Source organism: Lygodium microphyllum, chromosome 13 (assembly GCF_053477565.2).
Source record: "Lygodium microphyllum isolate KBCC chromosome 13, Lygodium_microphyllum_v1.1.10, whole genome shotgun sequence".
NCBI lineage: Eukaryota > Viridiplantae > Streptophyta > Polypodiopsida > Schizaeales > Lygodiaceae > Lygodium > Lygodium microphyllum.
The window spans coordinates 134,506,765-134,578,853 of NC_141147.1; the positions used below are offsets into that span (position 1 = coordinate 134,506,765).

The 72,089-nt window shown below is 41.3% G+C and overlaps 2 protein-coding genes and 1 pseudogene across 3 annotated transcripts; 2 read left to right on the forward strand and 1 right to left on the reverse strand.

Annotated features, from left to right (window-relative positions):
• Window positions 1-7,104: 7,104 nt before the first annotated feature.
• On the reverse strand, window positions 7,105-26,638 carry LOC148027240 (putative peptide/nitrate transporter At3g43790). Its single transcript, XM_087691797.1, has 9 exons — window positions 26,012-26,638; window positions 25,401-25,782; window positions 25,249-25,269; window positions 25,078-25,126; window positions 9,168-9,233; window positions 8,968-9,042; window positions 8,710-8,867; window positions 8,044-8,618; window positions 7,105-7,936 (listed from the first exon to the last, which is right to left on the reverse strand). Exons 2-9 carry the CDS (start codon window positions 25,745-25,747, stop codon window positions 7,344-7,346), a joined length of 1,884 nt encoding a protein of 627 aa, XP_087547923.1. The 5' UTR covers window positions 25,748-25,782; window positions 26,012-26,638; the 3' UTR covers window positions 7,105-7,343.
• On the forward strand, window positions 8,753-13,480 carry LOC148027241 (uncharacterized). Of its 2 annotated transcripts, XM_087691799.1 has the most exons (5): window positions 8,753-8,865; window positions 8,979-9,063; window positions 9,203-9,462; window positions 12,743-12,916; window positions 13,023-13,480. In XM_087691799.1, the coding sequence occupies exons 3-5, from the start codon at window positions 9,430-9,432 to the stop codon at window positions 13,272-13,274; spliced, it is 459 nt and encodes a 152-aa protein (XP_087547925.1). In that variant the 5' UTR covers window positions 8,753-8,865; window positions 8,979-9,063; window positions 9,203-9,429; the 3' UTR covers window positions 13,275-13,480. The 2 variants fall into 2 exon arrangements, with proteins under 2 accessions (XP_087547925.1, XP_087547924.1); XM_087691798.1 differs by lacking the exons at window positions 8,753-8,865; window positions 8,979-9,063; window positions 9,203-9,462 and adding exons at window positions 12,001-12,140; window positions 12,267-12,568 and having other exon boundaries at window positions 13,023-13,475.
• On the forward strand, window positions 10,584-12,122 carry LOC148027242 (uncharacterized; annotated as a pseudogene).
• Window positions 26,639-72,089: the final 45,451 nt, after the last annotated feature.

Genomic DNA, 72,089 nt, shown 5'->3' on the forward strand with positions numbered 1-72,089 from the left:
ACCCTACCTTAAAGGTTGAAGATTCTAAGAAGATGCTTGAAAGATGGACAAACAAGTCAAAACCATCAAGCAAGATATACAAGCTGCCAAGGATCAACAAAAGGCCTATGTTGACCTAGGGAGAAAAGAGTGAATCTTCCAAGAAGGGAACAAGGTTTTTATCCGTGTATGCCCAAAGAGGAGTTCTTTATCCTTGGGAAAATTCAAGAAGCCGAGTCCAAGATATTGGATTCCATGTAAGTCTCTTGAATTGTGGACCTTACAAAGTCATAAAGGCTCTTGGATTCCATTTAAGTCTCTTGAAGCCCTAAAAGTTCATAATGCATTCCATGTAAGTCTCTTCAAGCCCTAAAATTTCATAATGTATTCCATGTAAGTCTCTTGAAGCCCTATGTACCTAATCTTGACCATATTCTTGATGATCAACAAGTTGTAGTACTGAGCCAAGGTATACTTGAACTTCAACCTAATAAATCCTACGTAAACAACACCCCCAACTTCTTTCGAGATGAGGACATCTCGATTCCTCTAAGGGGAAGAGGATTTAATATTTTTACATAAGATTTTTTTTCAAAAAAAAGAAAAAGAAAAAGAAAAAATGGCAGATAGCTTGAGGAACATTGACGTGATCAACAACATTCTCATCATCGCGAACGTCAACATCCTCACGAGCGTCAGCATCCTCCTCATTGCAGACGTCAATACCATCATGTTGCAAACTGGGAGGAATAATAACTTCCAAAAAAAAATCACGTAAATCAAAATCAACGTGCTTGATCAGTGACCCCCCTACAAAACTATAAATTGAGGATATGGGGATAACCAGAGAGATCAACAAGAGCAATCTTGATGATGACGAGACCCCGATCGAGAAGGATGAGACTCTATTTTGCAATTCCCAGATGAGGAGACATTATTCCATTCAACCCAAGGAGGGAATATACTAAAGGTTTCTCATCCTCTTCTACTCTAGTCCGAGAAGAGAAGACATTGAAGAACTCTATCCTATTCTATCAATCCGGTTAGAAGTCATACCTCTACTCTCGTCCCTACTCAATCTACTAGAGAGAGAGAGAGAGAGAGATCATACCTTTTTTCTTGCTCTTGCTCTATACTAGAGAAAGAGCTACTCTTGTTCTTACCCTTACTTGCTAAGGAGAGAGAGAAATATTACTCTCCATGAAATGAGAAGAACTGTCCCACGAGGCCTTCATCATTGAATCCCACAATAACCATTATCATCATCATAAAGAGTCTTACATCATAAAGAATCCCGCAATAACCATTATCATCATCATTGAATCCCGCAATAACCATTATCATCATCATAAAGAGCCTTACACCTTTGCTAGCTGGTATTATGCCATGTTCTTCTTCTTCTACAAATCATATATTCGTCATGACCCCGAGGAGAAGGAATTCAAAAGCAAAAATAGTGAGTGGCCCTGTTAACATGGAAGCAACGATTGGAGTTGCGAGCACATGAGTCACTAACGGAGTCACGACCACGGATAACAACCCCTTAAAAATCATAATACCACAGGGTTTTCCAAAAATTTCTATCCGAATTCAATAGAAATAAGATAAGTCTCTTAAGAAATACTACGATTTTAGAGTATTCACTTGGTAAATTATTAGAACATCTTATAGGCTAAAAACTGTTAGGAAAACTACGAAAACCTAGAACTCAAGAGAAATCATGAGGAATTTTTCAAGACGAATTTATTAAGAACAAAAACTTTAAAAAATTAGTCAAAAATATAGTTTTCATCTAGAAGCTTTGATAGAAGATTTTTAAAGACTGAAAATATCTCTAAGTTGAAGAAACTAACTTAAGGCCTAGAAACTCGGGTTGCAAGAATGTCATCATAAACCTTAAACTGAGAAGTTAGAGACCCCAAAATCTAGATACCCTAGTTAAGTTCCAAGGGGAAGAGCTCACTGCATGAAATTCAAAGGTTGATTGCTACGAGATTAATCATCACAACTCAAAAGTTACATGAGTGTTTGAAGTCATAATTGCTTGAAGACATCAATCTTATTTGTGATTTTTTGGATTAGATCCTGATTGAATTAAGTATTGAAACATATAAAAATTGAGGAGCCCTATACCTCCCCCAAGGGTAGATGTTGAATTCCCATACCAAGAGGGGATGTTTTTATCACTGCGGAAGCATGGACCAACTTCGATGGTGAGAGGTCTCCCAAACAGGGATTCATATTAAGTAGGAGGTGATTAGGGTGCCAGGGGGGCTTTGACTAGAAAATCCTTTACGCACTTAAAAACTACTTGATTCCTTGTATGGCCCGAGTTCTACTTGGGACATCTAAAAACGCTAGCTATAGGTGGATTTGATCTTGGTGATGTGCAGATGTGCCAGATGAGGCAGCATGTGAAATTGTAATTTTTCTCCTGTATGGGTAGGAGAACACACACTATGGAATATAATAAATGATTTTTTAAAATTTTGATTGTATATCCGTGAGTAAATTATGCAAACAAACAACTGTGCATAAAAGGATTTTTAATTAATGAAGTTGTTTTTTTATATGTTTCATGCAATGTGGTAGGTAATTAGATAACTAAGAAACTTCATTAAGGGAAGCGGGTGGATGGATTTCCGACAAATCCAGTCCTATGGTAGGGTGGTCTTGGTTAGCGGGGAGGTTTCCCCAAAAACAAATGCTAAGAAGAAACTCTAGGTAGAGCCGACTCAGCGACTTACTTAGGGTTTTGGTCTTAGATCCAAACTGTAAATTATCTTAGGGGAAAGGTACGACGACTGCGCCAGAGCACTACTAGGGATTTCATAAATCCCTAGTCTGCTACTGGAAAAAAGCATTGTATTCCATGAACCACGGGTAATGGCAGTCGCTCCTTTTGGACAAGAAGCCTCTTGAAGGACACATACAGATGTGAGCTAGTTGTTGATTATAGGTGATTGTTAGGTCAATTAGGAATGTTGAGGGTTGGTTTTCCTCCGTGGATAACGGCAGGATGCTTCCCTTGCGGTGTAGACCTAGGGTTAACTAGCCAGGACAAAATCAAATCATTCTAGTTAGAGTACGGATGGCGACGACTGGAAGGTAAACTCTAGGTGATTGCTAAAACATTACTCGTCACATAATCAAGCTGGATGCGTTACAAAGACCTCCAATTCTAAAGGGGAAGACAAATTTCAACAACATGTGGAATCTCACACCTAGTATGATTCTAATATATCCTTTTAAGATCACATACATTTTGTGTAAGTGGATAGATGGCTAAGTATAACCTTGTTACCAATTCTGCAAAATAAAAGAGGAGCTATTGCCCTTGAGGATTGGTGTAGGTAATAACTTGGGCCATTGCCCATGAGGACCTATATAAGTATACCCTTTAAGGGGACCCCAATGAAATCAATGGTAGAGGGAAAAGAGAGGCACAACGACAGGCAAAACTCACAAGAAGAGCATGGGAAGTTGAAGAATGTAAGAAGCTGGGAATACTTAGAATACTAATAATATGCCATGTCACATTGACACTGGTATATAAGGAGAGAAGTTGTAATTTTTCACATCTTTTGACATATCAATACATTTACAATCTTTCTCTCCCTTCTTGCTCCAAGCTTCCATGGCTTCTACATCTTTCCTGTCTTTCTCTCTCCAATTCTAGTCTTTCTCTCTCCTCATCACTCTATTTCTCTCTCTTCCTGCAGTCTTTCTCTCTCCTCTTTCTCTCTCCCTAGTTCTCTCTCTGACAAAGAACTAGTAGTTGGGGCACACAAATCCTATGGGAAGGTGCAGGAGGTTTAGATGATCACCCTTTGCAGCTAGATATTGATGGTTCTTAGCATCAGATGGCACGAAGAGTTCTAGAGAAGCTCGAAAACAACGCGCCGCCGAAGAGCTAACAATTGATGCAACGTGGCTTCCTAAATAGCAAGTGTAGCATTGCTATAGGTAGCATCCATGAAGCTTCTTTCCTCTTTTTGGATTGACTATCCTATCCTATATATACACTAGTTGCCAGCTCCCCCATTTTGTATTTATTATCCAATCAGTGCTAATACAACACCTCTCTTATGTATCAATAGATCAATTTTGGATCAATTATTAAGTTCAATTTTGTCTCACCACTTGTATCTGTATGTATTTGTTTGCACAACACAACAAGCTATTCCAATGTTCATACACTATAGTTGTTTAGCTATTTGTTTTTTTTTGGAAGCTTCACACAGTAATTAGCCACAGAATGAGGGAGAGGGTACTGGTGACAAGAGCCTCACCTTCGGCTACCTCTCTGTATTGCTTAATCTCTACATAGTTCTACTTCCAATGCTTTCGTATTTGCGAACAAAAACAGAATGGCATGAGATGGGTGCTTATTAAAAAGGCATGGGATGGATTGTCCAACTGCCCCATTTGCAAGTAAACCCTACTTGCTCCCCTCTTGAAAATAGTTATCTTTCCCAATTAAAGGGCCACATGATAAAGAGGTAGCATGTACTTGACTCAGGTCTTACTTGTTATTCATTTCTTCCACATTTTTATTAGATGCAACAATTGGATGACATGGTCCACCATCTACTTAATTGCTTCATGCTTCATAATTCAATGAATTCACCACATGCAAAAGTATAGAATATGAGCCACTTCAAATATGCAGAACATTTTCACACTCTACAATACACCAAGGTGTGAACATTATAATGTAGGAATAGATGGGCATGTTTGACACAAAAATCCCCCTTGATTATCACATAATTACTTTCAATTCCCAATGACCCAATTCATAGTTAAAAGGCTTGAGCATAAATCACAACAGAGACATCAAACTAGGTAGGGCAAACCAAAATAGATCTACAGATGATCAATTCTAGACGAAGAGCCATGACTATGTGTGACATCTGGCATATACCGAGTCATCTCACATGAACCATTATTGGGAAACAATGCTAATAAAACACCCATACAAACCACCTTCACAACTTCATAGTGGTTAGGTTAGGCTTGTTCCAAAGTCACACTTCTTTTTTGAATTGATTAGGGCCAACAAAAAGTAAATAGAGTCGGAGATCTTAACCACCACCTTGAAGTAAATCTGTTGTACACATAATGATCCCAAAATATGTGCACAACAATTACAATGCATAATATGTGCACCCCAATTACAATGCATAATCTTAAAAGATGTCTTATAAAGTAATGATTAATGAAGGTTTTAGCTTGAAAGGGTAGACCTGGTTATCAACTATAGACAGAAATTCTAGCGTTGTCCTTTCAGTAGCATCAACCAAAGGATAGATCCATGGATCCACAGTCTTAATAATAAACCCCACAAGGAAAGGCAAATAATTGATCTTGTCAAAGCAAGAGTTTGTGAATCTTATTAGAAATGATGTAGCCCCTCCAAATAGGACTTTTTCTTCATCTTCAATGTAATCAGTCTACCATGACTAACATCAGATTTTCATTTGCCCTCCCAATTCTCTAATAGAGCTTACTGTCATTTGATCATGTGCAGTAATCACATATAATAACCGGGGCTTGCTCAGAGACTAGCAAACGTAGGCAAGCAAAGGTTAAAACAATGAGAACAATATGAAGATAGCACTGTAGGGAGCAGTCTACAAATTGGGGGAAGCCTCATATTGCCAATTGTGAAGAGCAATTTGTCAGCAGGACGCCATTCCTTGCTGCTCAAGGCACAATTCTCCATACTTGTTGCAGGACGACTCTCACTGCAAATGGTCTCAAACTCGACCCCTCCATGCATGTGACATTGCCCGTGCTGTTAGTGTTGAGCCCCATCACAACACCCTTGACATTACCAAGCCAAGCTTTTCGTAGTGTCACTTGAAGATGGCACCTCAGAGCTCCCCTCTCGATTCCTCCCCTCTCGATTCCTCACATGCAAGTCATCAAAACTGCTTCTCCTAAAAAATTTGCACATCGGACATTCCTTTGCAGCACCTTCTTCCAACATCAATGCCACTCAAGTGTGAGATGACGGTTTTGTTAGTACATAGAAAGTGGAGGAATCGAGGGTGACTATGTGGGGGCTTTCCAATGGCACAATGCAGCAGGGAGAGAGAGAGAGAGAGAGAGAGAGAGAGAGAGAGAGAGAGAGAGAGAGAGAGAGAGAGAGAGAGATGTCTCGCCATGCAATGTTCCAATTGGAGCTGCATGGAGCAGCAACCACGTAGGACTGGCTCCTAACTAGTTGTTGCCCATGCTTGGTTTGGGGCAATTGCAACACATGGCAAGGGAAGGAGTGTTTGCAATCGTGTCCCCCAAAAAATCACACCAAGTTTTTAAATTCCCTTTTTAAATTAAAATTCCCAGTCAATTCCACTTGTCCTATTTTTCCTCAGCACGAAATTGATGTGACACACCTGCACTAAGGTTGGGGCACCCAAATTTTTGATGTGAAGGGGCCAATGGTGTGTAAAAAGTTAAGTGTTCCACCATTGGCCCCTTTACCCTATTGTGGGATGTAACAACTTGCATGGATACCCATCAAGACGTAAATAGAGAAGAGTTTTTATTGAGTAGAAGAAAAAAATCGTACTTGGTGTAATCCACTCTTTCTTGCGCTCTTCGACACATTGAAAAACACGATTTGACCATACTTGGACTGCACGTGTCTTCGTAGTTAAATGTTTTCGATCGAAAAGTAACATCCTCTCACGCGTCCACGGACCTCTCGCTTTTCACAATAATAATCTGTCTATCGGAGACCGTTTAAAAAACTGTGTTGTAGGAGTATTTTAATGGAGATAATGTGTGGGTGACCCGAGGGAGAGAACCTTGAGAGAGGGAAGCTACTACCTACATACCCAAAAGCACACCGAGGATCAATTGAGTCAGTATCAGATCCAGCAACGTGGTTAAGGAAACAATTTCTGATCATTTCCACTAGCATTTGCTTGCCAAAGGGACGATGTTATGTGATAAATCTTAGAGAGAGTGGAAGAAAGCTTGAGCAATGGCGGAGAGAAGATGCATTGCCATCCATCCGTCTCCTCCCGTGCTAGAAGCAGTTTCGTGAGGAGCAGCAGCATTTCGCCGTAGCTTTACTCCTGTCAGGCTGTGTTCGTCAGGACCGCAGCGTACTAGTGTCAAAACGGGCTAATTCTTATTATTTTCAAACAGAAAAGTACATCTGGAATAAGCGTTCAGTACATCATGCTGCATTCGGGGATACATAATCAGTGCTCAGCTTGTGTAATTTTCAAATAGATATTGCTCACTTTGCAGTTGTCCTTTCACTGGCATGATTCTGCTCACTTTCCAGTTGTCCTTCCACTGGCATAATCATGCCTTCAAATAAGTACATATAGTTGCATTCAAGCCTATCAGCAAGAACTGGTGACGCTCTCAGGTTGAGGGATGAATTTAGGCCTGTCTAGGGTACGTCGAAGCAGAAATGTCAGTGACAAAGTGAATAAACCTAAACAAATTATGACAAGCCAAGCCATGAATTGATGAAAGTGGAAAGCTGCAGCCACGGAGAAGGACCACATTAGACCTCCCAAAGCCGGCCCCACAGCCCGGAAAAGGCTACAAAAGCCATGGCTTAGGCCTGTCACAGCCCCCATGTTCTCATCGGAGGCCGAGTTTGAGATGAGGATCAGCACGCTAGTGAAGGCATTGCAATCGGCCACACTTTTACTGGCCATGGCGACAAACAGGAATGCAGTCTTGAGAAATGTGATGCTTGGTAACAAGGATGTAGCTGGGAACATGATGCAGGTAGGAACTGTTGCAAGGAGTCCGATTCGAAACAAGTGCAGAGGGCCACACCATGCAACGACCTTAGGATATATGACCAATGTGTATATAAATAGTATAACTCCTCCCTCCCCAAGTATCAAGCCCAATGTGGAAGAATTCATTCCAAGTCCACCAAGCTCCTTGGAAGCTGCTCCAAACAATGGAAATAGCTCATCTGTTGACATCAAAATAAATTGTAGGTCAGCTTGACATGCAAAAAAAAGTGGATTTTACAAGGCAGTTTGATACCCTTTCAAGGTGTGGTACAAGTTGCTATCAGACCTGTGATGATGAATATTAAGCCTGTCATTGAGTAGCACAATGTTGTAATGAGAACATCGGGGTCTCTAAAGATGGATTTTGGCTTTTTGTCAGCTGCTTTGGTGTGTCTCAACTTTTCCTTCCCCTCTTGCATGTCTAATGCATTGATATGATTCTCATGTTTTTTGTTTTCAACTGCCATTGAAGCAGTTTCTATAATCATGATAGCTTTATCATCTACATCCAAAGTGTGACCCATCTGAACAATTCCTTGTCCAGGAGATGGCGAGTCTTGATTGACTTGGCTTTGCAATGGCAGCATTTCTGCACATTTGCAGTTAGTTTTGTTGCTGATCGCTTTCTTTCTCTGTGGGCTTGTCTCAATCAACTGAAGTGATGCTAATGCAGATGATGAGCAAAAGAGGAAAGCAGCAATGCAGGGGAGTAGAAAAGGGTATTCAAGGAGAAAAGGTGAACATTGTTTGATCTTGTACTGCTTGCAAGGTTGTGCAAGGAGGCCAGCTAAAACAGGTCCAATTATTGAACCAATCCCCCATGCAAGGTTGAAAACTGCAAAACCTTTTGCACGATTTGGCCTGTCCAAATGGATAGAGGTCAATCCTTTAGTTTCCAAGAATGAACGAAAATTCAAGTTTCAAGTTTTTGCATGCGCAAAAGAGGGTATACCCATCACACAGCTCACTGAGTATTGATTTTGTTAATGTGACAGATCCATTAAGAAGCCCAGCACTGAAACGCACAACACATGCAGCAGGGTATGTCTTGCAAAGCCCGAGAAGTATTGAACAAACTGCTGCTACAACATTCCCAAATATGAGCCAGGTCTGAAAATTACAAAAATTTCCAGGGAGCTTAGAAGGTTGCGAGGCATTGATTCTGTTAATTTACATAATGGCTTTTGCATTTAAGCTATTATCATGTTACCTTTCTTCCAGTGCGGTCGGATATCTTTCCCCAAAAGAAAGATGAGCAAAATTGTGCTAGTGGAACTAGTGAGGCCTGTGAACAGAACAACTTTTAGTAAGGCAAATCTTGTTTTGTATTTGATGTACTTTTTGGCTTCAACCCAGCTCTTGCTTACAATCACAGTGACATGATTCTTGTGATAAAGCTTATATACTAACCAGAAAACCTGCATATTTTCCTGTTTGTTTTGCAGGCACTCCATACTTTTGGACCATGAACACCAGCTGGAAACCATACAATATTTCATAAAGATGTTAACTCAGAGCACCAGAAACTGCTTGGTTTTTTCATACAACTGTAATAGTCATGCGTCCAGACACTGACATGGACTAGATAGTGACAATAAAAACTGCTGCCAGGAGCTGGAGAGGTTAAAAAAGGTTATAGAACTGCTACAAAGTTGTTGAACAGTGAAAGGGAATGTTCGAAGTGAAACCATGCTCAATTCTATTGGTACTGGATGAAGATGAATGTCAAAAGCTAAGCTTATTGCTGAATTCTGTAAATGAACTGTAGCACATTGCAAGAAGTAATATGATTGTGTTTTGAATCATGTGTTTAGAGTGCTCTTTTACAGATGAACCAGATATCCTGTGCATTTGTGTGAAGTTTGAACATGTGCTTAAATCAAATCACACCTTTGTGGGACCCTGAGGTAGGTACAAACAAAGAGATTATCTCATCAATATTTGGATTCTTACATTGTTACATTAGAGAATAGAATTTCAGACAGTCCTACAACAATTAGTTTCTTTCTATCCTTAGGAGTTAAAATCAACTGTCTTTGTCATAGTCTGGCATTAATAGCTTTTCAGCATAGTTTCCAGAAACGGCGTTTCTGGTGCCCAGAAACGGAAACGGGACGGCCGTTTCTGGCCATTTCCGTTTCTGGGAAACGGCGTTTCTGCTAGACAGGGGATGGGCAGGGTAAAACCCCCAAAACAGGCTGTGTTTCTTAGTCGCCTGCATATTTCATCTCTCCCCCTGCTCGTTGTGGACTCTCCTCCTGCTACACCTGCTCGAACTGAAGCAATTGTGCCTGAACTACTGCACATCAGCTCGTGGCCACTTAGTAATGCTGAAAGCTCTCTTCTCGAAAGGTCACCTTCAGCTGTGAGCATCCAGCTTGTTTTCCTGTATATTTCAGACTTGAATGTCTACAATTTCCAGCTAAGATATATGAAATTTTTTGTCCTGCCAGTTGTGTGTGCACTATTTCAGCCTTGTGTGTCATTTGTTTGTGAACATTCAGCCTATTTCATGCAGATTTCAGACCTGAATGTCTGCAATAATCAATTTTTAGCCAAGAAATATGAAATTTTTTGTCCTGCCAGTTGTGTGCACACTATTTCAGCCTTGTGTCATTTGTTTGTGAACATTCAGCCTGTTTCATGCAGATTTCAGACCTGAATGTGTGCAATAATCAATTTTCAGTCAAGATATATGAAAATTTTTGTCCTGCCAGTTGTGTGCACACATTTCAGCCTTATGTGTCATTTCTTTGTGAACATTCAGTCTGTTTTCATAGCACATGTAGATTTGAGAACTGAATTTTTGCAATTTTCAACCAAGATATGAGAAAATTTTTGTCTTGCCAGCCATGTGCACATTATTTCAGCCTTATATGTTATTTGTTTGATGTTTGGACAGCTTGCAGCCAAGAAAATATTATGGCTCCTGATCCTAATTGGCGCCATGTTACTCTCATAACCTCATATGAGGGGTCAGGTGGATCTAAAAAGTGAAAATGTATTTATTGTGGCATGCTGAAAACAGGGAGTGTTACTAGGGTCAAAGACCATCTTGCTCATGTGCCAAGAAGAGACATAGCTCCATGTGCAAATGTGCCAAGAGACGTAAAGCTTTCTCTTGATTTATGGAGGAGGCAATGGCTTGGTCTTCCGATAGTTGGTGCAGAACAGGACCAAGACTTAGCCACAGCTCAGCAACATGAGGGTAGCACAAGTGTGGTTGGACTGTCAAAGAGAAGTAGGGCTGCATCAAATCCTGCTGCAAGTGCATCCGCTTCAGCCTCGGTCTTTGATTCATGTGCGACGAGGACTCCTTTGCCTCAACCTGATGTTTCAAGTGCTCCTAGAGGTTCATTACAGAGGGTTAGCATACATGCTGCTATGCAAAAGCAAGCCATAGCTGAGGCAACTCGAGAGTTGATGAGATTGTTCATTAGATGTGCTATTGCCTTCCATGTGGCTAAAACAAAGCAATGGAGGTGAACCATAAAAGCCATTAGCCGCATTGGATGTGAATGGGAGGGCCCATCCTCAGAGGCACTATGCATACGGAAGCTCAAGAAGGAAAAGGCATGCATTGAGGTTCAATTAGAGCCATTGAAAAATGCATGGAAGAAGTATGGGTGCACCATTTTGTGTGATGGATGGTCTGATGCCCGTAGGAGAAATGTATATAATGTCATGGTCTCATGCTGTAAGGGCACTATGTTTGTGAAGGCGATTGATGCCTCTTTGCCAAGCCTTGTAGTGACATGTGCATTTATATAGTTGCATTTGCGAGATGTCATCTTGAAAATCGGACCTGAATATGTTGTGCAGGTTGTGACCGATAATGGAAGCAATTGTGTCTCCATGGGCAGCATGTTAGAGGAGGAGTTTCCAAGCATTGTATGGACACCATGTGCTTCTTATTCTATTGATCTTTTGATTGAAGATATAGGCAAAATTCAATGGATTGAGGCCATATTCAGCACGGTCACAAGTATAGTCAATTTTGTGAGGAGGAGGCCCAAGTTTCTTACCATATTTCGCTCATTTAGCCACCTTGAGCTCTTAAAACCCTCCATCACCAGATTTAGCTACATCTTTATTGTGCTTAAGAGATTGGTGCACGTTCACAAGGAGTTGGTGTGCACTATATGGTCTGATGAGTTCATGCAGTGGGATGAGTATGATTATCCAAAGACCATGACATTTCAGTGCAATGTCATGAATGATACTTGATGGAAAGATGTGGACGCTATGGTGAAAACTTTGAATCCTATCTACACAGTGCTACGCATTATCGATATGGAGGCTAGCACTATGGGTCTTCTTTATGAGCATATGGATAAGATAGGAGAGGCTCTAAAAAAAAAATAACTTTTTGCCCTCGTACAAGTAAGTAACTCTTGAGTCTTTATTTTACAAATTGATATTATATGTGTGAATTTTGAAATTTGAATAACTATTCTTGAGATTTGAATTGACATTTCTTCAATGTTGACATCTTTGCTCAAATCGTAGCTGTGTGGAAGAGGAGATGGAATTGGTTTCATAGACCAATTCATACAATGGCCCATGTCTTGCATCCTCTTTGGTGAGATGATGAGTAGAGTGAGTGTGAGGAGCTAGAGGAGGGATTCATGGAGTATATGACAAAGGTGACAGGTGGTGATGTGTCAATGCTTCAAAGGATTGAAGATGATCTTTTGATATTCCGCGATGAGAGCTTGTATTTTGGTAGAGAGACTACGAAGTTGAGAGAGACTCAACTTCAGCCTGCTGTCTCATGGTGGAAAAAATATGGAAATTGTGCGCTCACATTGGTAATTTACAACCCCAAGATTTCTTTTAATAATTATACATAATCACATGTTTGTAATTTATTATCACTGGCATTCATTGCATAGTTTGATTCTTGAAAGTTGAATCTTAGATTCTTATGGCTCCGTTTATATTTCTATTTGAATGATAATTTATAGAAACACATTGCTATACAGGTTCTCTTACAAGATTGTAGCTCAGGCCCTTGTGAGAGAAATTGGAGTACTTGGGCCCTTTTGCATATAAAGAAAAGGAATAAACTTACCACTGGTCAGTTAGAGAGGTTGGTCTTTTGCCATTGCAACCTCCAACTACTTGAGAAAAACGATATTCATCTTAAGCCTGCGCAGGTGATTATATTTATATTTTGCTAATAGCTTATGGTCTTTGAAGTTTGACTCTTGAATGCCAATTTTAGAATCTAAAGATGATAACTTTTTAAAATCTCTATCACAGGTAAATATTGACAAGATCGACATAGAGAAGGTGAGGTTCGTTCCAGACATCACTCTAGAGGAGCGGGATATATATACCATACTCTACCAGGAGATGATAGTCTCGAGCCATACCACGCGCAGCAGGACTGCTTCACAACGTCAGAGAGCCATAGATGGAGCTAGCACTTCAGCTGTTCTAGTAGATTCAAGGGCTTCTTATAGTTCTGGCTCATCAGCTGATGTGGATAGCGATGAGCTAGAGGAGGATTAGGATGACAGTACCTCTATTGGCTTAGATGATGTTGCTACAGATGCTTGAGCCTTGAGCCTTGATTTTATCGTTGATGTTGAGCATTGTTGACAGTTGTCAGCTGCTTATGTTTTTTCTCATGGCTGGCCAGTGGCCGTTGTTTGAACTTTGAAGTTATTAGTTCTTTGAGATCTCATAGATCTATTATCTTACTTTGATATTTGACTCTTGAGACATGTCATGACTGACATGATACATCATATGATTATTGCTATAGCTTGTAGTCTTGACTCTTGAGTCTTTAAATTGACTTTTGTTGATGTTAGGTATATCTAGATTCTAGACTCTAGGTTGTCTTCTTTTGAAATTTAAATGATGAATGATGAATCTTGATATATCATGTATCTACTTAGTACTATGATCTGTCACCAGTGACTACTCGTATTATCATGAGTGATGAGTGATGAGTCTCATGAATGATGAACTTGACTTTTAACTTTTAAGTTCTGATCATGATTCTTGGATGACAGATGTTATGATGTTAGTATGTTACACTTTTGTTTCTAAATATTGTAAGTTATTTTGGGTGATTTAAGATTTCTTCAATCTTGTGATTTGCAGCTTGCAAAATTGATGACTATGTGAAATTGCTGCGCAATGTGATTTGTGAAATTTAAATCATGGATCTTAGAAGTTGGATTCTTATGCTAAAAGTTAAGATTGTTCAGTCACCAGTGACTCTAGTCTCTAGTATACTTAGTATGTGTATATATATATGTATATTTAATCATAATTTATTGGTTTCTTTGAAACGCCGTTTCCACCAAAATTTCAAATGGCCCAAACTCCGAAACTCTATTTCTTCCAGTTTTCGAAACTCCCGTTTCTGAAACGCATGGAAACTATGCTTTTTAGGAAAATTGCAGTTCTTTACAGAATTCGGCAAAAGGAATAATAGCTGAATGATTTTTGATATTTCCCAGCATTGGAACAATCTTCTGTCCGTTGAAACAATCTCTTGTCTGAACCTGCATATTTGGAATTGCATAGACTTTAGGTGCTTTTGATTATGTGATTGATTCCTTGGAGATTTAAAAGCCAGATGTCTTTCTTCCCACATTGGGAATGTGTCTCTTCTTTATTGGACTTCATTTGTTGGGGTATAAGGATGTATTGAAATGTTAGGCTTATTCTTCTTTGATACCAAAGAAGGCCTTCTTATTGTGGAAATCATTCTTAGCTTTGTTTTTAAAGTCAAGCTTCAGTTCCTTCTTCCTTGGTCACCAACCAGTGTTCTTTTAAGTCATCCATCTTGTGTTTGGAAATTCATAGTTGAGTGTAATGCAACTTATGATTTTGGCAGAAATTAATAGGTTGCTGGATCCATGGACTCTTCAAGATGTAGGAGGTGAGATACCATGAGTGGGAGTAAGTCTTTGGTTAAATCTAGAATGGAACTTGACTTCTTTGCACTTGAGCAAACTCAAACATGTATGTTTGGAACTTTCAAAAAATACTTCCTAAATGTTGTTGTTGTACAACTTAGCATTCTAATTCTCTTTCTATCTAAATCAGTGGTATTCTTTGATTGCTTGGTATATCCATGAAAGAAACAACTGTATGAGCATTGATCTGAATACTTTCCAGGTATTTAGACTTTGATTAGCCAATCACTTACATCTCAAAATCATTAGTGTACTGTTTTGGGCAAAAAGCAAGCTCAAGCTGCCTAGTATAAGTGAAAGCTTTGTCACTATCCATGATGTCAGCATAGTAAGCAAGCTTTTGTCAGAATGTGTGCTTGTGGAAGCTTGTGTGATGGGAAGCTCAAGCTGAAGGAAATGATGATGATGAGTCAATCTGCATACATGAATTGTGAGAGGGGAGGGAACCAAGGATGAGGCCACTAGTGAGAGAGGAAACTTGGTCAAGAGGGACAAAATGGCCAAATAACAATGGGGTTACAGCTGCCTACAGGTTGGCATACATGTGTATGAGACAAAAAGCCTAGGGAGGTCCAAAGTGGCCAAGCCAAAATATGTTCTAAACCCTAAAAGTGACTAAGCTCATAGTTTTCCTCATTGACATAGTATAGGGTTCACAAGCATGAGACGACTGTCCAGGATGTACATGTTAACGCCCCATCTTGGATGTGGCACAAAGGCCTAAACCTGGAGTAGAAGCTGGAAAGGAGATTCCATAGGGAAAGGTACTCTACGCCCGTAGAAGTCCTTGAAGGCCGCCTCTATAATAGTCTATGACTTTATCAAGTAAGTTTTCAAGAAACAATACTTATTTGAGAACAAGTCATGTAGAAGTCTTGATATAAGGTCTCATAAGTAGAGATGTGAAGCTGATGACCTCTTCCATGTTTCATTAAAGGACAATGGCCTTCACGAAAGCTTTAGAAAGAAATTCCCATAGCAGAAATTTGGAGAGAAAAAATATGTGTCAAAGATAATATCCCCTTGTAAAAAAAAGGACTAAGAAACTAGAGAGAGAGTAGGGTTTGCAGGGAGAAACATAGTGTGTGTATGGCAAACATCGAGAGAGAAGAGAAGTTCAGAAATACAAGAATGTGATGATGCATTGAATCATGCTATGAGAAGAAAAGTTGGTATAGCAGAGCTGATGCTCAAAAGATGATTGCGTTGTCCTGTCTAACTTAGGTGCAACACTTGTGGCGAATTTGCACAGAGAAGGGAGCAAAACACAATCCTTCGGGTAGTGGGCTATCGAAGCAATCATTGGAAGATGAAGGACAGTTGTTGAGGGAGCGAACTGTAGTCCTTTGATGCTGTTAGAGATGAGGAAGGTGATCACCAAACTATTGAGGGAGTGGGCTCAATCCTTAGATATCGCGGAGATGACTTGGGCAACAAAGTTCAAACGCAAATACTAGTGTATCAAAGCTGTGAAATGTAGGAAAAGTAGTCTAGATGTTGACGCTAGGTACAAGATGATGACGCCAGATGATGGAGGATCTCCTAGGCTGCAAGATGTAAATGCTTGGGTGATGATGCACTAGGGGTGAGTAGGTTGACGTATGATGATGGAGATGTTGTTGTTGGGTGGAGAGTGCTGACGCCAGGTGGAGAAGTCCCAAACGTAGGCAGTGCGATGGCCACTAGGTGGAAGAGGATGTGACAGTTGTGTAGGATTGACGATGCCAAGATGTGGGGAAGTTCCAAAACACAAAACATGTTGATGGAATAAGGTACTTGAAGTAGAGAGTGAAGAAGGTGGAAGGTAGCCATGAGCCATGAACGCAATGTCCATCGGAAGGGGTGTGAGGGCAGTGGAAGGATTGGAGAGAGAAGGGAAGGGTGTCTAATGACGCAGGAAGAGGGGTGAAGAATGACCGAAGTGGATCAAGAATGAATGAATTGACGGCCTATTTATAGACATGAGCTGTCTAGGGTGGCACACCATTGTGTGGATGCCCATTGATGAAATGACCTTAATGTGGACACTAGCCCTTTTTGGGGCTGTTATTGTGAAACTCTAACCTGAAGTGTATAAATTGAAGAAGTGGTTTCTCAATACGCCCTCTCACGCCCAAAAAGGGACGAAGAAAGAGGAGTGAATAGAGATACGAAGAAGGAGTAGAGGATCTTGGAGATCCAATATTTTCACCTTAAAGGTAGCATGTAATAAGAAACGGTAGATTGGATGAATTGTAGAACTTGACTCTACCTCGAGAGAGAAGCCACTAGCTTTTGTAACTCCATGCTAGAAGGAGGCCTCATCACCAAGTCATAGTTGAACCTCCAAGGGCTTGAACTAGGTGGTTTTTGAAGATCCTGTGTATCAATAGGAGAAATGACTACTTGAACACAACCATCTGCAAAGAGTAAATGGTGAGTGAAGAACTTTATGATAAGTAGGTGCCCCCTCTGAGAATGGAGATGTAGGGAGCTCCTCGGAAGCTGAAGAAGAAGTAGGAGCCCCCTTGGAGAGCAAAGAGTGTACATCCCCCTCTGAATCTCCCTCTGCAAGAGAGAGGGAATCTAAAAATTCATGGATCATGGACTTTGGATCATGTGACGATGAAGAAAGTGCCGTCGGTCATGCCGAAGAAGGTACCTAGGGTATCGAAGATATTGAGGAAGTGCTAAAGGTGGCCTCTCGAACTAGAGTAGTCAAGGGCAGGGAAAGGTAAGGCTCATGTTGAGCCAAGGGAGGGCAATTGCCAATGATTCTTAATGGAGAGGACTATGGAGTTGAAGTAATGGAAGTTGTTGAACAACCACTGTCTCTCAACAGAGTGGACTCCCAAGGGGATGGTATCCAACAATCACTCTCTCTCGATCAAGTAGATTGTAGAACTTTGGGTCATAGAGGTAGCATTTCTCAAACCCTAGAAGAAGTAGAAGCAACCTTTGTAACACATTGCGGCAATCGCGAGGAGGCCATGATGCCTAACAATCCTCCCTTTGCTCGATGGGGCTTAGTGCGCATCGGATGTGTCTTATTGCCTTGAGCATAAAAATTTGAAAGCTGGTGGAGAATTAACTCTATAGCCTAGGAGGAGGAGGTGGCGCAACAAGTGCCTAGGGGAAGACGCATATACTCCGATGGTGTAGGAAGCAAAGGTCCAAGTCGGCAAGCATCGGTGGGAGGTTCGGTGATGCCGGAAAAGGAGCATCTAGTGGTTTGTCCATCTATCTATGGAGAAGTCATAGCATCGGAGTGTCAACTTGTAAAGGGGAGGGAGGGAGGGAGGGAGAGGCAGAGAAGGGTATCTCTATCTCCTAGTGATGCAGCGGAAGGGGGAAAATTAGTGGATGATGCTGAAGCTGCAACTTGTCTTTACCTTTTGTGATACGGAGGATCTTCGTGGCTCACTAAGTGCCTGTGGCTCTGATACCATGTCAAAAAAAAGACTGAAAGACTAGAGAGACAATAGGATTTGCAGGGAGAAACACAGTGTGTACGGCAAACATTGAGAGAGGAGAGAAACTCAGAAACATAAGAACACGATATTGTAATGATTCACTAAATCATGCTATGAGAAGAAAAGCTCATACAACGGAGCTGAAGCTCAGAAGATGACTGCACTATCCTATCTATCTTAGGTGGCAGTACCTGTGGGAAATCTACATAGTGAAGGGAGTGAAACAGTCCTCCGGGCAGTGGGATATCGAAGTATTCACTAGAAGGTGAAGGATAGCTATTGAGGGAGCAAATTGCAGTCCTTTGATGCCATCGAAGATGAGGAAGATGCCCACCAGTTGTCGAGGGAGCGAATCGTAGTTCTTAGATACTGGGGAGATGACTTGGGCAGCAAACGCAAATCTCAAAGTGTGTCGGAGCTTTCAAACGCAGGGAAAGCAGCCTAGATGTTGACTCGAGGTATAAGACGATGATGCTAGATGATGGAGGATCTCCCAAGCTACAAAACACAAATACTTGGGTGGTGATGAGTTGATGCCAATGGTGAGAAGGCTTACGCTTGATGATAAGGGTGTTGTCGCTAGGTGGATGAAGAATGAATGAAGTGATGGCCTATTTATAGGCTAAGCTGTCTAGGGTGGCACACCATTGTGTGGATGCAAGCTGTCTAGGGTGGCACACCATTGTGTGGATGCCCACTGATGAAATCACCAAAATGTGGACATGAGTACTTTTTGGGGTTGTTAATGTGCAACTGTAACTGAAGTGTGCAAACTAAAGAAGTGGTTTCTCAACAGCCCCCCTCTTAGGCCCAAAAAAGGGACGAAGAAAGAGCAAAGAGATATAGGAAGGGGGAGAGGATCCCGAAGATCGAAGATTTCCACCTTAAAGGTAACATGCAGTAAGGAATAGTAGACAAGATGAATTATAGAACTTGATTCCACCTCGGGAGAGAAGCCACTAGCTTCGTAATTCCATGCTGGAAGGAATTCAAAGGCCTTGTCACAAGTCATAGTTGAACCTCCAAGGGCTTGATCTAGGTGGTTTGTGAAGATCTTGTGTATCAATAGGAGAAATGATTGCTTGAAGATAGCCATCTGCAGAGAGTAAATGGTGAGTGAATAACTTCATGATGAGTAGGTGCCCCTTCTGAGAGTGGAGATGTAGGGAGCCCCTATGAAGCCAAAGAAGTAGGAGCCCCCTTGAAGGGCAAAGAGTGTACATTCCCCTTTGAATCCCCCTTTGCAAGAGAGGGAATCTAAAAACTCATGGATCATGGACTCTGGATCATGTGACGATGAAGGAAGTGCCTCCGGTCGTACCGAAGAAGATACCTAGTATTGTGGAGCCGAAGTAATGGAAGGTGTCTAACAACCATTCTCTCTTGAAGGAGCGGACTGTTGAGGGGACGGTATTCAACAAGCACAATCTTTAGATGGAGTGGAATGTAGAACTGTGGGTTGTAGAGGTGGTATTCTTGCAACCCTAGAAGAAGTAGAAGCAATCTCCATAGTGCATTACAACGGTCCGTGAGGAGGCAATGGCACCTAATGATTCTCCTTTTGCTAGATAGGGCTTAGTGCGCATCGATGTGTCTTATTGCCTTGAGCCTATAACTTTGGAAACCGGTGTGGAATTAACTCTATGGCCTAGAAGGTGAAGGTGGCACAATGAGTGTCTGGGGGTAGACGCATATATCTAGTGGTGTAGGGAGCAAAGTTCCAGGTTGGCAAGCATCAGTGGGAGGTTCTGCGATGCTGGAAGAGGAGCACCCAGTGGTTTTTCCATCTACCTGTGGAGAAGTCACAGCATCAGAGTGTCAACCTATAAAAGGGAGGGAGGGAAGGAGAGGAAGAGAGGGCATCTCTATCTCCTAGTGATGCAATGGATGAGGGGAAATCAATAGATGATGTCGAAGCTACAACTTGCCTTTGCCTTCTATGATGCAGAGGATCTTCGTGGCTCATTGAGCACCTTTGGCTCTGATACCATGTCAAAAAAAAGATTAAGAGACCAGAGAGATAGTAGAGTTTGTGGGGAGAAACACAGAGTGTGTATGGCAAACACCAATAGAGAAGAGAAACTCAGAAACACAAGAACACAGTGATGATGCATTGAATCATGCTATGAGAAGAAAAGTTGATATAGTGGAGCCGATGCTCAGAGGATGACTGCACTGTCTTGTCTGACTTAGGCGGCAGCACCTGTGAAGAATTTGCACAGTGAAGGGAGCGAAACATAGTCCTCTGGGCAGTGGACTATCGAAGTAATCACTTGAAGGTGAAGGACAATTGTCGAGGGAGCAAATCATAGTCCTCTCCTATCGTCAGGGATGAATAAGATGATCACCAATTGTTGAGGGAGCGAACGCAGTCCTGGGATGTTAGGGAGATGACCTGGGCAGTAAACGTAAATCCTAGAGTGTGTGGGAGATATCAAACATAGGGATAGCAGCCCAGATGTTGATGCTAGGTACAAGATGATGATGCCAAATGATGGAGGATTTCCTAGGTTGCAAAGCACAAATACCTAGGTGGTGATCGGTTGATGCTAGGGGTGAGAAGGTTGACTCTTGATAATGAGAATGCTGTCGCCACATGGAGAGTGCTGATGCCAGGTGGAGAAGTCCCAAACGTAGGCAGCATGATGGCCGCCAAGTGGGAGAGGATGCCGCCAAGGCAGAGCCACGAACCACAATGTCTGCCGGAAGTGGAAGGGCTGGGGAGAGAAGGAAAGGGTGTTTGATGACGAAGGAAGAGGAGTGAAGAATGATTGAAGTGGATGAAGAATGAATGAAGTGACGGCCTATTTATAGGCATAAGCTGTCTATGGTGGTGCACCATTGTGTGGGCGCCCATTGACGAAATGACCAAAATGTGGGCACTAGCCCTTTTTGGGGCTGTCAGTGCAAAACCCCAAGTGAAGAAGTGGTTTCTCAACACCCCTCTCTCTAAAAGTACAAGAAGATGGAGCTCCATACCAAGGCAAAAGGAACAATTTTTAACAATGATGACGATGGAAAGATCTTGAGTTTAGCTATTTTGCAGACTCCTATAAGGGAGGAGGCCATACTCATCTTGGCACTCCTTAACATAGAGATGGGTGCTAACTAGGTTGAACAAACCTAGCCAATGAAAGACAGGGGTCCCCAACTGAAGATATCAACCACATGATAAAGGGGTATAAGTCTGGGTACACAAGGGTATATGAGAATTTGAGCTCGAGCAACTTAAGTGTGAACACAGGGCTAACAGAGAATGCACAGAGATGTTGATCAACACGGCTAACAAATGGAATGAAATGATGCACTTAATGAACAAGGAAGGAAATGAACACAAAGTATGGGGCCATTTGCAATGTAGTAAGAGCAGAAGCTGAGGCTCGATTTATAGGTGGAAGAGAAAACCTAACAAGCCTATGTCTCTCTAGTGGCGGGCTGAAGGGGAGTTGGAGTTGTTGAAGATGCCACAAACAGCAAGAGAGTGTATTGTGCTCAAACAGATCCCACCAGCTGCATTTTGATGATGAAACAACGGTGTGCTCCTCCTAGATAGCAGTTGGGGGCAGCAGGATGTGGTGCTTGAAGTAGGGCAGGTTCAGGAGCAACAAACTGATGACATGGCAGTAGCAAGAGCGATCGTTGGGCAGCAGACTGTCACATTTCAGCAGCAGAAAAGTGGACAGGAGTATGTGGAGTCTGGCAGCAAGGTCATGGTGGCTACAAAGCTGCGTTTTGACTTGTAGCACTCCTGCACAGCAGTCTAACATATCCAAGTGGATGGTAGTTTGCCTTGCAACAAAAGAGCAGTCTTCTATTGCAATACATTACCCTTCAAAAAAGTGCTGGCTTTGTGCACCTTGGAAGCCTCTGTAAAATTTCCACCAAAATAGGCTATGCCAAACTGCTGAATGAATGTCAAAGATTTCAGCCTATCCTGTGCACCATTAAATTTGGCTACCACTCCAACTTCCTTGTGATCCTTTGCCTTGTCTTTGGATTTAGATTATCATAAACATATGGCTGCAAACATGGTTGTCCTAGATGGTGCCAAGCTAGCATTTTCAACCACCATAGCAGGGTTTCTAGACCAGCCCCAATTCCTTGCACACCAAACAATTTGCGAGGCCTTCCATGTTTCCATACATTCTACTTTGCAACCTTGGCTGCATGCCAATGTCATGATACCCCAGGTTGCATACCCCCAGATATATTTTCCTTGCAACCTCGTGTAGTAGGCTAGAGCCTAGAGTCCAACATCGTAGTTTCCTAGCATTCCATTACCACCCGAAGCATCTCGCTGTAGCTTGGAAGACTCAACAACTGCTAAGTACTGTTGGCCGTCTTTGATGGCAGGAATCCTCACTTGGTGGCCTCTATGCCAGTTAGTTGATGGCAGATGCCCATGGCTGTAACCACAGTATGTTGTACACTAAATGCCTTGGTCAGCCATGAACCCTATATAAACTACAATAAAACATAAAAATTCACTTCTCTTTGTGCCCATCGCCTCCTCTGCCTTGTATACAAAGGTTTGGCCATAGCCTTGGAGTGACAGCTCCTTGGGCTGCCTCCATGCACCAAAGGATACACTCAACCAACCAAGTAATCATGAAGTTAATAGATAGCACAACTTGCACAAAATGAGTAGCGAGTAAATAGGAAAAATCACCTTTCTCATGACCTGTTTGCATGTCTTCCCCATGTCTACTCATGTTAGTAGTGTTGCATACCACCCTGTTTGGGAGTTGAGCAGACCCATCCAGAGTGGACCATATGTCCCATTTCTAGTGGTTTTGTGCACGCTGTGGTGGCATGTGGTAGAAAGCATGTTTAACCTACTGTGTATGTGAAATGCTGCCATAGATCTCTAACCTACTCACAGGTCATGGCACAAGCCATACAAACATAGAAAGAAACATAAAGAGAGGGAAATTGATGGATATTAGGCTCACCTCCCAGCCATAGGCCAGAACTGCCGAGCTTGGTTCCAACAGCATATCAGGACAAGTGCCCATTGCAAGAACTGATATCCTACTGCCTGCCACATCATCCTGTCACATTAGCAGCCATGTGAGATGCTGCCACATATGCATGCATCTGCTCGATTTTGAGAAGGGTTTGGTGCTATGCTGGTCATGTTCCATAGGTTGAAGGCTTGGAACTTCCATTGTTTTTCTTAAGAGCTGCTTGTTTGGAGTAGCTCCAGGGAGGAACACGAGGGATGTTTATAATGGCAGTTTTAGCTTTTGGCTCTGAATAACTTTTAGCTTAACAACAAAAAGAGTGAGATCTGTACAGTGGCCATTGCAGTTCCAGCTACTGCAGCATGGCTCTATCCTTGGAATGTGCATAACTCAAGCATGTTGTGGAGGCCTACAACATTATATGGCCGTTGGAAGAGCTCTATGCTCAACTGATGGATTGATTGACTGAAGTGAAAAAGGTGTGATTTGTGTGGAGTGCATTACTAGAGATGAGAGGATACCTTTTGTGGTGTCATTCTGATCTGTTCTTCCCACCCTGTGCTTGTTGCTTGATCTCAATGATCTTTCTGGGGTCATTTGTAATGCTAAGGATTCTCAGTTGACGAGCAGCTTTGTGGCAACATGGGCATCTGGTTCTCTATAAAAGCTGGAAGGGGTCAAGCCTTCAAGGTCAAACCTATTCATTTGACTCATGGCAGTGTGTATGCATTGTGCAAGTGCAGACATACTTGAAAGGGCAGGACTTCAGGAAGATGCAATTCAGCTTTGAAATGGAGTACTTGCCTAGCAAGAACAAGTTTTTAATGCATGTGTGCAGTGATTGGTACTTGTCCATGATGGAGACGTGTGAGAGTCATTTGGACTTCTAAGGAGATGTGTGAGAGTCATCCAGGCATCACAACAAATTGGATAATTGCAAGAAGGTTTTGAAGACAACGCTGGTTGTTGAATAGGCCTCTCTGATATATGTGATATGGAGAGGGTAGCTGTCTTTTGGTAGTCCACATTACTTCTTGGAGAGAGCTTACAGGAGCCCTTCTCAAGAGTAAGCACAACACTCTTCAAGTGATAGCTGGCATCATCATTTGGCATGCCACAAGTGCTGTTCAGAAAGGACTTCCGTTCCATGTATTCTTGTCCCTGGTGTATAATGTGAGTTGGATATGGTGGTAACTGTCCTGACATGTTGCTTATGTGAGTTCTGATCTCATGATCGGACTTTCCAGGTGGGTAGGAAAATGGATAAGGCTTATACATATTTTCGTATGAAATGGCCAGCCACGGCGAGGCTTCTCTTGTTTGTTGAGTTCCAATTTGAGTTTAGATATGGTGTAGTGTAATGTGTTGTGGAATCCTCATTTGTCTGCAATGAATGCATGCTCAATTTTTAGAGCAGGAAAGGGCTCAAGTTGCCGGCCCAGAGTCATGTTAAAAGTGAACAAGACTTCCTTGGTGGGTTTATGTGACAGATTTTTGTCTTTAGCTGTGTATATCTTATCTAATTTTGTTTCAATATTAGAGATGCATTTCTGCAGGCAGATCACATGATATTCTGGAATAGATTGGGCTTCATTCCTCATTGTATATGTGAGACAGTAGAATTATATGGAACTAGTGATTCACCGTTTGCTAATTGTGACACAGCATTTCCTACTTTGCTGAATTGTTGAAAATTTTGAGTTGGCAAACTAATTTTGAGCACGGACGTATTATAATGACTCTGCTACTGATATTCCACTTTATTTGCCACTTGGTTGCGTTCCTTAGATCTCTTATGCACTTATAGACTTGGTACTGTGATGTTACACGTGCTACTTCATGATGGCTTCTGTGCTATCATTTGGGCGGAGGATCATAATGCAGTTCTATGGCAAGAGGCATGGATGTATGTAGAGAAAACAAACATTGTCACTTTAAACTAGCAGTAGTAAGCTGAAGCTACCATGGGGAAGAGCATAGTTGTCTGGAAGCCTTGACTTGCATGTACAAACCTGGAAGTGTGAAACGGATAAGGATTAGCAATCATTTCATTCAAACTTCAAAATGCTAACTTGCTAAATTGCGAGTTTAATATGTGAAAGGACTATTGGAGGATCAAAGTCAGGTAATATACCATAGTAAGATCAGCTGTTTTCTGCAACCACAAAATATGGAAGAGTCAGAAACAGAACCTGACAAAATTAATAGCGGGTGTTGTTTTCAAGTTCAGTTTTCGTGAAAATTATTTCAGTTAGCTTTCACACTAGGATATTGTATGCAAATGACCTTAGTTGAGGACGAGACATTTTCACTTCGTCTTGTCCTTCTGCTCGGCTTGTTCTTACATGCAGTCTAGTTGAGGCTTGTCTCTCATCCAGTGAGTTTATGTCTTCTTGTCCTTCTGTTCCATTTCTTCTTACATGCAGTCTAGTTGAGGCTTGTTTCTCATCCTGTAACTTTATCTCTTCTTGTCCTTCTGTTCCATTTCTTCTTGCATGCAGTCTGGTTGAGGCTTGTTTCTCATCCAGTGAGTGTACGTCTTCTTGTCCTTCTGTTCCATTGCTTCTTGCATGCAGTCTCGTTGAGGCTTGTCTCTTATCCAGTAAGTTGTCTCTTTCATGCAAATCAGCCATAGTGTCCGTTATCTATGTACCACGAAGGTGCTCACCTGATCCAAAGTAAATGTTTAGACATCTGCCTTTTACATGCCATAGTTCAATGCTGACAGCTTTGCATTACAGACCGCTGTTAACATTGAACCTGCCTTCATGCTTACATGCGTTTTTCTGGTTAAATTTTCACATGAAGTCCTTGTATCAGCATTTGAATCTTCATCATGTTTTGGCAACTCTACGAGTTCGGCTATAATTTAGAAAAAAGGCTTGTTGGAAGCAAACCTGCAATTTTCTGGACCTTCATGCGGGGGTTAGATTCCTTACACCCGCCATTTGTCAGGATGGTGAACACAACTTGGAGGGGGGGCAATGGTGGTGATTTGGGGCTGGTACGTTACCTTCCAAACTTGATTGATGGGAAATTGAAATTGGACTTTATATTTGATGGTGGGCAAGACGATAGAATGTGCACGGTAGGGGTCAGAATTCAGAACTGATGGTCATGGGCAGGCCATGGTAGGCTCTAAGTGTTGATGTCTTCTTAGTTCTGTCATGTTGGATCATAGTGAATTTTGATGAGAGGATGTAGAAGTGGAGCAGCTCAGTGTTTCTGCCGATAAGTAGTTTAAGAAAGGCTCAGTTGGAGGAACAAAATCTTAGTGGGATGCTGATTCATTTCAATAAAGTCCATTTGAAGCACAAATGAGTGGCGAATGGCGTTTTAAAGAGGGATCGTCGATAATGCGCGAATAATTTTTAACAGTAGTAGCCTAACATTCACAGGATCCTTTTTGAAAGATGGGCATGTCAGGTATGGCATGTATGTGTGTGCGCGCGCGTGTACTTTTGATACATTTCTAGAGTAGATTCACATTAATGTAGAGCGAGGCAGGTTGATTAGTAAACTGTAACGGCCATGGTAGTCCTCACACACCCCCACCCCCCCCCGCCGCGTTCTCAAAGGTGTTAACAGTTACATGTGTCTATGCATTGATTTTGCATGATTGATATGTACACGTATCCACCCACAGCCCCTCAGGGGCTGGCAAAAAATACTATCGAGAGTATCATACGCAGGATGTGTTATGCCACGTTTTTGAGAGAGAGACAGACAGACAGAGCGAATCCAATGTTGCGCTGTAGCACAAGGCACGCATCTCTTGGTGCTCAAATCAGGAGGTTAGGAAGTCTGAGACAAAACGCCGAATAAAACTGTGAAAGCAAGAAGAATCCATTAGGAAGGTCTTTATAGCATCCACTAGTGCAAGTTGAAATGAGTAAAAGGCAACGGGCGCATTAACCCTGGCAAAGGCCAAGACTGTATATCTAAGGAAGCAAGCTCATGTGAATATTGTCCGCAACCAGGTAACAAATCTCATCCTTTAGAACACTTCGAAGTCTAGTGGGGACTCTTTCGTCCCGCCGCCGCCAGGGGGGTTTTTTGGCGGCGCCGTGGTGGTGGTCTGGAGTGGTTTGGTGGGAGCAAAGACGGGCTCACACTCTGGAGCCCACTAGAGTTTCATGAAAGCGTCAAAATTGTGTGAAATGAGAAAATACCTTCATGAAAATTCATAGTCTAGTTTTACATTTTTGAAAAACATGAAGAACAAATCGATTCAAATTTCCAAATTCCTCCTTGCTATGAAACAAGAAGGATCTATGTATGGTTCAACAATAAATATTTCGTGAACTCCAGGAAAGGGGGGTTGGGGTGGTTTATAGCAATGGGGTGGCCAGTTTTGTTGATGGGATGATTATAGTGGCTCACATTTTTGCATTAAAGTTTTGGCATTTCCAATTTGATGTTCAAAAATGGAGTCATGCGAAAGAAAAATTCTCATTGAAATTCCAAGTTTATGAAGAATATGCTTAGTTAACACACATGGTGCGAAGTTCTCTCTCTTTCCTACGTACTTGCTTTAAGTTTGTAGTCATATTGGATTGAAGACTCTTTTCTTTGAGTTTGTAGTAATACGACATAAGTTGATTCTTTAATGTTCAAACATACAGACTTTTTTCTCTCTCAAGTCAAATAGATTCGAATTATTGAACTAAATAGAGACTTTTTTTTCTCTCTAATCAAGTAGATTTGAATTATTGCACTACACAGAAAATTTGCTAATCACAATTCAAACTTGTATTTTGTGACCATGTTGTCATTCTGTCGAGACTCAAAAGAGTGACATCGCAGCGGAGAAGTGATTTTCAACTGGGGGATATGTTGAACTCTTGTTGGAGGGATGCTGAACTCTTGTTGGAGGGTGCCTTGTTATTGACACACCTATCCTAATACAATTATTATAAGATGGGTACATAAAAGGAGAGTGCATTTGTACAAAATTTTTTAATGGGTTAAAAGTCTACATCCATAAATGTGTTTCTTGCATGACAATACTAGAATGTGTCACTTTGATTGGTTTGGGTAGTTATATATTTTCTACTTATGACAAGAGGCATAAAAAGTTTGAATTATAGGTACAAAATGATGACTACATGGGCATAATAAATAATTTTGTTAGTTGTCAAATGCAACGATGAAGTATGTGTGTGCTTTACATGTAATGTGTTTTGTGTAGATGTATAAATGGTCCAAACATGTTTGCCATTGTCTTCAAAGTATTGCACACATGCACATGCATGTGCTTGCATGCGTGCGTGCATGTGCATGTTTGCCATTGTCTTCAATGTATTGCATACATACACGTGCATATGCTTGCATGCATGCATGCACGTGCACACATGTGTGCGTATGTATACAATGAAGCAAAAACTTATAGGTAAAGCTATTGCATGCCTTCTAAGGAAGTTCATGTGCATGTGTGCGTACACACGTACACACGCGCATGCTTGCATGCACACACGCACATGTATGTATACAATGAAGCAAAAACTTATAGGTTAAGCTATTCATGCCTTCTAAGGAAGTGCAAATGTTTAAAGATGGTCTTGTTTTGGGCATTGTTGCACATGTAACATGTGAAAATAGGCTAAGAAGTAACCCATAGATTATATACCACATGTTACCATGCACACATAAATTTTAATGGGTGAGACTCCCCCACTACAGTCGTGACCACCTCATCTAAATGGGCTCTAGGAGATTAGGGCTTGGACATGACATAGAGAAGAAAATAAGATTCATAATGTGCACCATGTATGTAATAAATGATATGCAAATACAAGAGTCACCATAAGCCCTATCACACTGGACTAACTGCAACAAGGCTTAATAGCCTAGAGGAACTATGGTGTCTAGAATAAAATGTGAATATGCCACATCGCTAAAAAGCTCATCCTTTGCCTGTATGAACATCCTAACATTAGCATGCACGTATCATTTTAGACACAATGGCATAACATTGACTTCCAATGTCATCTTCTTGCTAACATTAAGTCTTTCATTAACATTCTATGATCTTTTTCTTAAAGCACTTGTTAGTAGGTATCTCCACCATGAAGAGGATTTGATTGTTTGCAATTTGTCGAGTGTTGTTACTTGGTAAAAATGGCATCCATTTTTTCTTCTCTAACACATGCTCCATTTTATTTGACCTCTCCTCCATGCTTCTCATATACATTTATTATAGATGTGCACAAGTCTTTTCCATTCCATGTTGTCTGATATACATTATAGGATCATTGATTCCATGATGATATGCCTTTCAATCATGCATTATGATAGAGGTTTTCAATATTGCTTATATAGAGCTTGAAAATTTATTGATGTCTCAAAAACCGACTAAGATCATATGCCATATATCCTATCTAGCATCAAGAAAGGATATGATTTGTCGTGCCAACAATTGTGTTATTACTATAGACTATACAAAGAACTAAATGACTTGTGATGGCATCATTTAGATCATCATGTCAAGTACCTAAGATTTTCATTGATAGTTGCTTGAAATTTTCCATATGACGTTGGGACTATTGTTGGGGATAAAGGCGCCTCCGCCTAGTCGCCCGTGTATTACTACACTGACACTCACTGCCACTACACACTGCAGGTGGTGGGCGCCCATCACCGTCACTTTATTCTGTATTCTTTTAGTGACAGTTTGAATAAAGGAAGGCCCAGTTACACATTGTGACTGTTGGAGTTCCCATTTCTTGTCTCTCTCTTTCTTGCTCTTGCTCTCCCGCTATAGCTCTCGAGTACAAGCTTCGATCCTTCTCACCTTTCAACTGGTATTAGAGCACAGCTTCCCGACTCTTGAGCTTGGCTTGTGGCATTCTCAGCTTCCCATCGACTCCCCACTTACATTGGGTCTCCTTCCCGGCAGCCATAGCTCATTCTCTTGAGCTCCCGTCACTCCCCGGCTTCCCGAGCTTCTTCCCGGCCTATTGAGGCACCATCAGGGCATTGACCTTGAGGTATTGCTTTATTATTTCAGAGATTTATCTTAGTCCACAGGTCTAGGTAAATAGGGTTTTCACAGGTTGTGGGCAGCCATAACTCACACCTCTTGGAGCTTCCTTTACCTGGATCTTGCTTCCAGCATATCAAGGCTTGCTGAGGCTTGGTGTAGGCCTTCTTTGGCCCCCATTTGTGCCCCCTTTGGGCCCCATTGTTGACACGTGGGACAGCAGACCCCCCAGCCAGCTTATGTTTTTTTTGCGCCTATTTCAAAATCTGGCCCAAAAATCACTCTTTTTGTCATATCTCAGCATTTGGAACCCGATTCAGGAAGATAAGAGTCTAAGTTGGGGTTTTGGTATGCTTCGGACACGATGGTGATGTCAGATTTGCCAAATTCTGATGATAGAATATTCTGCAACAAATTTCAAGTTTGAGACAACATGTATTTGTATGCCTATGGCTTATGTGATGCTTCTACTGATGTCTATTGATACCGGATCACTTGTGGATGTTATGCCTCTTATGTGAGACGCATTTGGAGCTGATTTAGCTCAACCATTGACTGTTTTGAACAATCCCAGATCTGTCCAAAACAGGGCAGCCACCTGTTACTTCAATTTTATGCTTACAGGTCTTGGCATTTGATGCACAATTATGCCCTGTTGGTGCCTATACATACGGGAATGTATGCCTATGGATTTGAGGTTGGATTGAGCACTGATTTGCTCAGTTTACAGAGGTTATATGCTGCAGGAAACTTTAGGGCCTGAAGCTATCTATGCTACAGTTGGGTTATGCCTATTGGTCACGGGGTGCTCTCGACTACTCGGTATGATGTCATGATGTATTTGGACTATGCCACATGTCTTGTTTATGCTTCGAAATGCTTTTGAGTTGAGATTAGAGATCGATTTGGATTTGACTGTCACTTCTTTGCAGCTGGCATTTCATCTATGACATGGTTTATGCCTAGGCTACCCAGTACGGGTTATGATGTCTTGGTGAATGGTTTATGCTTTGGTTGTGGATGGCAGTTGTTTGAGCTCGTCTCGACATTGATTTGAGTATTCCCTTTGAGCAGTTGGACATTGACTTGGATTTTTCCGTTACGACTTGGCCTTTTCCATTACGACCTTGGATGCTATTGAGGCATTGTCTTGGTTACCTGTCTTTGGTACTTTGACTTGGTTTGCTTGAGCTGTTGAGCTCGTTTATCCGCATTTTGTGCCACTAGGAGCATCATGTATGCTTGACCAACATTGAACAGAAGGTTTATGCTATTTTGAGCATTTTGCGGATACTTGAGACTTTGGGATCTCTTATACATAAATGTTGGATGGTTCATGCACTGATATCTTGGAATTGATTTTGACCTGAGCTTGGGCTTTGCACTCTTGTGAGCATACACGTACTGGTGTCAGGTCTTGCCAGAGTTATGTATACTTTGCCATATTGTCCAGGGGGTATGCCTACTCACTAATGGATGCTTTGGTGACATGTTTGGGTGTTTGCTCAGGGCCTTGATGATTTTTTGGTGCTGATTTATGCCCGTTTATGGCTGGTCATGTCTTGGCTGTCATTTCTTGACTTGGTGCAGTGATTTGGTTAGCAATTGCCTCTCACAGTACCCTGCTGTCATTTATTACATCAAGCATATAACTCCGGACTGACATGGATTTTTCATACTGAAATATTCTGAAATGATGTACTTTCACTAGTACTTGGTGGGCAGCAGCTTTGGTTACACTTTTCTCGCCATTTTCTCTCGATTTTGGTGATTTTTTGGTCATTTTCTGCAGTAAATAGCAAGCAGTTTTGAACTGTCTACAGTCTTCCAGCCTACATTATGGCAAGTTCGTCCACTGATCATGCTATTTTCAACATCACTAAGCTTGATGGTACGAATTACTCTTATTGGAAGAGCCAGATTTAGCAGGTATTGGTGCAGAAATCGTAGATCAAACCATTGAGGTTCAGCGAGCAGCCGTCTGCAACTATGCCAGATGAGGAATGGTTTGAGCTTGATGAGTTATGTAAGTCCACTATTGTATTCTCTCTTATAGAACATGTTCATTACAATGTATTTGAGGAAGAATAGAGTGCATGGAAGTTGTGGGATAAAATCAAGAATCTCTATGACAAGAAAAGTCCAGCGAGTCAGATGTATTGGCTGAAGCAGCTTATGGGATCTGATGAAGGAGAATGTGATCATGTCTACTCACTTGAGCCAGTTCCATGCTATACTCAAGAACTTGACTTCGCAGGACATCACTTTTACAGAGGATGTCACTCCTCTTTTCTTGCTTGGTACTCTTAATGAATCATAGGATGTATTTCGCACTGCATTATGTGCCTCTGCTACTACCTTGAAATTATCTGATGTTGAGAGTGCTCTTCTGCAAGAAGAGGTTAATCGTAAGAATTTGGATGCCTCTCTGTGTCGCATGCTATGACAGTTAGAGGCAAGAATGATGGATATGGAAAGCATGGCAATGGCAGTGGCCATGGATGGGATTCTCAGAAATCTCGGTCCAAGTCTCGTGGAAAGTCACGTAGCAAATCCCGTGACAGAAATGCAGATGTTACTTATCACCATTGTGGAAAAAAGGGCCATATTAGGCCACAATGCCATGAACTGCGCAATGAAAGGCGCAAAGATAAGGGGAAAGAAAAAGTGCAGGATAAGTCTTCTGATCATAGCATAGTGCTTGCAAAGTCCAATGTTAAAATTGAAGAGATTAATGTTATGCAGCCTAAGGATGTTGATGATGATGATTATATCCTTGCAGCTTCTTCAAGTGCTTCGCAGATGATAGAGATACACTCTATGTATGCACATTGTTGGCTCTTGGACTCAGGTGCGTCCTTTCATATGACACCTTGCCGAGAGTGGTTTCATTCATACCGTATTGTTTCGGGTTTCGTGTGCTTGGATGATGACAACTCTCTTGACATTGTGGGCATTGGTGATGTTAGGTTGCAGTTTCCTTCTAGCAGCAGTTTTGTTATTTAGGATCTACGTCATGTACCTGCTTTGATACTCAGTCTCCTGTCAGCTGGACAGCTTGATGACGCATATTATCATGTATCTTTTGGAGACTCTGTATGAAAGATCACTCGTGGCAGATTTGTGATTGCGAGAGGTGCCAAGGCTGGCAGCCTCTATCCTTTGATTGTATCCGCTTCTTCCCTTGATCATGTTTTATCTGTGGGTTCTATCCCACATGTATCTCTTTGGCATGCCCGTTTGGGCCATATGTCTTTGAAGGGAATGTAAATGCTTTCTAGTTTGCAGTACTTACCGCCCCTTGATTATGTATATTTTGATTCATGTGAGCATTATCTTTATGGCAAGCAGACTAGGTCTGTGGGCCCATGCCTTGTCAGTCTATGGGTGATGCCAAGTATTTTGTTATTTTCATAGATGATTTTTCACGGAAAGTTTGGTATTATCCCATTAAGCTGAAATCCGATGTCTTGGCTATGTTTCAGAGATAGCTTGTACTGGTTGAAAACCAGTCTGGGTATAGGCTAAAATGCCTAAGAACAGATAATGGGGGTGAGTATGTTTCATGTGCTTTTGAGCAGGTATGTGATGAGAGGGGTATTAAGCATCAGTTGACCGCCCCCTACACCCCCCCTCCCCCCAGAATGGTTTGGTTGAGCTGATGAATAGAACCATCTAGGAGCATGTACGCAGTATGCTTAGCCATGCAGGCCTACCACAGAGCTTTTGGGCTGAGGCAGTTAGTACAGTTGTGCATATCATAAACAGATCACCTTCTAGTGGTTTGGATTTCCAGGTTGCCGAGGAGGTATGGACTGGAAAACCTCCCTCTTATGTGCATCTCCGTGTCTTTGGATATGAGGCATTTTGCCATGTGCCCAGGGACAAGAGAAGTAAGCTGGATCCTAAGAGTATCAAATGCATTTTCCTTGGTTATGGGGATGCAGGCGAGATGGGTTACCGTCTCTGGGATCTGCAGGCGCGGAAAGTCATCCACAGTCATGATGTAGTCTTCCATGAAGACAAGATGCATAGGCAGCTTGAGAGAGTTGTTGAGATCCGTAGGGTCACATTTTAGGAGGAGCCGAGAGCTCCCGCACAACCAGTTGGACAGCCTACATCTGTAGCAGATACTCATGGTTAGGGTGTTGGACATGTAGCTGGGCAGGCGCAACAGAGCCTGCCGTGAGATGGTCTACTAGAGACAGACGTCCACCTGATAGATTTCAGCCCTCGATACATTATGTCTTGGTTACAGATGCAGGAGAGCCATTTACTTATAATGAGGCTATGCGCAGGGGTGACAGTCACTCTTGGGAGAGGGCTATGCAGTCTGAGATAGACTCCTTGCATAAGAATGAGACTTGGGATTTGGTTTCCTTGCCTAAGGACAAGAAGGCTTTGCCATGCAAGTGGGTGTACAAGCTGAAAAGTACCCCTGGACACCCCAAGCCGGCATACAAGGCTAGATTGGTAGTAAAGGGTTTTAAGTAGGAGCATGGTGTGGACTTTGATGAGGTCTTTTCTTCTGTGGTTAAGATGACCACCCTGCGCTTAGTCTTGGCTTTGGTTGCTCAGCTTGACTTGGATTTATGCCAGATGGATGTCAAGACGGCTTTCTTACATGGGGACTTGCATGATGATATTTATATGGAGCAGCCTAAGGGCTTTGCAGAACCTGGCAGGGAGCACATAGTGTGCAAATTGAAGAAAAGTCTTTATGGCTTGAAGCAGGCACCTAGGGAGTGGTATTATAAGTTTGATGCCTTTATGCAGTCACAGGGCTACAGCAGGAGTGCTATGGATCCGTGTCTTTACAAGAAGGAAGCCCGTGATGGTTCTTTATTGATTTTGGTACTCTATGTGGATGATATGTTGATAGCAGGGAAAGCTCATGATGAGCTAGATGCTCTTAAGGCTCAGCTCAAGAAAATCTTTGAGATAAAAGATCTGGGACAGGCCTCTCACATACTTGGTATGCGCATTAGATGCAACAGGTATCAGGGACTCCTCTACTTGTCACAGAGGGAGTACATTCATAAAGTCCTTGAGCGCTTTCGCATGCAGGACGTAAAGCCTATTGGCTATCCATTGCCTTCTTATATATGAAGGTATCACAGGGTGATTCTTCATAGACAGATGAGCAGAGGGCCGAGATGGCCAAGATTCCCTATGCATCCATAGTGGGCAGTCTTATGTATGCCATGATAGCCACTCGTCCAGATATTGCCTTTGCAGTTGGTATTGTGGCACGCTATATGGCTACACCTGGTAAGAAGCATTGGAATGCCTTGAAGAGTATCATGAGGTACCTGAAGGGAACTGCAGATATGTGCTTTTGCTATGGCATCCAGGATGCAGGAGTCGTGGGGTGGGGTACACTGACTTTGATTATGCAGGATATGCAGATAGTAGGAAGTCCACTTCCGGCTATGTATTCACCTATGCTGGAGGTGCTGTTTCTTGGATATCCAGGGTGCAGAAATGCACGGCCTTTTCTACTACAGAGGCCGAGTATGTTGCAGCCACCACTGAGGCTTGCAAGGAGGCCATTTGGTTGGGTCGTTTGGTTGCTGACCTTGATATTGATGCTATCCCTACACTGCATTCGGATTCTATGAGTGCTATTCAGTTAGCCAAGAATCCGGTCTTCCATGCGAAGATGAAACACATTGAGGTGAGGTATCACTTCATACGTGGGGTCGTTGAGAACAAGTGTGTTGATCTTGTCAAGATCTCGACTGACCAGAATCCTGTAGATCTGCTTACGAAAAGCCTCTCTACAGAGCGCTTTGCCTTCCTCAGGAGGTTGATGGGTGTGGGATGAGATGACATCTTTCCTCATCCTGTTGTACATGTGTACATGTTGTACTGTCTTTTTCTTTTTCTTTTCACTCCTCACTAGGGCAGATTCACCTTTAAGTGGGAGGTTGTTGGGGGTAAAGGCACCTCTGCTTAGCCGCCCATATATTACTACACTGACAGTCACCGCCATTGCACACTGCAGGTGGCGGGTGCCCGTCACTGTCACTTTATTCTTTATTCTTTTAGTGACAGTTTGAATAAAGGAAGGCTCGGTCAGACATTGTAACTGTTGGAGTTCCCATTTCTTGTCTCTCTCTTTCTTACTCTTGCTCTCCCGCCATAGCTCTCGAGTGCAAGCTTCGATCCTTCTCACCTTTCAACTATAGCTTTTTTCTAGATTGGTTTTGAAGGATGCTAGATAGTTGGGTTGTTAACATAAATGATTCAACTACCTGAAGCTCTTGAGAATAGGGTGAGGAGAAACCCATAGATTATACATAATATGAAGAAGAGTGTTGAAATACAAAGAAAAGTCCACAGATTTCACACCCTATGCCAAGCAAATGAAGAAGAGCCATTAGCATGGGGAAGAAAGAGGAATTGTTTTGTCACTATGTAGAAAAATTTTAGTGGGTGAGACAAAAAACCCCATCTAGATGGGTTCTAACTATGAGATTAGGGCTTTTACATGCCATATAGAAGAAAACAAGATTGATGATGTACACTACGCATGCAAGAAATGATATGCAAAACAATATGAATGAGTCCACAAGCCCTATCAAAGTGGACTAATTGTAATGAGGTTTAATAGCCTAGTGGAATTACTTGTCTAGAAGAAAATGTGAATATGTAATTCCCACAAGCTTTGCCTCTAAGAACATCCTAACATTGGCATTAAACATATCACTTTAAAACAACCAAGCAATCCATGCCTAGATTCTCTTGGTGCTTTTCATCGATGTTCTCGCACTATGGTTCAAAGCATTAGTGTTAGTAAAACAATTAGGAAACTTTGCATCCTAATGCATGTTTCACATACTTGTACACCATTGCCTCCACACACACACACACACACACACACACACACACACACACACAGATTCTTGCATGTTTCACATACTTGTACACCATTGCCCACACACACACACACACACACACACACACACACAGATTCTTGCATGTTTCACATACTTGTACACCATTGCCCACACACACACACACACACACACACACACACACACACACACACACACACACACACACACACACACACACACAGAGATTCTTGCATTTGCATGCCAAGGGAGAAAAGTAGAGGAAGAAAAGATATAGATGCTTCTAATCCTCAAGCCAAGAGATGTGAGAAGGAAGAAGAAGAAGAGAGGATGTTGCCACATGACATCATAGGACATGCATGTATAGTTGCTTCGCACGTGTCAATATCAATTAGGGTACTTTGCATCTTAGTTGTTACTAATATCCCTTAGTGCAAGTGAGGGGGTGCTAAGTCTCCAAGAGGCATACATTGAAGGCTCCTCCACCTTCTCTATTTTTCTCTATCTTCATGATCTCTTGCTCATTACATTACTTAATATTATATATATTAATAATGTATATTACATTAGTTATATATGGAACACATGTTTATTCATTTATGTTTTAATGTTAAATAATGCTATTTGTGTTTTAATATTTTAATTCAATTATTTACAATTTAAAATAGAGTTAATTAATTTATATTTTAAAAGTATTTAATTTAATAATTACATGAAAAATTGATATTTTGATAATTGAAATGATCACATTTCAATATTTATGTTAGAAATTAGAGAATTTTAATTTTTATAGTAATAATTTTGAAAGTAATATTAAATAATTTACCTTTTAAATTTATTCAAATTTTAATAACTACATTGAAATAGTATTTTCCTTTTCATAATTGATTTTTTCATGTATTAATATTTATGTTAGGAATGAAAAATTTTTAATTTATGTTTCATAATTTTAGAAAGCTATGTTTTAATTTATTACACATTACTATTATATAGTATTAATATCTCTATATAAGTGTAGAAGCTCTCTCTCTCTCTCTCTCTCTCTCTCTCTCTCTCTCTCTCTCTCTCTCTCTCTCTCTCTCTCTCTCTCTCTCTCTCTCTCTCTCTCTCTCTCTCTCTCTCTCTCTCTCTCTCTCTCCCCCGGTAATGGGTGTGGGGGTGGGCGCAATCACGGGTGCATGGGTGGGTTGCTAGGTAGTCATCGTGGGGGCTAGGCTCTATCGTGGGGGAGCCGGGGGGTGAGGGGAGGCCTCCCAACATCTTGGAGCTGCAACCCCCGCACCCCCCCCCCCCCCCCCCCCCCCAATTAATGCACATAGAGGTGGAACAACCTTAACTTGCAATGTCCTCTTCTTGCTAGCACAGTTATTTATTAATAATTCTATGACCTTTTTCTCCAAGCATCTTTTTTAGTAGGTTTGTCCACCATGAAGAGCATTTGGTTTTGTTTAATTTTCAAGTGTCATTGCTTAATAAAAATGGCTTCCACATTCTACTCTTGAGCACATGCTACATTTTATTTGACCTCTCCTCCATGCTTCTCATAGACTTCATTGCAAATGTGCACATTTGTTTTCCATTCATGCTGTCTAATATACACTATAGGATCATTGATTCCATAATGATATGCCATTCAATTTTGCATTATGGTAGGGTTTTTGAGTAGTGCTAATTATAGAGCTTGACAATATATTGAGTTGTCAAAAGTCAAGTGAGATCACATGCTATATATATTGCCTACTGGAAGGAAAGGGTAATGCTTGTTGTGCCAACATTGTACTACTTCTTTAGACCATGTGAGGAACTAAATGACTTGCAATGAGACCATTTGGATAAGCATGTCTAGCACCTAACATTGTCATTTATAGACACTTGGGTTTCACCATAGGACTTGGAATCAAGCTTTTCTTCATATGGTTTTGTAAGAGGCTAGATAGTTGGTTGGTTTATAAATGGAATAAATGCCCACATATTGCACACAATATGCCAAGCAAATGAAGAAGAGCCATTGGCATGGGGAATAAAGACGAGTTGTTCTATTACTATGCACACATATATTTTTGTGGGTGAGACTTAACCCACCATACTCATGATTACCCCATCTAAATAGGCTCTAACTGTGAGATAATAGCTTGGGCAAGACATGCATAAGAAAAAAAGGTTGTTAATATGCACTATGTATGCAAGAAATGGTATGCAAAATAATGCAAATGAGTCACGACAAGCCTTGTCACAGTGGAATAATTGCAACAAAGCTTAATTATAGAGCTTAAAGATATATTGATTTTTAAAAATCAAATGAGGCCACACGCCATAAAACTTGCCTAGGAGAAGGAAAAGCATATGCTTTATTGTGCCAACAACTATTGTGCTATTACTCTAGACTATACAAAGACCTAAATGACCTGCTATTGCACCATTTGGATCATCATGTCTAGCACCTAATAAATTCATTAATAGCCACTTGAATTTTACCATAAGGCTTTGTGATCATGCTTTTTTTTCCACATGGTTTTTGTAGGAGGCTAGATTGTTGGATGGTATGAAAGTAAAATAAATGCTGCAAGTACCTTAACTCTTGTTAGAAAAAAAATTATATTGTATGAGGAGGTGGTAGAAATCTAGGGGGATGTTTAAACCATAGTACAATATGAATTTTCCCCAATAAAGCACTCCATTTTCTTAATAAAAATTTCATGTGATAAGATTGTAGAAAAGTGAGCTAGTGCATCTTATGGAAGCAAAATTAGTAAGTTGAATTATTTGCTTATCTAGTTGATTCTTGTATACGTTTGTGGCTTTAATTAGAATTAAGGAAAATATCATAGATCAACCTTAAGATACCCAATTGTATGCATTGCTCTTTGAGGTAATGTGAGGGTTGCAACCTCACATTAAAAGCTAACTTGGACAACTCACTCTTTTTTTCCTTAGCTTCTTTCTTCTCGCTATTATCATATCCTTTGGGCTTGCTAAGGGAAAGGCTTTAGAGCTTGGTATAGGGTGCATTTTCCCCCCCCTAAGTTAAGGTAGTTTGTTAATCCCAAATACAAATCAATTGGTAGCTTACTTAAATTGTCTTTTTAGTTTTTTTTAAATTGCATAAGTTAACACCCTTTCTTGTCTTCGTTTTCTATGTTTCCATTGGTGCAAGGCTGCTTTTAAAAGGAGTTATATGCGAATACTCTAAAAAATGTTGCTTATTGAATGTTTAAAGCATTCTACTATATTTAAAGCATTCAATGTAGAATTGGTGGCTTACTTAAATCGTCTTTTAAGCTTTTTGAATTGCCAAAGTTAACACCCTTTCTCATCTTTGTTTTCTATGTTATATGCCAATATTCGCAATAGTTGTTGATTGAATGTTGCAAGTATTCAATATATAATAACAATGGCCTTTTACACTTCTCCTCTTTATGATCACACACACACACACACACACACACACACACACACACACACACACACACACACACACACACACACACACACACACACACACACACACACACACACACACACACAACTCTTTCTACTTTAGTGACATACAATTGTGCAAACACCCACATCACTTTCTACTTTCCTTAGTGCAATGTTGTTTTTGAAAAGTGTTAAATGACCTCATATTAGTGCAATGTTTCAAGCATTTGATATAGAATCATGATGGAGTTTTGTACTTGGTATCCTTGTTGTACTTCACATACACATCACTACCTCCTTTGCATGCACGCGTGCATGCGCGCGCGCGCGCACACACACACACACACACACACACACACACACACACACCCACTATCTACTTTTTCTACTTTTTCTTCAGTGCAAGGTTAAGTGAGAATATTCTCAAAAAACTTGTTGGTGATGATGGTCATTTGCACTTATCAACTTTATGATTTCTTTGACATTATACTTAACGCACTTCCATACTATCCTGCACGCACACACACAATGCTTACGACTCTCTCTCTCTCTCTCTCTCTCCACCTTAATTGTTAGGTTCTCAAAATTACATATTAAAATCCATGCCTTTTCTTCTCTTTTACAAAGCCCATTGATATGTAATACCTCATCTATATTTATTGTAATATTTAATATCCAATTTAACAAACATTTGTTGATTTTTCATGCGCCACCTTCTACTTTAGTCTCTTCTCTTTCTCTCTCTCTTATCATATTTGCTTTTTGGGTTATCATAGATAGGTATTAAAAATACACGCATTTCCTTCTTTACAAAGTTTGCTGACATATAATGCTCGCTCCATATTTATTTAGACAATTCTCATTGACCTAAAGAGACCTTTGTTGATTGTCTTGCACCTTATTGACTATGAATAACACACAAACACATACATACACACATACAAATGTAAACCTACACACAAATTTATAGACAATTATCTTACTTGCATGTATGCAAACATATACAAATATGCATATATACTTGCATGTATGGAAATGCATACAAATATACATGTATATAGAATTTCCACACATGCATGAATTCATGTAGTTGTACACATAAGAATATAGACATAGGTACATGCCTATACACAAATGCCCAAAAGAACAATGTTATTAGGGGCATTTGTGAATACATTTAAATATATACCTACTAACCTCACATATTTGTGAAGTAAATCTCTAGGTAGCTTCATCAAAGCAATTGCTAATTATATAATGTACTAGATCAAATTATGAAGGGAACAAGTACAAGTCTTACCACTAACTTCTATAATAAGAACTTAATATTGGCCAGGTACACAAAAAGAACAATTATTTAGGATATGCATCCATACTCACACCAACATATATACACTACTCCAATATAGGAACATGTACTTACATACCTTAGAACGTTCCTTCTTGGCCTTTGCAAATGAAATGGAAAAATTATGGCTCTCTCCTACTAGCCACATTAAAACAAATGCCTAATGTAAATATCTATGTACTATGGATAGGTAGTTACACATCTTGTAAACTTTGAAGATATAATCTAGGTAGACTCTAGGCTCATGTGAACTTCTTTTTGTAAAAGAAGTTTCTCTATGAATGCACATAGTGTATGCTAGCTTATCAAGCCTATATGCATTTAGTTTCGATTGTATGCCCATATATTCTTGGTACAATTCCTTTCACATCTTACAATTTTAGGGCTACTATTCTACTTAATTAACCACCCATAAGCCTATATACATTTAATGCCTTAAAAGGCTTTTCTTTTCCATAGCATCACCATGATCTATACTTTAACATTTATTAGCATCTTTACACACCTTTTGAAAGGCAACATGTCTTAGGATAGACATATACTTGTGCACACCAAAACTTTGCACATGCGTGTACATATGGCTTTTAAATTTGAAGACATCAATATCAAGGATCTCTCTTTATTTCATGTTGATGAGTGCACCTTGTTGATGATGTGTCATGAGCCCAAGGGGGTATGCATGTGATAGCGATGGTTGAGATAATGCCAAATTGGGTACTTATATTGGGAGGATGAATGTACATCTTTCATATACATTATCAATCGTTAGACAAGGGACCCTAATTTATTTGAAAAGTTAAATATTTGGAGTATATTGTGGTCAAAGTATGACTCCAATTCTTCCCTAGACTTGGACACATTTAGGGAAGAAGTCATCTTGGCTCTCTCAAAAGGTGCTTCAATAGCAAATGTTTGTATATCCCCACATTAACCTAAGTATGCAAAAAAAAAGAAGCTTAAGTTCCTCATTTTTCCAGTACATACCATTTTAGACCATGATTTAAACTCAAATGCATTTTAGAGATACCATAAATACTAGGGAAAACCCTAGGCTTCAAGTCTTCTAAGCATGCCACAAGAAACAAAGGATTATTTATTTCTTCATGTTTTTTGTGTGGACTAGCCTAAAGCATGCTATAAACTAAAATAACATTTATGAAAAAGACCCAATGCTTCATAAAAATCAAACAATTATATTATTTTAATTAAAATCTTGAGCCAAACCTAATCTATTATGTACACCTAAAAGAGTGTCATATATTTTTAGTTTCTCCCTTCTTTGTTGTGGATTTTGGTCTTTAGACATCAATAGTAGGCCATATGGGGAGTTATTCACTTGTCCACTTGCTAAAACACATCTAGATCTAACTAAGTATTTTTAAATCAATTAATAGGGGAGCTTTGTGGAGTAAAGGATTTAGCTCTTTGCAAGACGAAATAAGGACTAAAGCATATAGACCAAATGTCCTAAGGATCTTTCTCTACTTTAAAATTCTTAGTTACTTCTCTAATAAATAACAATAAATTTTCAAATATACCCAAGATCTTTCTTTAGTAATCTTGGCCACGAAACTCAATGACCAAGTTTTTTTGGTCATGGGTGTAAATATCCAGTCTTTTTGGTTAATCAACTTAGCTCAAGAAACTTAGTTTGGTTAGAAATAATTGGACAAATTATTGTTCGGGGTAAAGGCACATGTGCCTAGTCACCCACATTTACTCATTATACATTGTACCCACACACCTATACATTGCAGGTTGGCGGGTGCCCATCACTATCACTTTATTCTTTATTCTTTCAGTGATGATAGAATAAGGGAAAGGACTTTCTAATAACCTTTTGTATGGTACTGTAGATCCTTTGTTGAGCTTCTGTAGAACCTCTATCTCTATTCTGTTTTATTCTATATGCTTCTGTAAGTGTTATATGGGATGAATGTGTAGCTTGGGTAAGCTTTTCAACTTTGGAAAGAGATGAATACCGGTTCAAAATAGCTCAAAGAAGTGGAAGAAGTAGCTATTGAAGACTCAAAGTAAAGTTTAAAGTGACAGTTACATTGTTAAGCTATGAACGACCAGTGTAGTGGCTCTAGCGAACTTTCATATCAAACATATCTCTTGGGAGGGGTATCCATGACCAAAGAGGGCTTATGAATTATTATTCTTGAATATATCATTCTACTATTGAGAGAGAGCATGTATAAGAGTGAGAAAGAGAGTGAGAGATAGCCAAATCTATGCAAAACAATGTTATTATGAGTGAGAGATTGTGAGAGAAAGCTATGGAACTATTGAAGAAGAATACTATGTGATGATTCCCATTCAAAGTGGTATATTCTCTTGAGTTTTTGTAGTATCTTGATGAATTCTATGAAGAATATGAGAAGCATAATCAAGTTTGTTCAAGTTAAGTCCGTGGGAGAATTGTTTGTATGAAGCTGCGTGAAGATTTCTTGTTCCTAGTGTTCTTTTCCTTGTTGTGGTCAAACCAAATATGAAAAAGATGTTTGTTGATGATACAAGATAGATTTTCTTGTAGTAGATTCCCTATTTTCTTGGTGTTCCTCTTGGGGCTCCACTTACATACACTATGTCTATGCCTATGGGATGTATTGTTTACTGACACTTTGAGTTTGTGATAGTCTTTGGTATTGGTGGTTTATGCGTATTCTTCACTATTAGTTGTATTTATATACCTGAGTTACTATTTGGATATTCCTAGTAGTAGGAGCTTTCTTTCTTGTCTATTTGTCCATACTTGGATTGATATACATTGCTGCATTTGCTACAATATTGTTGTAATTACTATTTTTACCATTATTTTGAAGAGTAAACACTTTACTTTTACATTCTATTGATTGTAGGTTGTGGACAAATACACCCTCCTTTGTTTATGTTCTTTAGCCTACCCTTTTGGATCAATTTTGAGGTTATTTTGCTATGATTACAATAGCCTATACTCTTATCATTTGTAGACATTTGTAATCATTATGGTATGTTCTCATGCATCAACCGATAGTGCTATTTTCAACATTGAAAATCTTGATGGCAATAACTTTCAATATTGGAAGATGTAAATATGGCAAGTCTTGGTGTAAAAAAGGCAAGTTAAGCCATAATTTGAAGTTAGAGGGCATAAAGCTAGAGCTTTATGATGCAAAGGATTGGGCAAAAATTGACGAGCTATGCAAGTCCACTATAATTTTGTAATTATCAAACACGTGTATTTCAATGTTATTAAGGAGGATGCTTATGCAATATGGAAAAAGAATTGTGATCTTATGACAAATAGAGTCCTGCATCTCATTGTATTGGTTGAAGAAGCTTGTGGACCCTTTGTTAACCGTCAGGGGAACAAGGTGGAAAATCTGAAAAAGCTAAAGCAGAAGAAAAAGGCCAAGGAAAAGTGAAACGGAAGACAAAGGCGCACAAGGAAAATCTAGAAACACAAGAAGCGCAGAAAAGTCCCAAATAAGGGAGAAAGACGCACAAGGAAAAGTGCAAGTCAATACTTCTGTAAAAGAACGCAAGCGCATCGTGATTTAATTTAAGGAGCGCCGGGCTCTCACCCGTGTAATTTGTAAATGTAGACGGGCGGTGAAAAGGAAGCTAGGAAGATAGAAGGACAATGGAAAAAATAGCCTAGGCCACGGCCGGCCATGTAAAAAAGGGGATAAGGGGATGACAGCCCAAAAGGGATTTAGGGTTTTGTATATAAAGTTGAAAAGTGAATGAGAAGCTCATTCTTGTGTGTGGCCAAAAGTGAGTCTCCTCTTTTTCTTCTTCTTCTTCTTCTTGCTTGCTTGAGCTTGTGCTTGAGAGAGGGAGTGTGAGAGTGTGAGGGAGTGAGTGTGTGAGGGTGAGGGACCGGGGAGGAGAAGCTCTCCATCTTCTCCTCTCTTCTTCTCTTCTCTTCTCTTCTCTTGTCTTGCTCGCGGCTATGGAGCTTGGAGTGTGGAGCTTGAGAATGGAGCTTGCTTGAAGCTTGCACTTGGATCGTGGAGCTACCGGAGTGCACGGGAAAGGAGGTAACTCGATCGACATGGAGGTAAGCTCACTACACCCGTAGATATGGATGGCACGTCGGCTATGTGAGAGGTAGCCATTAGTGCTCGGCTTGGAACACTTGAAACAATAAGTGGTCCGTGGGTCTTGGTGGTTGAGCGAAAGCTCCCACATTTTGGTTCCAGGAAACCGGGAAAGACCACATTTGACATTCTGCGTTCTAAGAAGAGAGTGAGCTTGAGAGCTAGGGAGAGAGCGAGCTGCGAGGAGATCGTTGAAGTGCTGATTGATTCGAACGCCACATTGATTCCAGGTATGCCTGGCAGTTCCTTCTATTATTTTGCACCTATTTGGAAGGCACGGGATGATTCCGTGGTATAGGCGTTGATCTTGAGGCATCGCGCGCAACCTGCAGGCTGTCGTCCGCACCGTCGAACCAGTCGGTCCGATTCCCAAAATCGGACCATTCAATTTCGGGGTCGGACCGTCCGACTGCTAGAATCAGACCACCCTATCCGATCCGATTCCTAGAATCGGACCACTGTGAGAGTCAAACCCAGTCTCAAAATTGGACACTCGGACCCTGAAAATTGCACACATTGAAAATCGGACTTCAAAATCAGGCACTCGGACCCTGGAAATCGGACACAAGGAATCGAACGGCTCAAAATCGGACGCCTATCAAAATCAGACGTCCAATTCCAGAAATCGGACGTGACCAAAATCAGACCACTGGGTCGATGGGACAACCCAAAATTGGACGTCCGATTCTGATAATCAGACTCCTAAAAATCGGACATTTGAGAATTGGACAGAAAACTGTCAAAATCGGACAGGTATCTAGAACACAAATTTTGACGTATCTAAACCCCGAAATTGGCCCCAAAGGCTACGTAGAGCTAAATGCACATCATAGATCCATCACTGGACTGAAACTTAGAGCAAGTAGTTCAAAATTTGACTATAAACTGTCCTTCAAATTGCGCATGGTGTTTACTGTAACGGCCTTGCAGGCCGGGGGGGACTGCCCCCTGGACCCCTACAGAGGGGGCTCTGCCCCCTCCGCACCTCCCCTAAGTAGGTTGGAGAGAAAACACGCGTCGTGACAAGTCCTCCAAATTGGACCCTAGTGTAGTAATGTCTCTACACGAGCATGGATTCTCACTTGCAAAAGAGTAACCAAAAGCCAATACCCAAACAGAGAGAAACAGATACCCTAGAACATCAATGGGCCAATCTAGCCAACAAGGGCAAAAAGGCCACATTGCAAAAACACATATGTATTGCATACGGACTGCATCTAGTCAAAGCAGAAATCAACAACATCAAGCTGTAACTGCGAGGAGGACTAGATATGACAATCCTAATGATAGATGCTCCTTGAATAGCACTGCACTGGCGATCCAAGACGTCAATGGAGAATCCACATCTGGTAGTGCAGTTGGGGACTCAAGGGCATTTGTCAGAAGGCTTAAATTTAAAAGCCAAGACCCAGAAGACGAAGACATAGCACCACATGCTTATCTTAGGGTCAAACTCACCGTGAAAAGAGAGCATACTATCAATGCTCTGATTGATGAAGGAGCAGATTTTAATATCTTGACCTATGAATCATGGACCCTACTAGGCCAACCAGAGCTTACACCGACTAATGCAACTCTTAGCCCTTATGGGGGACACCCACAAACACTCATGGGGAAGTGTAAAATCCTTGCGACAATTGAAACTGAGAGCTTGCCTATCCTATTTCATGTTCCTCCAAATAGTGCTAATTACAGGAAGGAAACCCTTCTAGGAAGACCCTTCAAAAGGGCGATCAAGTGTGAGGCCGACTATGTAGCACAGAGAATACACTTGACACTACCAGGTGTGAGGATAGTCACAACCTTTAGCAAGGGTAACCTCATCGAACCTCGAGGGAAAGGCAAGGAGGGTGCTGACATAATAGTCAAGCTTGCTAACAAGAGCAAGGACTTGTTGGAAGAGTTGATACAGGCACAGGTTAAACAACAAGAACCAGTAAGTGAGGGCATGCCTGAAACAAGAAGGTCAAGAGACAATGCCAAGGACGGGCTTTGGACTTACAAATATCGTAGAAGACCCCAAAAGAAGCCCAAGCCTTATAGATGAAGGCATCGATGGAGGGTCAGCACAATGCCACGATGGATATCCAAAGCATTGCTACGTGCTCAAGGGTATTACACAGGTAACCGATGGATTTGGGTATCAAATCCCCTTGCTAAACCTCCCTTGTTGACTGAAGGCCAGATTGTATCAAGAGCAAAGAAGCGTAGGAGGAGATCTAAACGAAAAACCAAGTCTCGAGTCAACAACAGTGGAGTGACCAAGCCCCTCATGGTTGAAATCAAGAAACCAAATGGGACCAATCGGAGGGTAGACCCTCAGCCTAGTGTGCTTGACAAGCAGATATCAGATGTAATCGTTGAGAATATGCAAAAGCCACTAGTGCCCAAGGAGCCTTTGATTCCCTAAGAGGATAGCAGGCATCATAGGCTCAACATTGCTCATGGCAAGGTTAAATGCTCAACAAAGCAAATAGCAAAATCATCTAACAGCCACAAGCAAATCTCCTAGCCAATATCAAAGTCACTTAGGAGTCCCAAGTCTCCTACACCCTCTTCCCCTAAACGAACACAGGAAGCACAACAGTCGTCAAGTGCGGCTACTCAATCCCAATCTCTACCTACATCAGAGCTTCCAAATGTCCAAGAGGCAGGACATGACATCACCCTTAGCTCTCAACCTAAGGATGTGCCTATGCGATCCATCGAGGCTAGCTCTTCAAATAATACTTGATCTACGCAAGTGAATGCTCTAAGGGCAACAAAAGACATGACCACTTCCAATCGATCTAAGGACTTGATACCGCAATCCACCAATAGTAGCAAGTCCACTGAACTAGCTGCTACTACTTCCAATCAGGGATCACAACAGTCACAACCCTTGGCCGTGACAATGCCCCTTGCCGAATGTATCCTTAGTAGTTTACCTATGGAGGAGGTGTCGCAACCAAATTCATTGACAACTCCAGCACTTCCAAAGCACCTAAAGTCTAGGCTAGAGGAGTTAAATAGAAGGGAAGAGCTAGACTCTCCAAAAACGGAGGAAGTTGTACCCTCACAACCTAGCGAGGCTATTCAGTAGGCCATGGCTATGTCCCATAAGGACACACTAGAAAAAGAGAATGCTGAGGCCCAACCAAGCACATCAATAGTTGACCTAGTCCAGGGTCCTAAGTCATTGAGAGATGCACCTTCACTGACCAAGAAAAAGAGGAGAAAACAGCGAAAACAACAACAGTTACAGGTGCTTGTGGACCCCAAGAACATTGACACCAAGAGCGCTGGAGAGCTGAGGAATAAAGCATCGAGTCCATCCACCAATGACCCCATTGATGCCTCACCTAATAGCGGTGAAACCTCAGACACATCTATGTGCTCTGAAAAATCAAAGCAGTCGTTACCATCAACGGTTGCTTGCAACACTCAATCCACCGACAACAGAACTTGCATTGACCAATCAAGAGTGAATACAATGCTATCACAACAATATGACAAATTTATACCAATCACATCCAAGGAGAACCATGACGCAATAACGAAGCCTCAGGAGAAACATGGAAACCCCAATAGCATAAGAAATCCTAGAGTTGACCAATCTTGCTCGTTTCGACATGATCCCCTAACTATGCTAAAGCTTAGCCAAACTCCTAGAACCTTGCATGAGATAGCAACCGAGCAAGCCCTCATTGAACATAGAAGTGTCACAGAATGCTTAACCGAGTTGGATGCTAAGCTCAAAGTGTTCGCACATGTCTACGTCCTGGCAGATATGGGCACATTCCCTAAAGAGCAGCTTGAAGAATACTTGCCATTTCCCTTATCTTGGGAAGAGCAAGAACATCTTGACAAGCACTATAACAGGCTCCTGCATGAACGCATGCGACTCATCTCTGACGAGGAAGCCGACGAACTACGCTTAACTATATCATTCAATGATGTGCTCTACCAACCAAATCTCTTAGAGATAGAGCAACTAAAGCGACAATCAGAGGGTCGAAATCAATTTGAACAATGTTGCTGTGAAAACCACGTTGCAATGGCCGAACTAGGAGTCCAGATCATGACAGTCTCAGAGGAGCGATTGGCCAAATGGTAGTCTCAAAGAGACCCAACCTATGTGGCACCAACTTCCTTTCGAGTGCTGACTGCCATTCGGGGTACGGACTTAGCTGAAACTAGCCAAGAAAACTCTCTATCTGATAAGATTCTCACACTGAGGAGGAGTTACATGTTTCCAGTAGACTTGGACAAGGTTCCATGCTACTCGATATTGCAAAATATCTATCGGTATTGAGTAAGCTGCCACGAGTACTTGATGCGTGTGTCACACTCTAGTACAATCCGGAGTTCTACAATTGGCTTTTATCCTCGTGAAGTGACATTGATTCGTAAATATGTACATAAATAAACAATGAATTTTGTGACCCTGTATAGACAATATCAACACACACAAGCAATGATAGTCAAGCGCAGGGAGAAGAGTTGGGTTCAACAGGCTAATCTCCTCAGGTCCTCCTCTCACCACACATTTAGAAGTTGTGTGACCATTCCCACCTCCAAGTGGAGGGCATGCAACCCTCATTACCACCATAGGAAGCCCTGACCAACATCTCTGATGGTGTAGACAGGGTACCGTCCCTTTCTATACACCTTTTTCCCTTTCCGGTCTATCCTTCCGAGGATGAGCCCTGCCCCACTCCATGACAACTAGTCCACGCAACTTAGCATGAGCCAAGATCTGCTAATGGTGGCTGGAGGCAAAACGAACATCATCATGGGGCCATCCCTCTATGAAAAACACTGCATGCCTCACCTCTCCCCTCCTCGTCATATGCGCTTGACAACCCACTATATAATCCCTTCCATGTGAATAGTTTTATCCTGCCTCCTCAGGGCCTAATCCTTGGTTCTCATTTTGCAAGTCCCCCTACGGTAGCCCACATGGAGCACCTAGTGCAGCTAGCTTGCAAGGATGCTATTCGCCGTTGAAGGGAGCATGTAGCACAAGCTCCTCTGTCGGAATGCTATGTACCTACCCTTAAAAGGTATGCAAAGAAATGAGGCCCCAAGCGACACCGACCCGGATGTATGCCAAAAAATCCCCAGGCCAAGGGAATAGAAGCTCAAGGGAGCACACAAGGCATGGCAACACTGGTCGTGCGGGCTCCCACCACACACTCGGGCACCAGGTGCTCGAAAGAGGAGAGGGTAGCTCAGGACAAGCAGGAATTTGACGCATTGTTTAAGAGCATTCTGGAAACAGTTGTTGCCAGGGACTATACCATCTGAGTCCCAGCTGACATCTTTCCCAACCAGCCCCACAGGAGCCCCTTACCAGCACAGCCTCAGTCACCCGACCACCGAGACTTGCCCCGCCTCGTACAAATAGAGTAGCCCTATGTTATATAAAAGGCTTATCAAATGCTACCCGGCCATGACTTTTGTCTTTAAATGGTTAAGTGTTGACATGTTCCCCGATTGAACAAACTTTTCATATTAGCGCTTAATATATTTTCCATCTTTAGCAAAAGAAAAAGCTAATCAAGCACAGGTGATAAGTATCTAAGCCAACCCCATGGAATTCAGATAAGTGATGTCTCCTTGTGTTGCACTAGTTTATTCTAGTCGCGGCATATGCCGTGTATGTACTCTCATGAAGTGATAAGTGGATGCAAGATGACACAGGTCTTTGTGCGAAAGTGTTCAATGCCCAAGTCACCGCAAGACCACTGACCCCACAAAGAGCCGCGATAAAGCCATGCTGCCAAAAGCAAAAATCACCCGTGCGAGTACTCACATCGCATGGCCCAAAGCATAATCTTAACCACTTCCTCTTTCTGGGTTACACTCTACCTCAGGGCACTCACGACAGCTGTTACCCCAATTGTACCAACATCGCACATTCCAAAGAGGGTTGCAATATCTCAAGTGTATCTCCCCATCTCAACGACTGCTCAACGAGGCTAGGGCACAATCATCACTGTAATATCCATTTTCTGAGCCTTCGAAGCTTGACATTTCCCAACCCATTGAAAGGCTGATAGCCTCAACATATTGCAATGGTTGTACTCAGGCAAGCCCAAAAAAAAAAAAAAAGAATAAAAAGATACGATGCATCCACGATCATAGCACAACACCTAGGGGTCCTCAAATTAGGTACGTCCAGTGACCTTGGTCGGTTGGCTCCGTCCCTAGTCCCCTAGCCCTTTAGCATCATCCACAATTGTTCAAGGCACATCAAGGGCAAGACATACCTAGGGAGCTTGTCTTGCCTATGGTTAGACCTGTCACCTTGACCCATTCGCACGATTCCCTCTTGCACTTTGCCTTAATACCATTGCATTCAATTGTGGTAAGCACCACACGAATGGCCATGAAAAGTACACAGTTCTCATCAAGCAAGTCCACTAGCTCCCAGCTACTAAAAGTGCGGTGTCCCTGTGTTCAATTATGCTATGTCGTGTAGTCACAATGCAAAGGATGTCTCATACACCTTCATGTGTACTTATTCTCAACATGGACAACTTTGCTTCATCCACACATTGTTACGAGAAACCAGCCCGCGGTCTTCTAACTATGTAATATCTAAGTATGCACGAGCACTCACATAATATCTGCACTAAAATATATACACAGTTTGGGTCCTCAAGTGCAGGACAATACTCTTAGCTTGCTTACAGTTCGACCTGTCTCCCAAACTAATTGAACCATGTCTTGTGCACGATATAGAAGACTAGCACTACCCCTAGGGAGAAACCACCTATGAGAGGTTTTCAATTGTAGGTATTGAAGACTCCAACGAAAGTGTCGTTCGCTCTTCATCGACACCCAATTCTGAACTCTTATTCTTTATCATCCTGCAAGCCCGCCAAGAATCGTCATGTGCAGAATCCCCAACAAACCAACACTTGTGCTTGCCATCAGTGCAATCCCCAACAAAGAACAACCCTACCACCACCTCCAACAACCCTACCACCAGCCACCTAGGCCACCAGCATGCCCCCAACGACCTTCCTCCACACCACCACCAATACTCCTCCATGGCAACCATCGATGTCCCTTCCACCCACGTCTTCAATGCAAGCCTAAGCCTGCTACCTAGACAAACAAGGTGGAAAATTTGGAAAAGCTAAAGCAGAAGAAAAAGACCAAGGAAAAGTGAAACGGAAAGGCGCAAAGGAAAATATAGAAACACAAGAAGCGCAGAAAAGTTCCAAATAAGGGAGAAAGATGCACAAGGAAAAGCACAAGTCAATACTTTTGTAAAAGAGCGCAAGCACATCGTGATTTAATTTAAGGAGCACCGGGCTCTCACCTGTGCAATTTGTAAATGTAGATGGGCGGTGGAAAGGAAGTTAGGAAGATAGAAGGACAATGGGAAAAAGGGCCTAGGCCACGGCCGGCCACGTAAAAAAGGGAATAAGGGGATGACCGCCCAAAAGGGATTTAGGGTTTTGTTTTTAAAGTTGAAAAGTGAATGAGAAGCTCACTCTTATGTGTGGCCAAAAGTGAGTCTCCTCTTTTTCTTCTTCTTCTTCTTCTTCTTGCTTGCTTGAGCTTGTGCTTGAGAGAGGGAGTGTGAGAGTGTGAGGGAGTGTGTGTGTGAGGGTGAGGGACCAGGGAGGAGAAGCTCTCCATCTTCTTCTCTCTTCTTCTCTTCTCTTCTCTTCTCTTCTCTTCTCTTCTCTTGCTCGCGGCTATGGAGCTTGGAGCGTGGAGCTTGAGGATGGAGCTTGCTTGAAGCTTGCACTTGGATTGCGGAGCTACCGGAGTGTGCGAGAGAGGAGGTAACTCGATCGGTATGGAGGTAAGCTCACTACACCCGTAGATATGGATGGCACATCGGCTATGTGAGAGGTAGCCATTAGTGCTTGGCTTGGAACGCTTGAAACAATAAGCGGTCTGTGGGTCTTGGCGGTTGAGCGAAAGCTCCCACACCCTTGCATGAAGGAGCCTACACATATGTCTACTCATTTAAATAAGTTCCACTCTATTTTGAACAAGCTTATATTGCAGGACATCAATTTTGAGGATAATATCAGTTGTTGTTTTTGCTCGTCACACTACCTAAGTCATGGCACACTTTTCGTACTGCTATGAGTGCTAATTCCCTTGAGAGAGGTTTTAAATATAGTGATTTAGAGAGTGATCTACTAATAGAAGAAGTAAACAAGAAGAATACTGATATAGCCCGTACTTCTCATGCATTAATTATTAGAGGTAGAAATGGTGGAAATGACAATAACAACTATGGTAGAGACTCATTGCCCCGTAGGGGTGTCTCAGTCTTGTGGAAAATATTGTAGTAAGTCTCGTGGATGTAAGTCCTCTTTGACACATCATTATTATGGGTAGTAGGGTCATATTACTCCGTAGTACCATAAAATGCACAATGAGAAAGGCAAGGGGAAAATACAAGAAAATGCAAAGTCCCACTGAGATTGTACCTAAGCCCAATGTGAAGATAGAGGAGATAAATGCATTTGAGTATAGTTCTGATGACTACATTCCTACAACTTTATCTCTTGATGCCGCTGAGTTGACCGATGCAGCATTTGTTTACTCTTAGTATTGGATTTCTAATTTAGGGACTTCCTTTCATGTTACCCCACATCGCCATTGGTTTCATAGCTAGCATACAATTACGAGTTTAGTTAGACTAGGAGATAATATTACTTTGAATATCATTTTCATAATACACATCGTATCCCAATTTTGATGAAAGCCCTATTTAAGTTGGACAATGTGCCAAGGTTGGCAGCCTCTATTCTTTACTTGTTTTTGGATTTGTTGGCCATGTATGGGTTGTGACCAATCTTTATCATGTATCTTTATGGCATCTTCACAGACACCTATCTTTGAAAGGAATGAAAGCATTGACCCATTTATAGTATCTTTTCCACTTGGATTATTCTTGTTTTGATCCATGTGATCATTGTCTTTATGGTAGATACACTCATAATTTGCATAAGAAGTTTGGTCTACACGTGGGTGAGCCTTTTGACTCTTGTGCATCCAGATATTTGTGGCCCCATGCCCTATCATTCCTTGGGTGGTGAGAAGTATTTTGTTACATTCATAGATAATTATTCACATCAGGTTTGGTCTTATTCTACTAAGAAAAAATTGGATGTTTTGCCTACATTTAAGTGCTTTCTCACCATGGTTGAGAACCAATTTGGGTATAGGATGAAATATATAGGGTCTAACACAATGGGGGTGAATATGTTTCTAAGGATTTTGAGTAGCTATGTGATGAGAGGGGTATTAAGAGACAATTGACCACCCCATACACTCCACCCCATAATGGTATTGTAGAGTGCATGAACATGTTTATTTAGGAAAGAGTCCATAGTATGCTTAGTCATGTAGGCTTACCACAACACTTGTGGGCTGAGGCAGTTACCATTGCTATGCATCTCATTAATAGATCCCCATGCACTATTCTTGGTAGTAGAGTTTTAAAGGAGGTATGGTCAAGGAAACCTCCCTCTTATGCACACTTGCAAGTCTTTGGATATGAAACTTTCTATCATATTTCCAAAGACAAGCACAATAAGTCCAAAGTCCATTGTATGTATCTTTCTTGGTTATGGCGATGTAGGTGAGATGGGCTATCATCTTTGGGATTTGCATGCTTATAAGGTTATTTGCAGCCATGATGTTATCTTCCATGAGGATAATATGCATATGAGACCAGAGTAGGTCATTGATGTAAGCAAGGTGATCTTTTAGGAGAAGCCACTTGTTACCATAGAGCTATCCTATTACAATTATAATAGGCTAAGTGCATTGCAGCCGTTGAGGCTTGCAAGTAGGCCCTATGGTTAGGCCGTCTGGTTGTAGATCTTGGTATGACTATGACTCCTACACTGCATTCAGATTAGATGAGTGCCATTCAGTTGGCCCATAATCTGTAATCTTCCATGCAAAGGCAAATCATATTGAGGTGCACTATCACTTCATCAAGGAGGTGGTGGAGGAAAAGTCCATTGAGCTTGTCAAGATACCTATAGATATGAATCCTATAGATCTTATCACTAAAAGTCTCCCAGTGGAATGAAATGCCTTTCTTAGGAGGTTGATGGGCATAGGATGAGATGGTGTCTTTTCTCATCCTATTGTACTCTATGTACATGTTGTACTTTTCTTCTTTTTTCTTTTCTCCTCACTCGAGGCACATTTGCCTTAAGTGAAAGGTTATTGGGGGTAAAGGCACCTGTGCCTAGCCACTCACATTTACTCATTGTATAATGTATACATTGTTGGGGGTAAAGATGCCTGTGCCTAGCCACTTGCATTTAGTCATTGTATAGTGTACCTAACACACGTATACATTGTAGGTGGCAGGCATCCATCATTGTCACTTTATTCTCTATTCCTTTAGTGACAATAGAATAAGGGGAAGGCCGGTCACATATTGTAACTATTGGAGTTCCCACATATCAGCCTCTTTTTTTTGCTTGAACCTTCATACCTCTCGCACTCTTCTTGCTTCTGCTCATGCTTCCACATTTTTCTCACCTTTCAACTATTACATGGGCCTTTAAGTATCATAATATTTTAGTTTTAACCCTTGATAGAGCTCTAGGCAAGCAAATTGTTATGCGAGTAGAAATCTAACCATATTATATTCTCATTGGATGCATGCATCAAGCTTAACATTTGGATTATTGGCAATACCTATATCATGCTTTTGGGCAAGATGAAAAGAAACTGTTGAGGTATTCCTATGGGGTTCAACTACTCCCCTATTTGGTGTAATCTTTACCTTTGCTTTTTCAAGCACAACTCTTACAAAACTCTTGCTCATGCAAAAATGTTTGATATCTTGAAACACTTTGCACATACCTTTTGATTTTATGATGAGCTTATTTTGGTTCATGTACCAAATCCATGTGTCATATTATCCAGAATGCTTCCTCTATCTTCTCAATCTACTGTGGGTGCTAGTCCGATTTTATTTGGTATATAACCCTTTCTACTTTTGTGATACTAGACACTTTATCTTAGTTCATACAAACTTTCTTAGTATGTCGATCTATTGGCCACATAATGCCTTACGAATCATTACTTTTGATAAGAAGAAGAAACTACCCTTCCATTGTATAGAAGTAGCAATAGACCCTCACATTGGTTTGACAAAGTAATTCTCTCTCAAGTTTGACTAGTCTTGGATTCAAATAATTTGGCTTTTGAAGCACACATTTAGCTTTGTTATATAGTTCAAGGCTTTGCAATCATTGGCTTTGAAAAAGTACAACTTTGGAGGCTTGTATGCAATTACCTCCAAATAGATTAACCTTTGTTAAAGTTATACATGTTCTAGCATTGATATTTGATTTGTAGTTAATCTAGGTGAGTACCTTGTGAAAGGTGAGAATGATCGAAGCTTGCTTGGAAGAGCTATGGCGGGAGAGTAAGAGCAAGAAAGAAAGAGACACAAAATGGGAACTCCAACAATCACAATGTGTGATGGACCTTCCTTTATTCAAACTGTCACTAAAAGAATAAAGAATAATGTGATGGTGATGGGTGCTCACCACCTGCAATGTGCAATGGCGGGTACTGTCAGAGTACTATTACATGGACGGCTAGGCGGAGGTGCCTTTACCCCCAACAATCTCCCACTTAAAGGAGAATCTGCCCTAGTGAGGAGGAAATGGGGTTGGGCAGGTAGGAGTAGTGGGGTTAAAGGAGAATCTGCCCTAGTGGGCGGGTAGGAGTAGTGGGGGGGGGGGAGGGTCGGAAATGGGGTTGGGCGGGCGGGGAAAAGGGTGGGCAAGGGGGTTGGGGGTGGTGAGTTAGTAGGGGGTGGGGTGGGAAAGGGGGGTGGGGAGGGAGATATAGGGGAGGCGCAGGAGCGGCAACGGCACAAGCACAACAACAACGACGACGCAACGGCGGAAGCCGTGACGCGTTGGCAGAGGCGAGGGGTTGGAGGGCCACAATGGGGGGTTTGTGAGCCATAGCGGCACTGGAGGCGGGGAGTTTGAAGGGGGAGGGGAGGAAGGAGATGAAGAAGAAGGAGAAGAAGAAGAGGAGGTAGAAGAAGAAGGGAGGTGGAGGAGGAGGAGGAGGAGGAGGAGAGGAGAGAAGAAGCAGAGGAGAGAGAGAGGAAAAGAAGAAGAAGAAGAAGGAGAGAGAGAGAGAGAGAGAGAGAGAGAGAGAGAGAGAGAGAGAGAGAGAGAGAGAGAGAGAGAGAGAGAGGGGGGGGAGGCAATGGGGGAGAGGGGAGGGTACACAGAGAGGGGGGAAGGTGAGAGAAAGAAAAGAAGACAGAAAGAAGGGAGGCAGAGGAGAGAGGAGGGAAGGAGGGGGAAGGAGGGAACCATTGGGGAGGGGGGAGAAATTTAATTTTTAAATTAAAAATAAAATATAAATTAAAAAAGAAAAAAGAAAAATAAGGTAGCCCCCCTCGTCCCGTGCACAGGTGCCGGGCGGGGTTAAAAACTTTTGCAGTGGCAGGACTTGTAAACGACCGAGACACCGTCACGGGGGTAAATAGTACGTTGGACGCATTAGAAGACGGGAAAATGAAAAAACACGGATGTTCATGCGCAACGCGGGAGGCATGTACGCATGTAAAAACACGAAAAAATTAATAAAATCCAAAGCGTGCATCGGAATGAAATGCCGTAAAAATAGAAAATGTGTTGGAAGGTAGGGGGAAGATAGTGGAAAAATGCGACAAGGGGCCCAGGGAGAATGCAGGGCTTTCACATGGGAAAAAGGTGAGAATTGAGCCCAAAAAAGCATACGGAATTAATATCAGAGAATCCGTTAGTTGGAAAGAAGTGCGGGAAGAATGAAAAATGTGCCAAAGAAGGTGCCTGGCAATCCTATCGCTTCAAATCACAATTTCGATCAAGATAAAATGTGTTAACGTGGGAAAAACCCAAAAATCAAACTCGAAAAGGGATTCAAAAATTAATAATTAATGATTTGTCCACTAGAATTGAGGGTAGCCAAAAGGAGAAATGTTACGACAATAGATGATCTTCAGGGCTGGCATGTTAGAACTTAGTTTTGATGGGGTTAGGAGGCGTTCACATGGGAAAAACAATAAAATAAAGCTAAAAAACACCTATAAAATTGAATAACGAAAAATCCATAGGTTGGAACATGGTGGTGGAAAAAGGAGAAATGGGTAGAAAGGGCGGCCAGTCAAGGCTATCCACTCAAAAGTGAATTGCGAGGAGAATTAGGCAGATTCACATGAAAAATGATGAAAATATACACGAAAAAGACATGAAAACCCGTAAAAATTAATAACAGACAAACCATACGTCAAAATGATAGGGTGTAAAAAGAAAAAATGTCAAGTGAAAGGTGTAGGATAGAGCTATCATATGAGATCAACATTCCAAAATAATTGGGGAGCGTTCACATGAAAAAACATCAAATGTGCGAGAATTCTTTCAAAAATTAATAACTTTCAATTTGTTGCTTGGAACAAGGGGCAGTGAAAGGAGAAATGTACAATTGAAAGGGTTACACATGATTTTAAGGTTGGATTTGGGGTTTTGTAAGTGGAGGGTGTGTTCACGTGGAAAATGACCAAAACATCGTATAAAGGAAAATAACAATAGGATCAACCTCGTAAGTAAGGGAAATGAGGGCTAATGGGTGGGTAAGGGACCCATTAAGGTAAAGTGAAGTCATGGGATATACACAAATTCCGTGAATGACATATGCAAGATGTATGCTCGGCAGACGCGCAAGGACGCATCCCCACACTTAAAACCTTATTAGGTAGGGTAAAATGACTCGGCATGAACACAAGACGTGTCAGTGGATTGTATGTGAACGTCCTCACACTTAAAACATGACTGTCACTTGTAAACAGAAGGTGTAGGATTAGAAAAACTTGGCCCAATTTGTCCAGCATTGCGATTGACTATTAACGTTGCGTCATGTGTCGTAGTCGGTTGCAAGAGGTACAAAGATGTCTTCATAGCATATGTCCAATGCGGCAGGGACTATGCAACATCACCGAGGGAGGCGGCTTTACTAATGAAGGTGCATGAATTCGAGTGATGACGAAGGATATTGCACTCAATGCACAATCACTCAAATGGGAAGGAAAGAATAGGCACTCACCCCATAATGTACATTGCTTGATGAATCTCGTAGAGAATCCCATAACGTACACCCGGTTTAGAAATCAACAAGAGAAATGGGACAGAAGGAGTATGCCAGGGTGCACAGTTGATGGTGCATAAGTGTGTCCAACCCCATCTTGCATAGGTACAAGTAGGAAGGCCAGGGAGCCTTATGGTGCGGTGTACAGAATAGGGTGATGTGTCCTGTGATGACGGCAGAGACAAATCCTGTGGGTGCATAGGGAAAGGAAAATATAACTTGCACCAAGTGTTGTAGTGCCCCTCAATCTCACCTCTTGATTTTTTTGAGGACACACCAGTCACACTCGATCCCCCTCTGACTGACACTCTATTGGAGAATACAAGAGGACAACCCGATCCTTACACCCATTATTGTTATCCTCACAATCTCTTATGCAAAGGTTGTATGCCTTGTGCGCATTTGATAATGTAGCAGTGTATCCTGCCATGTGCTAGCATACAATGCGAGAAGGAAGGCCAGGGAGCCTTATAGTCCAGTATACATGAACAGATCATGCATTGTGCATTGAGAGGCCCAGCCTGTGCGTGCAACCCTCCATTCCATACAACTCACCTCTCATTTGAATTGAAGGAAAAGGATTGGTTACTCACTCCACCCTTTGTCTTACGCTCTGGTGATAAATACAGAGGGTAGCCCATACTCACAGCCCATCCTATTAGGATGAAAGCTCACATCACTCAATTGTTTGTCGATGAAAATTGCTTCATCTGTTGCTAGCATCAGGGAGTTGATGATGAGATGTACCCATGGAGGTAGCCCATATATTTGGTACTGTAGATTTTATGGAGATAATGCCATCTTTGTTAGGGAATCACATGTGCTACCAGGAGTATAGAGAGGCTTTGGAAATTCTTCTAAAAAAGTGTTAGCTGATGATTTGGCTAACTTAGACTGCGGGGTGTTATCACCTTTTCCACAAGCAGCTTCCCATCCAAGGGTGTTTCCACCTTTTCTCAGAACGAGGCCTGCTCTATGATTGGGAATTGCTTCCTTTTCTCCCATAACAGTATGTTTTTTTTTTTGTTTCTTTATTTCCTACTCCTGAGGGTGTTTCCACCTTTTCTCGAAGAATAGGTTGGCATAACAGAGATCAAAGTCCTTTTCTCCCATGATCGATATATATATATATATATATATATATATATATATATATATATATATATATATATATAAAGAGAATGGTAGAAATACCATGTATCAAGACCATCCTCACCACCGTTGTTGGATCAAACGAGAAGAGAACAAGGTAGGGGTGGGAGATATCTATGAGGGGCTAGCAGAACAAGGCTGCCTCATGAAGAAGATCTTAAGGGCTATTAGGAGTATGAGGAGAAAGGCAGTGTGATGCCCAAAAGGGGAAGGGTGGGTCGAATGTGATTGTCAGGATCCCTAGGGAGGGAGTACTTCTTCAGGAGATAGACATTGATCAGGAAAGGATCATCAGAGACATCAATGACATGCACTTGAACAGAGCCATTATGGTTGATATCAAGTACCTTATAGGGGGCCCATCCATCATTGTTGAAGCTTGCCAGGAAACTTAACAAATCGTGAATCATAGGCTAGGACAAGATCACCTTCCTTGAACTCCTTGTGATTGATGAAGTTGTCACGATAGGCCTTTCATCGGGCTTGTGTGGCTTCTATGCACTATAGAGCCATCTTGCAAATCTCATCATGATACTCCAAGTGCAAGAGACAACGTTGCAAGGACTCAGCATCTCCCAAGTGTTCATTGATGGGCACGCGCAAGGAGGGAAACTTCAGTTCAACAGGAAAAATGAATTCTGTACCATACACCAGCTGGAAGGTGTCTATCCTATAGCTGCCCTATGGGAGGTTCTGTACACCTAGAGGGCCTCTATAAGTTGATCATCCCAATCACGGTGATGTGAGGCAATCGTCCTTGTCAGGATCAAGTAGAGGATGTGATTAGTGTCTTCAACTTGGCCATTGGCTCTAGGGTAATAGGGGATGGACTTGCGATGGCGAATCTTATACAGCTTTGTGAGTTCTTCCATGACCTTATTAATGAAATGAATGCCTCTGTCACTTCATGTGAAGATATTCTCGTATAAGAAAATGTGAAGATATTCTCGTATAAGAACAAGGCCATGCTATTACCATCGTACCGCTTCAGAGCTTTAGCTTTACACCACTTGGTGATATAATTCGTACATACCAGGATGTATTTGTTCTACTTCCGTTTGGTGGGGGGATTGATTGGATCTATGAAGTTGATGCCCCACTTCTTGAACAACTTCAAGGGAAGGATAGGCTACAGTGGCATGACACTAGTCTTGGTGGGTTTTCCCATCCATTGACATGCATCACATTGCTTACAGTAGTAATAGGTATCCTTATGGAGGGTTGGTCACCAGTATCTTGCTAACAGAGCCTTTTTGGTTGTTGCTTCTCTTGCAAAGTGGCCTCCACATGGCTTGTCATGGCATGCTTTCAAATCTATGCTGATTTCTTCTCCTACAACACATCTTCTAAGCATTTCATATTTGACTTTCTTGTATAGTGCACTACCTAACAGGGTATAGGGGGTTGATTCTAATAGAAGCTTTTTTCTTTCTTAACTAGAGATGCCATCACGAGGATACTGTTGGGTTGCCACGAGGTTGGCTATGTCTGTATACCATGGGGTAACTTTTTTGACTAGAAACAAGAAAGTAGTAGGGAAATTTGGATCATCTTACTCTTCTTCATCATCACTTTGAGAGATTTGCGAAACGTAATCAGCTAGAACATGAGAGCGACCGGGTTTGGCAACCACTTCAAAGTCGAACTCTTGAAACAAAAGGAGCCATCTCATCATTCTTCCCTTCACATCGGCCTTGTTCATCAGGAAGGACATGGCTTCATGGTCCACGTAGAATTTGAAATGTGTTGACGGCAGATAATATCAAAATTTTTCCAAAATAAACACCATTGCTAGACATTCAAGCTTCGTCACTATGTAATTCCGCTCTCTGTCGATTACTTTCTGACTTGCATAATAGATTGGTTGATCTAACTGAGAGGGGCCCTTTTGGCATAAAACTGTACCTAGGCCTTCAACTGATGCATCAGTGTGCACATGGAATTCCTTCATCCAATCAGGAGGCTGTAGGATGGGTGCTTCAATCAAACACTGCTTCAAAGTGTTGAAGGCTTTGTCACATTCTTCTATCCAAATAAACTCCGCATCTTTCCTTAGAAGCTTATGCAGAGGGGCTGCCTTCATCGCAAAGTGTGCAATAAATCTTCTATAATAGCCCACATGACCAAGGAATCCCCTCAATTGTTTAAGGTTAGTTGGGGCTATCAAGGTGGCAATATTCTCAAACTTAGCAGGATCTGTTGCTATCCCTTATGCAGAGACAATGTGGCCGAAAAGAACTCCTAATGAGACTCCAAAGACACATTTGTCGGGGTTGAGAGAAATCCAATACTCTCGACATCTATCAAAACATTGCTCTAGGTGTCCCCAATGCTCATGAATTAGGCTACAGACACAGAAGTCATCAAGGTACACTTCAATGAAATCATATAGATGGTTCTCAAAGGCAACCATCATCACTCGTTGAAAAGTAGCAGGAGTATTATAGAGCCAAAATGGCATCACTCTATAAGCATAGATTCCCCATTCTGTGGTGAAGGTTGTTTTGGATTAATCTTCTTTTGCGATTTGGACTTGGTTGTATCCTTTGAATCCATCCAAGAGGGAATAGAGCTCATGACCTGCCACTGTGTCCAACAGTTGGTCTATGAATGGGATAGGGAAATGATCCTTCTTCGTCTTGGAATTTAGTTTTCAAAAATCCACACATATTCAAAGTTTCCTATTCTTCTTGGGTACTACCACAATGGGTGAAATCCATTCACTATTAGCCACTGATAAATGAACTCAGCTTCAAGGAGCTTCAATAATTCGGCCTTTACCAGAGCAGAATAATTAAGATTCATACGTCTCTATCTTTGCCTCACAAGTTTGGCATCAGACTCTAGATCGATGTGGTGTTGGCATACTGTGGGATCAATCCCCTTTAGATCTTTGTACGACCATACAAACACATCTAAGTTCTCCTTTAATAGGTCTCGCAAAACCAATAGTTCCTCTTCTAGAAGATTTAGACCCACTTTCAGGTGACATTCAGTACTGTCAGCATCCACGAACGTCAATTGCCTTTCACTTTCCACTTCTTGGATAAATGTCCCATGGACTGGTTTTGGGTAGAGATCTAACTCCTTCAAGGGAGTGGTCTTATATTTCGATGATGCACTGGAACTAGTGTCCTCTTTTAAGGGAGGCCTAGCTCGCTCTTTAGGAGGCTAAAATGGTATCATTAAGGTTTCGGGTTTGAGTTGGGGATGAGTTACTTCTTGGCTCGAGGATTCGTCTTCTAAAGATGCATCCAAGAATGCCACATAACATGAACTTTTTGTGTTTTGTTTGAGCTGCAAGAGGGCTAGGGGTTGTTGGAAAGGTGCATCGTCATCATCTTCTTAAAGGAAGGGTAACTTTGGACGACAAGAGCCATTGCTGAAGGAAGGCCTATTCTTCTTAATCCATTTCTTATAAAGGCTTTTCTCATGATGTGACTCATTAATCAGTCTAAAAGGTACCATAATAATTCTGTCGATCAAAGAGGGATCTTCTACTTCTGAGGCTTCAGGAAATTCAGGGATTTCTTCCTCATCTCAACCTTCCGTGGGTAGGATAGATCCTTCTAGCTCGCATCCATAATCTTCTTCTCCATTATCACCTTTGTCCTCTTCAGAGTCTATTTCTATCTCTGTGGGGGATCTGTAAGAGAAAAATAAGCTCTTTGTTATGTCATCTGCTTTTATCTCTATGTTTGTCTTTGTCTTTGCTCCTATCCCTGTCTTTGGCTCTATCTCTACGAGTCCCATATAACAGGGAGAACAATACATCCAAGCTTCTATTTCATTGTCAAAAGTGATTTCAGAAGTCAATTCGGGTTTAGGTAGGAGGTATTCACCGATAGCCAAGGACTTTGCATCTTTTGGGAGTTGGCTCACAATGCCCATTGTTAAGGATTGTGTCTCTGTTTTCTTGGAAAAGATATGTTTGATAGCCTCTTCGTCTCCTGATGTACTATCTGTTACTTATAATTAGAGGAGTTGGTTTTACAACTTCGATGGACGTGGATCCATTGCCTTTTTGCAATCTATACAACTTCAATACTACTTTATTGGGTCCTCTGCCTAGGGTTAGGGTCCCTTTGAACCAATCCGTCCTTGCTCTTGCTTCAAAAATCCAAGGTCTTCCCAATAGCAGAGGGTATGAGGTCTCGTAGGAATTTGGTTTGACCACTAGATATGTCAGCCAATAGTCTCTTCCTGCGAGGGTTGTCTTTACGTATGGGAGAATGCCCAACGTTTTGATTCTACTTTGGTCTGCCAATCTGATAAGCCACTGTGTAGGCTGCATTCCTTGCAATCCTAGATTCTTCATTGTCACATCTGTCATTATGTTTACCGATGAGCCTTCATCAATCAATGCATCTGCAATAAAGCACCCTTCAATCGTCTTCTTGTCAAGATGCTTTTGAATCTTTTTCGACAACTAGGAGACAACATCAGCAACTATCAGAATGTTAGGTTTGGTTTAAAGGTATCTAGGTCGTTGATCAAATCATACTCTTTGATAGGATCCACAGGCTTTTCCAATCGGTTGGGAAATGGGGCCATGCCCACTTTTATCTTCTCTTTTTCTTCTAGGAGTGGCAACATTTACACTTCTTCTTTTTGAGGAGGTCCTTCCATATCCTCTATTTCATGTACCTCTGGTCTTGTCTCTGCAATTGTCTTTGTGGCTCTCTGTGGCTCTATAGTGCTCCGTGCGTCATTATTCTGAACTGCATTGTTTTGCTTTTCCCGAGAAATATTAAACTTCACAGTCTTAACAGAAGAATTATTCTCTTTTGGAATTACAGGTTCTCCTTTCTTTACATGTGTTATGTTGGCCACTTCCAATTTCACCAAATTGAAGTGGGTTCTTGGGTCTTCTGTTGGGTATCAGAGGTAGATTTCACAAGAGTTGGACTTGGACAATCTTTTGCAATGTGGCCTTCTCCTTTGCATTGACTGCATAAGGGTTTATAATCCAAAGACCTTCTAGGATTTGGACAATTTGGTGAGATATGACTCTTTTCTCTATATCTGTGATACTCCACCTCTATTCTCTGACCACCGTCAGACTATCATCCTCTGTAGCTCTAAGAGGGAAACCTCCTTGGACTGAAATTAGGACCAAAATCCCTAGGCTTTGGTCCAATGTCCTGCATTGTCATTTTGGATTCAAGCACGTTGAATCTTGCGTCTTCATCTTTCTTTCTTTGTTCGTGCATCTCTTTCGGAGAGTAGATATCCTCTATATGGTTCTTTCTCAATAAGTATGAACAAAAGGCTCAAAAAATTGTTGGTTTTTGGGTACATTCAGTGGCTAAATGTCTCGCTTGATGGCACTTTCTGGACCATGTATTAGAACACATCACATCTCTCCTACCTCCTGCTTGCAGGAGTGGATATATTGGCAGTATTCACCTTCAGCGTCTGTAACTGCTCTGTAATCACATCCATAAACTCTTTCTTGATACTTTTCACTAAATTGGATAGGTAGTCCTTCAGATTTTCACCTCCTTGAGTACTTATACTAGGGTTTTGGGAAGCTTCTGTGATTATTGCATACACTGGTTGGGTTGACCCAAAGGGTTCTCTGTTCTGGTTCTGATTCAGAGCTCTTGTTGAGACTTGGGGTTGTTGATTCCAGTGGGTAGGATTCCACTGCTATTGAGTCGCCATTAGAGGAACTATTTGAGACCACTGCTATTGTGGTTAAACCATCATTTGAGGCACTGTTGTCTGCAACCACTGTGGAATAGATGCATTGTACTGTGGCACTGTTTGCATCTAGGGGTAGGGGTAGGGAATTGTCCCTGGGACTGCATTTGGTGGGTATACCATTCATGGCATGGGAGGAGGTAAGACTCCTCTTTCTGAGGTCATTGATAACCTTGCTTCAGCTTCATCATATAGTCTTGCAGCTTGCAGATTAACTGGTCTTGTCAATTCCACAAACTTGCAAACTTTTGGTTGTAGGCCTTTAAGGAACACTCCTTTCTGGATGCCTTCCTCCAAATGATGATTGGTCCATCTCTTCAAGATGGATTTCATTCGCGACACATAAGCGTCTACTCTTTCTCCAGGGGATTGGCTTAGGTTCATGAACTCCTCTCACATCCACTCTTCAAAACCTTCACGCCTAGATTTAGTGAGGAAGGCCAACTTTAGGTTGTCCCATGTGCCGAAAGTTCCTATTGCTTGCCTTTCATACCACTGAAACGCCGCGCCTTTGAAAGTAGCAAGGAATATTAGTAACCAATGCTCGAGGGTTCTAGCATTGTTAGCCACACATGCTGCCATAAACTTTGCTACATGAAGATCAGGGTCTTCATTGTACTCTCCCTTTAAAAATGGCAATGGTACTACATTTTCTGGCTTGTCATCAATATTTACAGGATGAATCTAACTAGGAAAGGGACCTTGAGTCACCGTGGGGACTTCTATAAAGAGTGCTTTTAAAGCGTCAAAGGAGGTTTCTACTGCAAGTTCGTTCTCGGTCTTGAGTTTTTCTTTCTCTCTTCTCACGTACCTCTAGACTCATTCTAGTGCTTGCCTCTTGATTGGTCATTCATCAAGGAGTTGGCTCTGCTCAGTTGGTCTATACTCAATATAACTCTTTTCTTTCTTGTTTTCGTGAACCTTCATTGATCACGACTCTTGAAGCTTCTTTACGATCTCCCACTTGATGATGTTTGGAAACTTCTCAATGAATGACAAATCTTCCATGGATGGTCATTCTCTTTGTTTCTGCACTTTAGTTTGTTCCCAAACAAATTTCCACCAAGATGCAAGATTCTATTGCTTCAATAGGAAGAGAAAATAGTCCACCACATAAAGCCTGCATCATGATGGTAATATATTTCTGCCATTGTGAAATGAAATTCTTGTGGAAAGTGGCTTTGGAAATGAGAACGTCCAATTATTTAGTGATAGAAGGAACTTTTCAAGCATCCATTGAATTCTTCTCTTCTTGGCAATGCCATTTTTCTCATTTTCAACCTTTTGTAATGCATGTTGATAGCAAGTGTCCTCGGCTGCGCACCAAAAACATGGAGCCCTAAGAGAGACACCAAGGAAAATGGAATTCTATTGTAATAAAATCTATCTTATAGCATCAACAAGCTTTTGTTTCATTCTTTAGAGAACCACAACAAGGAAAAGAACACCACTAGCAAGAAATCTTCACGCAACATCATAGAAACAATTCTCCCATGATTTTATCTTCAATAAATTTATCATTTTCTTCATATTTTTCGTTGATAGACAAAGAGAACACAAAATAAACACCACTTTGAATGGAAATAATCACATAGTATTCATCTTCAATGTCTTCATAGTTCTCTCTCTCAGTCTCTCATAGAAATGTACATTGTTTTACATAGAATTGACTATCTTTGACTCTCTCTTTCTCTCTCAATCAATAGTACATCATATCATTACTAAAATACTCAATAATCACTCATAATAATCATTTTTTGGTCATGGATGCCCATTCCAAAAGGTGTGTCTAATATGAAAGGTCACCAGAGCCACTACAGTGACTTCTCACAGCTCACTACTATCACTTCACTCCAGTCTTCACTTGAATCTTCAACAGTTGCTTCTTCCACTTCTTGAGCTCTTTTGAACTTATATTCACCTCTTTCCAAGGTGTCTAGAAAACTTTTCCAAAATCATACATGCATTCCACAGAACACTTACAGAAGATCTACAGAAGAGAAACATGAATAGGAACAGAGGCTCTACGGAAGATTTCATAGAAGGTCAACAGAAAGCATCAGAGCCACATAACTCATACCAAAACCATTTCAAACTATCAAAAACCATTCAATGATCTTTTAAATATTCTCAACTTCCATCAATCATCAATCCCTACTTCATTCAGAAGAAAAATAGAACAAAACAGAACCTATCAAAACATCACAGAACCTCATATTTCTTCTGAGAATCATCATGAGCTTCCAAAAAATAATCAATCTCATTTAAAACACTCTCAAAAACTTCCTAAACAACTAGTCATCACTCAAAATCCATAAAAAATCAACCATTTAGGCCTCAAAATCAACAAAAATTAGCCAAAAAATCTAGTCAATTCACCCTTCAATATGTCTCTTTCTTATTTGAAAATGCATTCAAATATGTTACTGATGCACATTTATTAGTCATTCCATTGCTACTTTTTTCTATCTTTAGGCTTGACATTAACGTTGAAAATGCCTTCAAACTCCTAGGATGCTACCAAAATTTTCCAAAATCTACTTCTAAAATCTACTATTCACTTTGCTAATGATGGCCACATCCAGTTCTTACTTAACCTAATGATATATATGCACTATGCCTTGCAAAGAAAGGGCTAGTTTGTTTATGTAAACATGGAGTAAGACTGTGATGCAATTCTTAGTTAACTTAATGATATCTATGCACAATGCCTTGGAAAGAAAGGCTAGTTTGTCCCTATAAACATGGGCCTTGAGAATGCATTTTGCAAGATGATTAAAACCTTGTTCATGGTTACCATTGCTACAATAGGAATTAATGGATTGATGTCTACCCAATTTCAGCTAAGAAGATTAGTGAGGTAGGGGTGCCCCTTTGCACCATTATTGAACAACACCTTGTCACGAAACATCAATAAGCTTGAATTGGACAAGAGAGGATGCAAATAGATTGATGGCTACAAAAACCTGCAAGAAAATTCTCATTCTCACCAAGAACTTATGCCTCAAAACACACAAGAAAAATGGCACACAAGATATTGATAAATGCTTTGATCCTCACTCTCTTCCTCTTCCTTACTCTCTATGAGATCTTGCAAAAGAGCACAAAAGAGAAAGAAAGAAGAATGAGAAATGAGAGTTATGCCAAATGAGTAGAGAGGAAAATGAATCGTAAGGTGGGAAGATAAAGAAAGGGAGAGATGTAACCACCTCAACCTCCCACCTCCTCAAATCCCACGCCTACAACCATCTCCTTTTCCTTTCTTGAATTATAAAATCAAGTTGCATACATTGGCTAAGGTCTAGAGAAGACCCTTCATTTTGAGAATGAGACAAAGGTGTTTGAACTTTTCTTTTCCTTTCACATTTTAAAATGTGGGCCTTTGGACCCACACTTTTACATTGCTTTATAAATTATTTTTTTCCAAGAAGTACAAAAGCAAAGTGCCACTTTTACAAAAGATGTTTCCATGTTGAGCACATTTTGTTGCCTTTATTTGCACAAATTTCTCAGTCATAAATTATTTTTTGATGTGGTAGCCAATCCATTTCTTAAGACGAAAGAAATCAATCTTCAAAAAGTTGACCTTCATGGCATCCCTCTTCTAACGATTTGCAAATGTGTGTGCAACTATTTAAGTTTGAATGATATGCCAATTGGTTGCAAGCACTATCTTGAGTACTCAAAGTATTGTCTAAATGCTTATCTTAGATATCATATACTTGGGAATAATTTTGGGGATGCTTTGAGCTTGGTTTTGAGCTTGGGACATTTTGTCTTAGCTGGAAAATTACAGTTTGCAAGTACCATAACAGAGAGGATATTTTGGATAGTTGGATGGTTTCCATTGAGGTCCTTATATACTGATTTGGTATTGATATTGTTGACATATGCTTGGACATTGGGTGCACATACTTTATCCCTCATTTTTAGACAGAAATACATCAATCTATGTAGGCATTTTGGTGCTGTTTGTAGTGAACATTAGATCTTACTAGTTAGTTTGCATCTCTTCTTGGACGCTTATTTTCTGACAGATTTGGCTTGTCTTCTTATCATTGAGCTGCAATTATGGCTGGTAGCAATGATAATAATCATCTTATGCACATCAAGAAGCTTGAAGGGGCACATAACTTTGCAATTTCACAAAAGCAGTGCTACAATGTATTGGTGAACAAGTGAAGCCTATTGAGTTGAAAGGAGGACGACCAGTGGATAGAGCAAGAGGATTGGGTTGAGTTGAATGAGCTGGCTCATTTGACCATTGAGCTTTCAGTTTTTGATGCTTTGTTGTCAACATAGAAGGGCTTAACTCTACCTAATGACATTTGGAAGTGACTAGAGGAGTTGTATGCTCAGAAGAATGCTGCAAGTAAAGTTTATTGGCTAAAGAAATTGATGGATTTAGGCATGAAGGAGGAGACAGCCATGTTTATACACTTCAGTGAGTTTAATTCCATTTTCAGCAAGCTGGTTGCCTTGAAGTTCAATATCGATGATGATTTCAAGGCTACTTTTTTGTTATGTACTCTACCTGAAAGCTGGGATACTTTTAGGACAGCCATGAACAACTCAAATGATGTGCTATTGTACTCTAATGTAGAGAATTCTTTACTTATGGAAGATATGAATCGGTAGAACAATGCATCTAACAAGTGGCCTAATGCTTTGCATACTAGAGGCAGGTCTCAGTAGAGGGAAAAATCTAAAAGCAAAGGAAACAGTAAATCTCATGGGAAAGATGTGGAGTGCCACCATTGTGGCAAGAAAGGACACTTTAAGAGGGATTGCTTTAAGTGGAAGAAAGAGAAAGGAAAGAGTAAGAAGACTAATGATAGCAAGGATGAGAGGGACAGTTAGCCAACTAAGAAGAGCAGTGTCAAGATTGAAGAAGTGAATGTAGTCAACCATGAGACCGACAATGGTCATGAGGTACTCCTTGTCTCTTCTTTCTTCAATGCACATGCCCTGGTAGCAGATATAGATGATGACATGCATACCTGGATCTTGGATTCAAGCGCCTCAGACATGGTGTTGTCCACTTGGGGGTACATTTGTACTTTGTCACTTTTTTTTCTCCTCTCCTCACTAGAGGTACATTCACCTTTAGGTGGGAGGTTGTTGGGGGTAAAGATGCATGTGCCTATATCACCCTATATTTACTTCACACATTGTGAGCTCATGCCTATATACTGCAACTGGTAGGCGTCCATCACTATCGCTTTATTCTTTATTCTTTTAGTGATTATTGAAAAAGGGAAGGCCGTTCATACA

Bases quoted from the DNA above. Each gene is read 5' to 3' on its own strand.
- LOC148027240 (XM_087691797.1), bottom strand. From the start codon at position 25,747: ATGGCTGATTTGCATGAAAGAGACAACTTACTGGATAAGAGACAAGCC. The intron at 25,270-25,400 runs GTCATTTGCATA...TTGTGGTTGCAG, and splicing joins ATGTCTCGTCCTCAACTAAG to AAAACAGCTGATCTTACTAT. The intron at 8,619-8,709 runs GTATACCCTCTT...CCATTTGGACAG, and splicing joins CTCAGTGAGCTGTGTGATGG to GCCAAATCGTGCAAAAGGTT.
- LOC148027241 (XM_087691798.1), top strand. From the start codon at position 12,386: ATGGAGTATATGACAAAGGTGACAGGTGGTGATGTGTCAATGCTTCAA. The intron at 12,569-12,742 runs GTAATTTACAAC...ATTGCTATACAG, and splicing joins GAAATTGTGCGCTCACATTG to GTTCTCTTACAAGATTGTAG. The intron at 12,917-13,022 runs GTGATTATATTT...TCTCTATCACAG, and splicing joins TTCATCTTAAGCCTGCGCAG to GTAAATATTGACAAGATCGA.